General features: G+C 49.0%; 3 protein-coding genes across 4 annotated transcripts; all 3 read right to left on the reverse strand.

Annotated features, from left to right (window-relative positions):
• Positions 1 to 18,450: 18,450 nt before the first annotated feature.
• KRTDAP (keratinocyte differentiation associated protein) lies at positions 18,451 to 21,759 on the reverse strand. Of its 2 annotated transcripts, XM_068991684.1 has the most exons (6): positions 21,673 to 21,759; positions 20,384 to 20,422; positions 20,247 to 20,288; positions 20,025 to 20,069; positions 19,164 to 19,211; positions 18,451 to 18,489 (listed from the first exon to the last, which is right to left on the reverse strand). In XM_068991684.1, the coding sequence occupies exons 1-6, from the start codon at positions 21,757 to 21,759 to the stop codon at positions 18,451 to 18,453; spliced, it is 300 nt and encodes a 99-aa protein (XP_068847785.1). The 2 variants fall into 2 exon arrangements, with proteins under 2 accessions (XP_068847785.1, XP_068847786.1); XM_068991685.1 differs by lacking the exon at positions 20,247 to 20,288.
• A 10,762-nt stretch (positions 21,760 to 32,521) lies between these two features.
• DMKN (dermokine) lies at positions 32,522 to 45,379 on the reverse strand. Its single transcript, XM_068993053.1, has 19 exons — positions 44,978 to 45,379; positions 44,518 to 44,709; positions 44,353 to 44,406; positions 44,038 to 44,082; positions 43,539 to 43,664; positions 42,834 to 42,869; positions 42,634 to 42,696; positions 42,403 to 42,441; positions 40,367 to 40,417; positions 40,190 to 40,237; positions 39,872 to 39,919; positions 37,650 to 37,706; positions 37,257 to 37,304; positions 35,465 to 35,512; positions 35,094 to 35,135; positions 34,697 to 34,768; positions 33,404 to 33,427; positions 33,248 to 33,295; positions 32,522 to 32,630 (listed from the first exon to the last, which is right to left on the reverse strand). Exons 1-18 carry the CDS (start codon positions 45,377 to 45,379, stop codon positions 33,248 to 33,250), a joined length of 1,443 nt encoding a protein of 480 aa, XP_068849154.1. The 3' UTR covers positions 32,522 to 32,630.
• A 10,551-nt stretch (positions 45,380 to 55,930) lies between these two features.
• SBSN (suprabasin) lies at positions 55,931 to 60,493 on the reverse strand. Its single transcript, XM_068993444.1, has 5 exons — positions 59,243 to 60,493; positions 58,847 to 59,134; positions 56,979 to 57,044; positions 56,817 to 56,861; positions 55,931 to 55,954 (listed from the first exon to the last, which is right to left on the reverse strand). The coding sequence occupies exons 1-5, from the start codon at positions 60,491 to 60,493 to the stop codon at positions 55,931 to 55,933; spliced, it is 1,674 nt and encodes a 557-aa protein (XP_068849545.1).
• Between the last annotated feature and the right edge of the window lie 455 nt (positions 60,494 to 60,948).

Below are 60,948 nucleotides of genomic sequence, written 5' to 3' on the forward strand. Positions count from 1 at the left end.
TATTATTGGCCCTAATACAGTTGTGACTCTTGCCAAGAACTACCCTGTGTCAAAGAAATCACCAACCTTGTTCCTGATCTTTTACCCCACGCTGCTGTCATTGGTCTGGCCCTTCCTGCCATTTTGTCTGCAAATAAGACTCTTAAGGCTTGGCGCTTCCCAAGGAAATAGTTCTCAAGAATCCAAAACAAGCTGTTTCACAAAGAGGAAAACAGGTACAGATGTGGGTAAGTAACCCAAGGGCCTTTGAGCAAACAGAATGTCTGAGTTTTGTGACATGGCTGGAGCAGAGAAAAAAGAAAAGTGGGATTATCGGAATTAGTAGAGCATAGAAAAAAGATTGGTACTGGGTGGGAATGGGGAGTTAGATGCTCAAAGGAGAGAGAAAAAGTCCCAGAATGTAAAATCAGTACGTGTATGGTGGGAGAGCGCTGGGAAGAGAATAACCATCTACCAGTAGACTCTTTGAAAAAAAAAAAGAAAGAAAGAAAGGTGGTGGGAGTGAAAGGAGATGAAAAGAAAAACCATATTACAATGATAAAGCCAGTTACAAAATACCCTAGACAGCCAGTTCTATAAAACATGACATCACTATCTTGGGATCTAAGACTGGCTTAGTCTCCAGACAGTCCGAATGCTGCCTGAGGCTCCCCAGGGAAAAGCGAAAGTAGAAGCCACGGCCCCCTTAAGGGAGACAAGATGCAGCTTCAGACAAGTTCCAAAGGCACGGGTCAGAGAGATAAAAGGCCTCACACTTTCCTTGTGCCACTTGCTGTCTTCTCTTGGACTCTGCCTGCCACCTCCTGGGTAGACAAGGTTACTACCTGCCTCCAAAACCTGGTCAAACTCCAGGAGATAGCGGAAGACAGGAGAGCCTGGCGTGCTGCAGTCCTGGCCTCTGTTACTCACATGCAGCCAGGAATCTCTCAGAAGCAGAAACTTAGGGATGAGGAGTTGACAAGGGGTCCACCTCCTAAACCCCGCATCAAATCCTGATGAGTTGTGGTGTGACAAAAGGCTCAAGACATCTTTTTTAAAAATTTGTTTATTTATTTATTTATTCTGGCTGCACCGGCTCTCCTCTAGCTGCGATGAGCGGGGGCTACTCCCTAGTTGCGGGGTTCAGGCTTCTCATCGCGGTGGCTTCCCTTGTTGCAGAGCACGGGCCCTTCGGGCATGGGCTTCAGCAGTTGCGGAGCGTGGGCTCAATAGCTGCAATTCCCGGCGTCTAGAGCATAAGCTCAATTGTTGTGGTGCGTAGCTCCGTTATTTCCCCGGCATGTGGGATCTTCTCAGACCAGAGATCAAACCAGTGTCCAGAGGCTTAACACATCTCATTAAGCTACAAAAACAGATGCAGGATCAATTGCACAATGATAGATGGTAACTAGACCTTTGGTGGTGATCACTTTGCTGTGTATACAAATGTCAAATTATAATAGTATACACTGGAAATTTGTATAATGGTAAATACCAATTTTACCTCGATTTAAAGAAGGGAAATTAAAAGTTTCCTTTAAAAAAAATGTTTTATTATTTATTTATTTGGCTGTACTGGGTGTGGCATACAAACTCTTAAGTTTCAGCATGTGAGATCCAGTTCCCTGACCAGGGATCAAACCTGCGGCCCTTTCATTGAGAGAAGCAGAGTCTTAACCATTGGACCACCAGAGAAGTCTCAGGAAATTAAAACTTTCTAAAGTGAAGAAGGAAGGAAGGAAGAGACAATGGCAAAAGAGCATTAAAAAAGATAGGAATTAAAGCTCTCCAAAAGCATAGAGAAAACAGTATCATCCATTATGTTATTAATAAAATAAGTATATATAACAGTAGCAGCTAAGTGTCCCAAGACCTTGATACTCACAGACACAGTGTTAATTCCTCTGCACTCATTCTTTAGCAACTCCTTACCAAACCACAATGTCAGTTCTGCGATGACTTTCCTTTTTACAAAATGGGAAACTGAATTTTAGATTGACTGATAAATCACTTGCCCAATATCTCATAGCAAAGAAAGTGGCAGAGGTAGGACGAGAACCTACCAGGTCTGTGTGACTCTGGAGACTGAACTCTCAGCCATCAAGTTTTATCCTGCCTCTCAAAGAAGAGCAGAACATTTGTGCACACAGGCACGTGTCTGAAATCAGGAAAGGCTATGCAACAGCCAACAGTGGTTACTTAGGGAGTTGGGGAAGCGTCAGCTTTCATCTGCTACTTTCCATAATTCTATACTGTTTGCATTTTCCCAATGAGCGCATGTGTGCTCCCCAAACACACACACAGAGGAAAAGTCAAATTACTCTAGCATTTAGGCCTCGTTTACTGAGCAGTTGCTATGTACTATGTCCCGCACTAAGCACTTCATATTCAAAACTCACTGACCCCTCACAGCCGTGTCTGGAGGGAGGATGTTATCATTAAACCCTTTTACAGATGAAAAACCTGAGTCTCAAAGATATGGGCTGACCTTGCAAATGTCGCATAGCAATGCAGGGACTCTGCTCATGTCTGACTGGTTTCGGAGCCTGCTTTTACCTGCTTCGGAGTGCTGATTGAGCAGTAACGATCATGATGATAATAACAGCAGTCTAAGTGCTTACCGTATGCCAAACCTGTGCTTTCTGTTCAAGATCTCATCGAATCTCCATGGCAACCCCCATTTTACAGATGAGAAAACTGAGGCTCAGCAGAGAGTAAGTCACTTACTTGCCCAGAACCACCCAGCAGAATTGGAACTAGAATCCAAATCATCATACATGGCACTGGCATCCACCCAGCTGCTCAAACCAAAAACTCAGTAGTTATCCTTGACTCTTTCCAATCTCTCCTTTTTCTCCATGTCTAGTCCATTGGTTCCAGTTGGTTCCAGCTGCCAAAATACTAACTCACTTCTCACTAACCAGGTACTGCAGCACCAGTGGAAGGTACCACCATCTCTCATTTGAGCCACTGCAAAAGATTGCTCACTGATCGCCAGGTTTCCATTTCTGCCTCAGACCCCATCCCATCCACTCTCTTCACTGCAGCCAAAGTGCTCCTTTTCAAGTCTGTTGCTAAATATCCTCTCATGCATCCTTTCTCAGGATCTTAGAGGAGAAATTAAGCCTTGCAGAGAATGGTATGAGTGAGTGTTTCCTCGGTTTTCCAAAGGATGATACTGGCTAATACCATTCTTTTGTTAACACAATAGGAACTGACCTAATTCACGACATGCAATGGATGCCTTAGAGTGTCAGGGCTTAATTCTCTCCAAGAACTGGGTGGAGGTGGCCACAAAAGTTCCCCGTCACACTTCAGTGATCACAGCCTTTGGGGCCCTTGTGACCTGCCAGCCGCCACACCTCCACTTGTGCAGGCTCATTTTCTACTAACCTTTTCCTGAGCACAAGAACTTAGCTTTGTTCCTTAACTATAGAAGCCTCATTCTTACTTCAAGGTTTGTACAGAGTCTGTTCCATCTGCCTGGGACTCCTGCCCCCAGGCCCTTCAGGGCCAGCTCCTTTGTAAATCATTCAGGTCTCAGCTCAGATGGTACCAGCTCAAAGAGACTCCCTGATGCCTAAATTAAAGAGACACTGCCAATTCCTGCTGTTCCACTGTCCCATTTTGTTTCTTTTCCAGTGTGTATTTATCACCATCTGAAACTGTCTTCTTTCTGTGTTCACTTACCCACTGAGTGTCTCCCCAGTTAGAGCTGAGCACTCCAGGGCAGTTCTTTCTTCACGGTTGCATACTCAGTAACCAAGAGAAAACTTTTCACAGGGAAGCAATATGCTTAAAAGTGTGTTTAGAGAACTTGTCAGTCACTCAGTTGTGTCCAACTCCTAGAGACCCCATGGACTGTATCCCACCTTGGAATTCTCCAGGCAAGAATACTGGATTGGGTTGCCTTTTCCTTCTCCAGGGGATCTTCCTGACCTAGGAATTGAACCCAGGTCTCCTGCATTTCAGGCAGTTTCTTTATTATCTGAGCCACCAGGGAAACCCTTGGAAAATTTATCAGACATTTATGGTTTGTCAGTCACTGGGCTAAAAGTTTTGCAAGGTTTCCTTCTCTCAACTCCAGCACTGTGCAACAGAAATACAATGTAAGCCATTTTTAATTCTTAATAGCCACATTATAAGAAGTAAAAAAAAAAAAAAAGAAATTAACATTAACAATATATTTAATTTAACTCAACATGTTCAAAAAATATTATCTCAGCATGTCATTGTTTTTAAAACAGAGAAATATATATATATATATATTTAGTACTCCTCTTCCATCCTTCCACTCTGCCTTCTGGGTTCTGAAGACCTCAGCTCTTCCCTCAAAATCTGGGGATTGGAAAGTTCACACTTCAGAACTGGGCCTCAATGTCCTTCAGACTATGTCTCAGCTTTCCTGCCTTTTCTGTTCCTCTCTCAGTGTGCCAGTGCCCTTCAAGTGAGAAAGGGGAGATGCAGTCTGAAGCCTGAAGGTCAGAAACAGGTGTGGTAAGTGGTCAGCAGCAGTTCTTAACCGGAAGTGGGCTGGAAAGAGCAGAGGGAGGGGCACCAGAGTCAAGGAGCACGCGCAGGGTAGCTTCCACCAGAAGTACACGAGAAGGGAAGGAAACGGCCATGCACATCTGTTGGGGCCTGAGGTGTCCTTTTCTCGGCGCTTGGCATCCTGCTCCGGCCGTGGGGCTGGGGCAGCCAGAAGAGGAGTAAGCGTTGGTGTTCGAAGCCAAGTCAGAACAGGACCTTGACTTTTCCACTGGGAACAGTAAGAGCTGTAAGTTTGGGCCCAGAGGGGAGGACGGTTTATTCCTGGGCAGGTTCTTTGCAGGAAGGGAGCTGGACTGGGCTTCTCTCAGATCAGAAGAGATCTTGGGAGGTTTCTCTGGGGTGTGATTGGTTGGTGGGCACTGGTACTCAGTCGTGTCCAACTCTGTGCAACCCCATGGACTATAGCCCACCAGGCTCTTCTGTCTGAGGAATTTTCCAGGCAAGAGTATTTGAATGGATAGCCATTCCCTTCCCCAGGGAATCTTCCCGACCTGGGGTCAAACTCCTGCACTGGCAGGCAGATTCTTTACCACTAGCACCACCTGGGAAGCCCTTCTCTGGGGCGTATTGAAAAATGAATCAAAGCCAAAGTAAAATGTGTTTCCAAAATTGTGCCATGTCATAAAGATTTACATTGAATGAACTATAGAATACAAAAATACATCCTGGACAGTATGATAGTGCAGACGATTTGATTTATAAGAAATAACAAGGTGGCCTGGTAACGGGACACTATTTTTAAGTTGTATGGTGAATGAGACCTTGATTTCTTAATCTAGTCAGCCTGTCTCTGTAACTCTGAATAATCTGATTTGGAGGTAATTTAAGGAGTCAAAAGTTCTTTTTCCTGGCTCCTGCTTCCATAGGGGAGGAGCCCCAGATGTTCTGTTAGGAATTAGTGAGGAAGATTATCCTGAGCATAAGGGGAATCTGTGATAATCGGAAGTCTTGAGGGATCTGTTCGTCAGGTCACTGACTCTAGATGGACGTTGATCCCTGGTGCTACACTGGGAAAGAGTATGATGAGGAGTGCTATGTGTAGGGAGAGAGGTTTGTCATGGTGGGGTCGGAGCAGGGGAGAGGTTTCTGGTTGAGATGATCACAGTGACCCATGACTACACATTATTTAAGGAATGTAGAGAATCACATGAGAGGCACTTGGGGACTTTTTTGTTTTTTTGGCTTTGCCAGGTCTTAGTTGCAACACTCTGGGTCTTCAGTCTTCATTACGGCACATGGGATTTTTAGTTGCAGCAAGCACAATATTTAGTTGTGTCATGCAAAGTCTTAGTTCTGACATGTGGGGTCTAGTTCCCTGACAAGGGATCGAACCTGGGCCCCTCGCATTGGGAGTGCATTGTAACCACTGGACCACCAGGGAAGTCCCGGCACTGGGGAATATTAAGGTGGGTTTCCTCACCTGTTAGAGAGAGTGAAAAAATAGTATTTATAGGGAGGTTCATGCTGTGGCAGGAGGGGCCTTTACTGTAGGGCCACGATGGTGTGGGGCCTTGGAGAGGGAGTTCTCAGAAGGAACGTGTGAAGAGAAATAATTGTTTGGCAGACTCAGAAGAAGACTTGATCAAATGAAAGCTTAGGCATGACAAGGAGACTGGTCCTTCATTCAATTCACAAGTGTTTATTGAGTACTTTCTCTGTGCCAGGCACTATGTGAGAGGGATACAATGGTAAGCAAAAGAGTTCTTGGCTTCATGGGTCTGACCTTCTTCTAGCTCTATCTAAGAAACAGAATGTGAACCACATATGTAATTTAAAAGTGTCCAATAGCCAGATTTTGAAAAAGACAAGTGAAATAAATATTAATGTATTTTGTATACCCCAATATATCCAAAATATTCCAACATATAAAGTAAAAATATTAGTGAAATATTTATATTCTTTTTTCTTTTTTGTAATGTCTTTAAAATTCAATGTATGTGTTTTACATTGCCCCATATCGCAGGACTGGTTGCATTTCAAGGGCTCCGTAGACACATGTGGACGGTGGATAGCTGCATTGGAGAGTGCAGTGAGTATTATAAAGATAACAAATTAATAGAGATGTTTCTGGTAGTGATAAATACTATAACAAAATATGTCGCAGAATTGGAAGATCAAAAGGGCAGGTGACTCTTTAAGTGAGGTGATCAGACTGGAAAGGTCTCACAGAGAGGTGTTATCTCAAGAAGGCTGAGTGAGGTGAGGGAGCAAGAGAAGTGGGGAATAAGTCATGTGGCAGAGGGATCAGCTAGGCCAGTCCGGGGGAGCTCCGGAGGGGCTGGGTGGCTGGATCAGAGTGAGAAGGGAAATTGGGGAGGTAGGAGATGAGGCCCCTAGTAAAGTCCATAGGGTTTATTCTAAAGGTAATGGGAAATCTTTGCAGAGTCAAAGTTGGAAAGATGACATGATCTGATTTAACATAAGAGAAGGAGTTTACAGGGCTCCTGGGAGGTGATTGTGTATCCATGATGACGCACGGTCTGGTAGGAGGGCAGACGTGATAGCAGTCAACTGCAGTAGGGGGCGCTGAGGAACACTACGCCAGTCACCAGTCTGGGAGACTCGGGTTCACAGGAGGAATGGGAGGGGTGTGTTACTGGGAAAGGACTGGGGGCTTTTTGTTTGTTCGGCCTGTCGTCGGTTTTGGGGAGGAGCACCCAGGAATGTTGTCATAGGCTTATCTGTTGGGTGCCAGGAATTGCAGTGGGAGTCTTAATAGGATAGTTGTCAAGGGTGGCATGTTGCGTTCAGATCTCAGAAGCCTCTGAAGATGTTTCATCTGTCAAGGTTCTTGGGCTGCCTCCCACAGTGCCATTGTTGTGGGGGGTTGTAATGAAGGAAACCAGTATATAAGACCACTGTATCTGGGAGATGGCTTGAGGATGGGGTCAGCCACAGAACCCCTTCATGGCTGAATGGCTTTGGGCAGATTGAAATTAATGTGTCTTTATTGTTGTTTGATAATATTTTGTTATGAAATATCCCAAACATACCTAAAAATATGAGAAACTGTACTAACAAAGCCTGATGTACATGTCCCTCAGCTTCATCCCTCTAAACCTTTTGACCTACTTACTTCAGTCTTGTTTTAATATCTAAAACATTATAGGCAGAGTTGGGGCTTCCCCGGTGGCTCAGAGGTTAAAGCGTCTGCCTGGAATGCGGGAGACCAGGGTTCGGCCCCTGGGTCAGGAAAGATCCCCTGGAGAAGGAAATGGCAACCCACTCCAGTACTCTTGCCTGGAGAATCCCATGGAGGGTCCTCAGGAGCCTGCTAGGCTACTAGTCCATGGGGTCGCAAAGAGTTGGACACAACTGAGTGACTTCACTTTTACTTTCTATGGGCAGAGCTGAAGCCTGATTGGACCTTTCTTGATCCTATTTTCTTCTATTCCCAGAGGTAACAGAATCCTCAAGTGAGTGAAAATCCTTCCCACCAGTATTTGCGCTTTCACTGTAAGTAGACGTACCCGTAAACATGTAGTGTTGCTTTGCATGGTTTTAGGCTTTATGTTAATGGTTTCACACTACAGGTATTATTTTGCAACTTGCATTTTTCTTTTTCTTGTCAATATTTATTTAACAAAAGGCTTTATACTTTGATTTTTCCCTTCTGAATTAAGTCTCTTTACTTATTTGTATTACCCCTCCCCATGCAAAATGTACACAGTGATAGTTTTTAGGGTTCGAACATGTTCTGGATTTTTTAGACGATAAAGTATCCTCAATCAACGGCCCCTTGTCTGTGTTGCTGAAACTCAGCCTCTGCTCATCAGTGCCAAACAGAAATGCAGAGATAGAGTTTTGGATGAAGCAGAAAAGAATAGCTTTTATTGCTTTGCCAGGCAAAGGGGCCCACAGAGGGCTAAAGCCCTGGAGACCATGTGACCCCCCCTGGAGTGGGTACTAAGGAATTTTCTAGTGTTCAGGGAGCAGGGCGTGATCAGCTCATGGACCACTCTTGGATTGGTTGACATCAAGGTGAAGTTTCAAGCATCATCAACCTTCTGGTTTCAACCAGTCCAGGATCTATGGTCTTGTGGTCAGCAGTTTTCTTCTGGAGGGGGTCTGCTTCCTGTAAAAACAACTTAGGATTTTGTGTCAGGCCTTTACCTGTATCTTTCAGAGAACTGGGAGTTGGTAATTCTGTTAAGCGGCAGAGTTACAGTCTAAATTGTTACCAGTTCCCTGGCCCAACAACTGTTCTCTGTTTCTACATCTTCACTTTTCCCAAACATTAACTCTTGCGTCAGCATTTTACTTCAAAAGACAAGGACACCAGGGCTTGTGCACAGTGTCACTTGGATTGCCTAATATCTCTTTTCTTCTCTATTTTGAAAGTTCTCCTCAAGAAAGTCTGTTTCTTCTTGAATTCTTCTCTAAATATACATTTATTCCTGACTGATTATTTATAGACTAGCCCCATGGACTGTGATTCAGCCTCATAAAGTCAATTGGGTTCCTTATGATTTTCAAATAACATAACATAAAACCGTTGCCAAGACCCTAGAAGAGAAATGGCAAAGGGAAAACTATAATAAATTTGATCTAGGAGTATGTCTTGGATTTGCATTTCAATGTGAGGATGTCTGGCATTTTGAAAATTAGTGTGATAATAACAATTTAAAAATTTTCAAATTGTATCTCTTATATCTGTTTTTTGTCTTCTGGATCTTCCCTGGCCAGTATGGTAGCCCCTACCCACATGTAGTTCCTGCTCATTTGAAATGTGACCAGTGCCACACGTTGAAAAGATAATATTTAGGGGCTTCCCTGGTGTCTCGGTGGTAAAGAATCCGCCTGCCAATGCAGGATACACAGGTTCGATCCCTGGTTCAGGAAGATTCCACATGCTGCGGAACAGCCAAGCACATGCACCACAGCTATTGAGCCTGTGCTCAAGAGCCCGGGAACCACAGCTACTGAGCCCATGAGCCACAACTGCTGACGCCTACACGCCCTAGCGCCTGTGTTCCGCAGTAAGAGAAACCCATGCACTGCAAGTAGGGAGTAGCCGCTGCTCACCACAACCAGAGCAACACCCGCACGGCAGCAAAGACCCAGCACAGCTAAACAAATAAAATTATTTTAAAAAAGAAAAGATAATATTTTGGAGGTATACTATTACCTTGCATTTTTCAGTTAACAACTGTTTAACCTCAGCGTGGTTGATTTATGTATTTCTGTCTCATTTTCACTCCTGGATACCTACCGTTCGACCAGATGAAAATACCGTACGTTATGCATCCATTCTCTTGTTGATGGACATTTCGGTGATTTCCACCATTGAGCTATCATGAGCATTACTGCTGTGAGAATCCGGATACCTGCCTCTTTGCCTAGAGGTGCACGTTTCTGGTGTATACTAGGACAGCAGTTGCTGGCATGCACGTAATGCATCCACAACTTTGTACTTCAGTCCTGGTTTTATCATTCAGGAGTCTGATGAGAAACTTCACTGGCAGCAAGTTAAACCCAGCCATGATTTGCCCCTTCGAGTTTTATTTTTCTGTGTATAAAGCCGACTCAATCATAGTACCCACTTCACTGAATTGCAAGAATTAAATAAGATCATGAACGTGAAGTACTAACACAATATCTTACATGTGGTAGGTGCTCTCTTTGTGTCTCATTGACAGGAAATTAAAATCATTAAATGCTCTAAGGCTTTGGAGTCTAACAGGAAGTGTTAGTCACTCAGCCGCGTCCAACTCTTTGCAACCCCATGGACTACAGCCCCCTAGGCTCCTTTGTCTGTGAAATTCTCTAGGCAGGAATACTGAAGTGGGTTGCTCTTTCCTTCTCCTGGAGATCTTCCCAGCACAGGAATTGAACCCCTGTCTCCTGCATTGCAGGCAGATTCTTTACCATCTGAGCCACCAGGAAGAGACTCTAGCAGAACCTAGGTTCAAAACATGGCTCTGCTGCTTCCTCTCTGGGTGCCTTTGGGAAAGCCACGTCACCTCTCTGAGCAGCAGTTTCCTCATCTGTTAGGAAAGAGCAAATGGGTGCTGTTGTGAATGCTAGCTCTCTGTGTCTGGGTCATGAGCTGACTGGTGTTACAGAGCGTAATGATGACAGCTACCCTTTGTTATTATGAAGTGAAGTGAAAGTCACTCAGTCGTGTCCAACTCTTTGCAATCCCATGGACTGTAGCCTATCAAGCTCCTCCATCCATGGGATTTTCCAGGCAAGAGTGCTGGAGTGGATTGCCATTTCCTTCTCCAGAGGATCTTCCCAACCCAGGAATCAAACCTGGGTCTCCCACATTGTAGGCAGACGCTTTACCGTCCAAGCCACCAGGGAAGCCTTGTTATTATGAATGTTAGGCTAATATTTATTGAGTGTTTCTTAACGCCTATGAAGTACTGGTATTATTCTCACTTTGCAGATGATAAAACTGAGGCCCCAGCAGGTGGCCACCCAGAGGTCACACGGCTAGTGAAGTGGTGTGTGTGTTCAGTCACCCAGTCGTGTCCAACTCTGCTACCCTGTGGACTAGAGCCCACCAGGCCCCTCTGTTTGTGGAACTTTCCAGGCAAGAATACTGGAATGGGTTGCCATTTCCTACTCCAGAGGATCTTCCTGACCCAGGGATGGAATCTGCATCTCTTGTGTCTCCTGCATTGGCAGGCAGATTCTGTACTGCTGTGCCACCTGGGAAACTCTTGAAACCAGGTCTGACTGATTTTAAAGCACGTGTTCTAATCACCAGGTTGCTGCTGCTGCTGCTAAGTCGCTTCAGTCGTGTCCGACCCTGTGCGACCCCAGAGATGGCAGCCCACTAGGCTCTTCTGTCCCTGGGACTCTCCAGGCAAGAACACTGGAGTGGGTTATAAGCCTTAAATGCCTCCGGCAGCTGTCCATCATGCTCAGCAGTGATTTCTAAACACTTTTGGTGAAAGGAAGCATTTTATCTGGGAAAATCTTATATAGAGCCCCAGTCTGTAAAACAAATAAATGTTGTACAACTCCAGGTAAAGTGAGAGTAACGTCATAGGTCCATGCCAGTTTAATTCTGGCTCCATTTAGGCTGTGTGAGCTGAAACAAATTACTCATCTCTCTGAGATTCAGTTTCTTCATTTACGAGATGGGATAAGGATACCAACCTAATAGCTTTGTTATGTGGATCAACTGAGACAATATATGCAACGCACTTGGCATGAAGCCTGGCTTGTGATAAGAACCAAGTTAGAGTGGCTGTTGTTGCAGCTGTGGCTGTGTTTGTTGCAGGAAATCTCTTCACTGACCCCGGAATGAAGTGGAAATTTCTCAGCCTTGTATTCATGGCCCTCCACCATCTGACCCGACCTGCATTTCCAGCCTTCAGCACCTACACTGTATTACACAACCCCAGTCCAATGTCCTGCTCTACCAGTTCTGCGTTTATGCTCTGCCCACTGGGGGAACCCTCCACAGTCCTCCTCCTTGCTCCAAAAGTACACTTTAAAAAATACTAATGAACCTATTTGCAGGACAGAAATAGAGACACAGACGTAGAGGATTGATTTGTGGACACAGTTGGGGAAGGAGAGGGTGCGATGAATTAAGAGAGTAACATTGACATATTTACACTGCCATATGTAAAATAGATAGCCAGTGGGAAGCTGCTGCATATGACAGGAGCTCAACTCAGTGCTCTGTGATGACCTACCGGTGGGACGGGCTGTGCGTGGGAGGGAGGCTCACAAGGTAGGGGATATACGCATACATAAGCTGATTTATATTGTTGTACAGGGAAAGTCCCTTTCCTATGTTTTCCTTGAAGAAACATGGGAAATCCTAAGAGATTTTGTTGATTTCCTCTCCCTGGAATCCTTTACCAGGTTCTTCTATACATTTTTTTTCCTGCAGACTGGTAGTTAGAGCTACAATGGATGCTAGAGTTTTAATTTGATTTGAAGTTGACTGTTGGCAAGAATACTTCATAGATGGTGATCTGTCTTTTCTCTTGAATCAGGTCTCCTCATCTTTCTTGTAGTATCTGGATAGATCCATGAGTCCACCGATTGTCAGCCTGATCCAGCCTTCTCAAGTTCCCTGCCAGTGTTTCTCCTGATGGTTTTAGCAGTCACTGATGCTACCCTAGACCCATTCTTTTATTAAGTTTTTCAAAATTGTGATACTATAATTCTGTTAATCCTTCTGCATTTATTAGCTTCAAATTCTTGTGTAAAGAAAAACTATTTGTTTGCCCAGAGGTACATTTCCTACAGGAAAGATACTTGGTTCATTCCCTTTATTTAGCGGTTTTCAGAATAATGAATTTGGTTCCCAAGCAGCCTCTAAAGGTTACAGATGAGTTTGTTGGTCTTTTTTAACCCTATTATGAATTCTTCAACGTCTAGCTCCAAAGTAATTTCCCCTAGTTTTTTACCCTAACTCAAAAGAAATTTCTCCCTTCTGAATTTAAGCACATCTTTTCTAAGGGTGTCCAGGGCTTTCTACCACTTTCTCTTTATCTTCCACTGGATTAGAAGCTCCTGCACTTAACATAATGTCTCAGGTAGTGTTTCTCAAGCTTCGTGGTGCTTTCATTTGAATTTTATGGGGAGCTGCAGTGGGGAGGAGGAGCAGAGTCTTCGTTAAAATGCATATTCTGATTCACTGGCTCTGGGATGGGCTGAGATTCTGCTTCCTCACAAGCACCAAGTGGTGCCAATGCGCCTGGTCCAAGGAGCACACTTTGAGTAGCAAAACCGTACGGTGAATGTATGGGAAATTTCATTCACTCAGTAAGAAGTGCTTACTCAGACTAGTTCATGGGCTAGGCCCTAATACCTTAAAATGCAGAAGGTTTTTTTGGTGGGTTTATTTGTTTTATTAGAGTTTTTTTTTAATTTATCTTTTTGAATATATAATAGTACATATGGTAAAAAAAAAAATTATTTTTCATAAAATCCAAAAGGGTACACAGAGAAAGTACATCAGCCTTCAAAGATGATCACTGTTACTTCTTGAATTTTATTCTAAAAGTTCTTTATGCATGCATGCATGCTGAGTCATTTCAGTTGTGTCCGATTCTGTGAGACCCTGTGGGCTGCAGCCTGCCGGGCTCCTCTGTCCATGGGATTCTCCAGGCAAGAATAGTGAAGTGGTTGTTGTGCCCTCTTTCCAGGGATCTTCTCGACCCAGGGATCAAACCCTGCAGATATCTCTTGCATCTGTCTTCATTGGCAGGTGGGTTCTTTACCGCTAGTGCCACCTGGGAAGTCCAACTTTATACATACAAGAGCTACCATCGTTTTTTTAACATACTATTCCCCACTCTGCCACTTTCTTTTTCCATTTTACTATATCTTAGAGATTATTCTATATTTCAACATATACTTCTGCATCTTGTTAATGAGTAGCATAATGTCCGCACAGAATGCATTTGTTGTTTCCATGAAATGTAGAGTGAAATGGCTCAGCTTCTTCCTTATCCTACACATTCCCCAGAGAGAACAGGTATCTTGTTTTCTGTCCTTTGAATCCTCTGAATTATCTCACCCATGTTGGTCCATCTTTGGCAATTTCATTTGATCTAGAGTACTCACCAGAGAAGGCAATGGCACCCCACTCCAGCACTCTTGCCTGGAAAATCCCATGGACAGAGGAGCCTGTGGTAGGCTGTGGTCCATGGGGTCACGAAGAGTCGGACACTTACTGAGCGACTTCACTTTCACTTTTCACTTTCATGCATTGGAGAAGAAAATGGCAACCCACTCCAGAGTTAGACATGACTGAAGAGACTTAGCAGCAGCAGCAGCAGCTGAGTACATACATCACCCATTTACAAAAGCATGTCTGCATTTTTTTTCCCTTCAGAGTCCAATCTTCCTAGACTCATGCTGCTGCTGCTGCTGCTGCTAAGTCGCTTCAGTTATGTCCGACTCTGTGCAACCCCATAGACGGCAGCCCACCAGGCTCCCCTGTCCCTGGGATTCTCCAGGCAAGAACACTGGAGTGGGTTGCCATTTCCTTCTCCAATGCATGTAAGTGAAAAGTGAAAGTGAAGTCACTCAGTCGTGTCCGACTCTTAGCGACCCCATGGACTGCAGCCTACCAGGCTCCTCCGTCCATGAGATTTTCAAGGCAAGAGTACTAGAGTGGAGTGCCATTGCCTTCTCCGCCTAGACTCATAAATTGTTTCTTAACTCTGTAACCCCTCAGCACTCACAGATCACTCTTGTGTTAATAAAATATTGAGTTGTCCAAAAAGTTCATTTGGGTTTTTCCATGCCATCCTTGGGAAATCCTGAACGAACTTTTCGGTCAACTCAAATGTTATTATGCAATACTGAATACATAAATGTGTATTATTGGTGGGGTTCAGTACGCACTATCCCCAAATACTCTGCCTTAGCATATTGAATATTTCAAGCTGAAGGAATCCAAGAAAATAGATGCAGGAAGGACTCTCTGACCTTCCCTAGAAGCAGGTCACAAGACCCTCATGTGTGAAGTGCCCTCCCTCCGCCCAAGGGAAAAGATCATGCTTGCCTCCAAGATGGAGGGACCCCCAAGAGGAATATTATTGAACACACCTAAGTTTCCCCAGTTGACTGAGCCCATATCCCATTTGTCCTATCCCATTTCACCGTGACTGACCACTCTTCATCAAACCTAGCACAAAAACAGACAAGCCTGACTGCTTCTTCAGGCCTTCATTTATTTGTGAAGGCTCCCATGTCACATAAAACTTATACCAGATACATTTGTATGCTTTTCTTTTGTTAACATGTCTTTTGTTTCAGAGACCCAGTCAAGAACCTGGAAGAGCAGAAGGAAAATGTCTATTTTTCCTCCCCTCCAATATATTTAAGGAAAAAATAAAAACATTAATAATAGAAGCCTCTGTCACTTCCTACTGCCTCCAAGTATCCCCTCCCTGTCACATGATGGTCTCTCTACCTACGAGGTAACTACCATCCTGAATTTTGCATTAATCATTCTCCGGTTTTCCTTTCTCAGTGGTTCTCAAGCCGTTAGAATCACCGAAAGAGCTTGTTAAAACATGAATTTCTGGGTTCCACCCCCCAGTTTCTGATACAGTAGATCTGGGGCGAGGCCCAAGAATTTGTGCCTCTTGTAAATTCTCATGTGGTGCCGATGCTGCTGATCCCAGACCTACACTTTGAGAACTGCTTTATCTCAAAGACACTCCTGCCTTCTATGTAATGACAGCTTGTCTCTTTCCCTAAAACCTATTCACTCAATAAATATAGCTTAAGGACATCCCTTCTTCTTCCTCTACTCCATTTCCTATCACCCAATTTATGAGCGTTCAATCTTTGCTAAGTATTTTACTTGACTGTGACATTTAACCAGTTTTCCATTTTTTCTTTCCCATTAATGATCCTGTTTATAAGTTGCTTCTTGTTTGTGTGTGTGTGTCAACTAGAATAACAGGTATAAACAGCATTTACATGTCTTACTTATCTAGGCTTTAAGCTCTTTGGAAGCAGGAACCAAGTGAAGGGGTTCAGAACATGCCGTGTTCAAATATTCTGCTTTGATGATTAATTATTGATTATTTTGAGCTGAGAACACTTATTAAACAGCAGATAACAGGAAGGGCTCTCTGACATCCCCCATACACACCTAAAAGCGAGTTGTAAATTCTTCCTTGAGAAAGGTACCCTCCCTGTACCAGGAAGAGAAGAACATTCTTATCATCAGAGACTGGGAGTTGACTCCAGTCTATATAAACAAACATACTAAAATAACCCTTATCTTCCACCAGTTCCCTTCACATACTTCCTAGTCACTGTCCCACAATTTATTGCCCCTAGTACAAGCCCCTGTGCTTTATCACATCCCCACAATTTATCATTCTTCTTGTTAAAAGGTGTGTACCATATAATCTTTAAGACCTAACAACTTCAGGTTTTCATTTTCCATCTGAAGATACCTGTGTATATGTAAAAACAAATTAAATGTTTATGCCTTTCTCCTGTTCACCTGTCTCATGTCCATTTAATTATTAGGCCAGCCACAGAACTTAAGAGTGTAGAGGGAAGTTTTTCCTCCCCCCTTCACGAGTTTAATTTCCCTTTGTAGTCTACTTCTTCAAGTAAACAACAGGCCACAGTTTGCAAGTTCAGTTGCTTGTAAGAGCCAAAAGGCAATGTAAATAAGTGAAATTTGCCACGTGGAACTTAGCTGAGACCATGTCCTATGTTAAGATGGCAGCTGTTACTCAGATTTAAGCCAACTGAGGGTCCCTTGTCTCATTTTCCCAGTTTTCAAGAGAAACCAGAAATAACCCCAACTATTTCAACAGTTTAAGTACATACAGCAGCCACACAAAGCACACAGATTCCAGACAGAGTATGTCTGCAGGAACAGAAACTGAATCCATTCCATACTTCTAGACCTTTGCGGTAAACGGGTGGATGAATGGTTGAGTGGGAGGGAGGGTGGGTGAGTGAGTGAGTAAATAATGAATCTGGGTCTTTACTGCAGTTCCCAAGGTTGCTGGGGAGGGAAGTGGAGAAAACAAGCAATTGTTAAGGACTTACTATATGCCTGGCCCTGTGCAAAGGGTTTTACATATGTTATCTCATTTGACCTTCATAACAACACTTCAAGGTAGTTATTATCATTCTTGTTTATTTCCACACTCATTTCACAGATAAAGAAAGGAGGCTTAAAATGACCCAGGGTCACACCACTAGTTTTCTTTATTTATAACCTACATATTTTTTTTTACTTTTATTTCCATTTATTTTTTGCAACATTTATTCCTGGGCCAAAAGTTTTTGTTTCTGCAGTTTCTTATGGGATATCTGTTTCTTCTGTGCAACCTCCTCTTCGGGTTTAGGAACAATCTGTTCTTTTTCAGTAAGGATCCTCTGGAGTTTTCTGGGTCAAGTGAATAACACACCATTTTTAGACATCACCTCAGGCTTCCCTGATGGCTCAGATGGTAAAGCGTCTGCCTGCAATGCGGGAGACTTGGGTTCGATCCCTGGGTTGGGAAGATCTCCTGGAGAAGGAAATGGTAACCCACTCCAGTACCCTTGCCTGGAAAATCCCATGGATGGAGGAGCCTGGTAGGCTACAGTCCATGGGGTTGCAAAGAGTCGGACACGACTGAGCGTCTTCACTTTCACTATCAGGCTGCTTACTGGAAAAGCTATAACCTACCTAATTTTTTAAGAAGGGATTTCAGATGGGCTCTTATGATTCAAGCTGGGTCCTGAGCCCAGAATCCCAGATAGCTCTGTTATACCAAATCACCACCCCCAGAGGATTCAGCTTCTCAGGAGGCAGGTCAGGAAGGGTGCCAGATGTTCAGAGGGCAGCTTAGTTTCCTTGGGGATCTTACCAAGCTGCTCATCACGTCATGCTCCTCAAGGATGTCAGCCAGTGCTAAGGAGCTAAGACACAGGGGGTCTCTTGCCAGCCTGATATGCCCTTCCCACTTCATCCTATCTCACTACTTACTACCCTCTCTACTTCCTCTGTGTGTGTATGTGTGTGTGTGCACACACACACTCAGTCATGTTCAACTCTTTGAGACCCCAGGGACTGTAGCCTGCCAGGCTTCTCTTTCCAAGGGATTCTCCAGGCAAGAATACTGGAGTGGGTTGCCATGCCCTCTTCCAGGGGAATCTTCCCAACCCAGGGATCAAACCCACATCTCCGGCATCTCCTGCCTTGGCAGATGAGTTCTTTACCACTAGCGTCAGCTGGGAAGCCCTTTCTACTTACTATCCTCTCAGAAGTCAAAATTTCTGCCTACCAGCCTTGGACCCCACTCCACCTTAATTCCTTTTGAGAGCCCAGTAAGATAAGGACAGAGATGCAGATGCAGGAGCTGTTTGTTTGGAAAACGTTTTATTGGAGTTACTGAGGCAGCAAAGGGTGATCATAGGATGGTGATCAGTAGCCCACTCTTGCAGTGGCATCAGCAGCGCTGGGTCTCTGGGTCACTGGGCATCAGGAGTTGCACTCCTCAGTCCTTTCAGCTGAGAGAGAGAGGGTACAGTCAGATTGGAGACCCTGGGGCACGGAAAGCCAGGATCCTAAGGAAGTCCAGGATAGGGTGGGGTTCTGACAGAGAGGACTCACTGCTCTGGTCTACGTTCCTATTCTCCTCTGAGTTATAGTGGCTGCAATTTCCCTTAGACTTATTTTGTTGTTGTTGTGTTTTAAATTTTGGTTGCGGCATAGTTGATTTCCAGTGCTGTCTTAGTTTCGGGTGTACAGCAAGGTGAATCTGTTATACATATATGCACTCTTTTCTTTAGATTCTTTTCCCATCTAGGCCATTACAGAGTATTGAGTAGAGTTCCATGCGCTATGCAGCAGGTCTTTATTAGCTATCTATTTTGTTTGTAGTAGTGCGTGTATGTTAGTCCCAATCTTCCCATTCACCCCTCCCCTCCCTTACCTGCTGGCAATCATAAGTCTATTTTCCATATCAGCAACTCTGTTTTTGTTCTGTAGATAGGTCATTGGTAGCTTTTTTTTAGAGATCTCATATAAGTGATATCATGTGATATTTGCCCTTCCCTGTCTGACTTAGCTTTAGTCAGAAGAACGTTTAGCCCGCTTTCATTTCCTTACTCTCCTGCTCAGACCCTCTGCTTTTTCCCTCGCCCCCAGCCTCCTTTCTCTCCTAATGCCCACCTCCTCTTACCTTAGGAAAGGCATCCCAGTTGAGGAAAGGGAGTTTCCTTTTGATAGACTAAGGCAGAAAATGAGAATGAGAGTGGTGTGTTACAGGTCGGGTGAACACGGATCAGTAAGCTCTTGTTGAAGAGTTCTCTGAAGTGGTGATGGTGTCATTGTCTTATAAATACAGTAAGAATGAATATTTTCTGAGCCTGTATTCTGTGCTTGCCTTGCACAGACTACTTTACAGGCACGATTTCACTTGGTCTTTGCAGCAATCTTTGGATTTCAGTACTGACATCATACCCACTTCACAGATGAGGAAACTGAGGCTCAGAGAACTGAAGACATTTGCGTGAGGGCACATAGTATGTGCAGGATCACGCACCACAGGCTCTACTTTCAGTTCTGCCACGGACTTAGCTTTCTTTTTTTTTTTTTTTAATATTTATTTTCACTTAGTTATTTGGCTATGCTGAGTCTTAGTTGTGGCATGTGGGATCTAGTTCCCTGACCAAGGATCAAACCCGGGCCTGTTTTGCATTATCCACCGGGCCACCAGGGAAGTCCTTGGCTTTAGCCTTCTACATTTAGGTAAGTCACTCAACTTAGGACCTCGTTTTCTTCCTGGAGGATGAGGATGAGGTTTGAATAAACCCTCGACTGATTAAGTTCTTGCTTTTCGGGGATTGTCTTTGTGGGTCACATTAGGAAAACAAAGTGTGGCCACGACAGCCTCCCAGGGGAACTTCCTTTAGCTGGGCAGCATTCCAGCGGGACAGTTACTCCCTCCTAGAACCCAGGAAAGCACCAAAAGGGCTAGACCAGGATGTGTTGCCCCTACCCGGGGAAACAGTCAGGAGAGAAAGGGCACCCAAGCTCTTACCTCAAAGAGAGCGCGCCAGTTCAGGAATTCATCGTTCTTGAAAGCCTTTGCAGAGAGAGAAAGGGACCAGAAGAGGGTCACTTCCAGGGAAGGACAGAGCTTAGCCCCTGGCCCTCTGGGAAGAGTGAGGGACCGAGGAAACCCTGCAAGCTCTCCACCCAGGCATCAGTCTCCTTGAGGATGGGAGTGTGTGTGGAGGCCGCTCTAGAGAATGAAACTTACTGATCGCAACTTGTCAATGTTCAGGAACTGGGCATTAAAGGCCTAGGCAAAGAAGCAGGGTGTTAAGAAAGTTACTGAAGAACACTGAAGAGATAGGGGACAAACTCATAGTCGGATGGCGAAAATAGGTGGGTTACCTCGGGTCCTGCTGCATAATTACCAACGGTGGTTTCTTCCTGGAAAGCGAAGAAGAGAAAGGGGCTAAATGATAGCCTGATGGCAAATCACCTTCCCCAAAGCCTCTCTGCCCCTTGCCGCCCTCCACAGGCCAGCCCCATTCTCCATCCTGGGGGGCCTCAGTTAACCCACTCTGTCCCAGCATGGTGGCGGACAGTAGACAGATATACAGGTGACAAGAAAGGGATTGGAGGGTGGCATGCGGGAGGCAGAGAGTTCGGAGCCCAAGCCCGCATCCCCTGTAGGCAGCAGGAGGAGAGGGTGGAGAAAAGAGGACTCCTCCCAAGAAGAACTGGCTTGTGTGGTTCTGTGGTAGGCTCAGGGTGTTCCTGAGACACCCCCACTTAACCCACGAAGCTGGGCGTGGGAGATTAGCAGGCAGGTGGGACCCCTTTCTGCCTTTAATTGATGGAGCTTGGTTTGCTTTGTGACTTGATTGCCACCAGAGTCCCGGTCTCCATCTCTCTACTCCAGCTGGTACAAGCCCCCATCCCCGGACCTCAGTGCCTCCAGTCTGTCACCCTCCCCAACTCAGCTGCCCAGCCTCATCCCCCCTGATTTCTTCCTTCCCACAACAGCGGTCACAAACAGTAGCCCACAGGCTAGACCCAAATGTTGACATCGCATCATAATTTGGCTTGTTTGTTTTTTAATTTGAATGAAACATTTTTAATTAGTAAGAGTTCATAAATCAGATTTCCATGTTCTCTGGAAAACTTTTCAACTCCGGCCGCACCGGGCACCTTTTCCCACTTAGCAGCAGGCAGGTGGCATATGGACTGTCCTTTTTGAGCCGGGTAAGTTCGTGCCGCCTCCTCTTTTGCTCCCCAACGACACTTGCTCCCGTCCTACGCAGTGGAGTCTGTGCCCTGTCGTTGACTTCCATATCCAGCGTGGACATTCTCCCCCAGTAGTGGGGTAAGGTGGGAAGGGAGGGGCCTCAGGGGTTTTCCTGAGGCCAAAAAGGGGTGTGGCTGAACCCAGATGACCAGCCTCAGCCCCTGTCCCCTCTCAGGATGTCCAGCCTCCACCCCACACTTGACCGTTCTTTCCAGAAACATCAGCCTCTCTGCCCCTTCCCAGGAGCGCTTCGGCTCCTTCCTCCTGTCTTCCCTTCCTCAGAGACCCAGCCTCCCCTTCGGCCCCTGGGAACGGCCAGAGGTAAGAGCCACTTCTCCAGTAACTGATGGAGGGTAAAGAAACTGGGGAGTAAATCAGCTAATAAGAGAAGCCGGGTGACATTGCTCACCTCAGAGCTGGCCAGCGCCGCCCCCTGAGCAGAGTGGAGTGCCAGGACAGAGAGAAGAACGGCCACGGGAAGAACGGGGATCTTCATGATGGCAAGTTTGGGGTGCTCTGAGACAAGGCAACCCAAGGCTTGCCCTTTATATTCCCAGGGAGGCAGATCTGAGCAGAACTGGGGTCCCCGCCCCACTGACTCACCTCCAGATCCTATTGCCCACCCCTGGGGCTCTGGGGAGGGGAGGTGTGGACGGTTCCCTACTTACCTTGGATTTCTCAATTCACGTACTGCCCTGGGCACTACAAAGGTGAGCCAGCAATGGGGTTCTTCATGCAAACAGAGCTGAGATGGAGACAGGTTGGACCTGTCCCTCCAAGTGATTGGCAGTGGCACCCAAGCAATCTGTCCTTTTGTCTTTCTCTCCTTTCCTTGTAGCTCTTGGTTCCTCTCTTATAATTCAGGCTTTTCCCCACCCTATCCAATTCTGTCTAAACTCCCTACACTGTCATTGAAGGCCTACCAGGCTCTGGCCTCAACCCAGCTTTCTAACTTTTTCTTCCTTTCACTCCCTTTGCACATACCTCATGTTCTGGCCGAACTAAACTCCTTACGAAAACTACCCTTTTACTCCCTCCTCCAAGCAGCTGCCCATGCTGCTGCTACTGCTGCTAAGTCGCTTCAGTTGTGTCCAACTCTGTGTACCCCCATAGATGGCAGCCCATGAGGCTCCCCCTTCCCTGGGATTCTCCAGGCAAGAACACTGGAGTGGGTTGCCATCTCCTTCTCCAATGCATGAAAGTGAAAAGTGAAAGTGAAGTCGCTCAGTCGTGTCCGACTCTGAGCGACCCCATGGACTGCAGCCTACCAGGCTCCTCCGTCCATGGGATTTTCCAGGCAAGAGGGCTGGAGTGGGGTGCCATTGCCTTCTCTCCTCTCCACTTTTGTTCTCAGAACCCAACACCCATCTTAGATAAAGCTTCCTTGATATCTCTCATCATCTGTTATCCCTCCAAAACTTTTCCCTCCCTCCTCAGAACTGCCATAGCAGTTCATTTGTATCTCTCTGGCATTGTACCTAGAGTCATTTCTGTTCTTCCCTCTTAGAATGTGAAGTTCCTTGAGGTCAAGGACTATATCTTGATCACCTTTATATCCGCCAGCACCACGCCTTAGAATGGAGCGAGATTCTACAGATGCTAGATTAAGCGTCTTAGAATTTAAACATCCTTCCACCAAGTCGTACACTTTCTTCCTTTGGGTCTGGACCCATTACCCAGCTGTCCATCTTTTACTCTTGGATCTTCAGAGAGGTAACTGTCTTGACCTTAGACAAAGAACTGAGAAACACAGGAAAGCAAAAACAGGTCTTAGAGCTACCCAGTTGGAGATGGGCTCTAGGTGCTAAACTTTGAGTGCCTACACCATTTTGCTGAGCTGATTCTGTTCCCCACCCCACTCCCCCAGCTGGGAAGTTGTATCATCTCAAAGCAACAAACCACCCTCATCAAGCAGCCTTCTCTGCAGCGAGGTTCAGGCAGCCCAACCAGTTCCTGATGTAATAGGGAGGTTCTGGAATGAAGATGGGCGCTGCCTGGACAAGGCAAGATCTCCTTTAAGAGTGGACTCTTAGGACTTCCCTAGTGATCCAGCAGTTAAAACTGCATCTTCCAGTGCAGCGGGTGTGGGTTTGATCCCTGGTCTGAGAGCTATGATCTCACAAAACTTATGGCCAAAAAACCAGAACATAAACAATAGAAGCAATATTGTAACAAATTCAATAAAGACTTTTAAAATGGCCCATATCAAAAAAAAAAACAACCTTTAAAAAAAGAAGACTGGGCTCTTTACCCCAGCCTGATGGGCTTCACAGAGATAGCAGGCGTAGTGGGGGAGGGCTGGGTCTTTCTCAGCAACAGGCTCCTTGAACCCCAGAAGCTGGAACATCAGTTTAATTCTCCTCCTGTCCCCACATCCCAGTCCCCGACATCCTGTCCCTCTTTAGCCTCAGGAAGCCTCCTCCGTCTTTCTAACAGCACCTCCCCCTCTGCAGAGCTGTCTGAGGAGACAGTGTTTGAGAAACCATCAAGCACAGATGACCAGGTCACCATGCATGTCACGCAAGGTTGGTGCTCGTGGAGGGGACAAGTGAGAAAATGACAGATGGGTGGAGCACCTCCCAAAAAGGTTTTCTGGAGGACATGAGTTTTTTAATGCGTGATGAATTCTTGCCAGCTAATTAACAGGGCCTGAAGGAGCTCATTAACCACCATTCTCTCAGCATAGGGTCAACAGTGAATGAAGCTGAATGAACGATGAACCAAATGGGACTTCCTCGGTGTTCCAGTGGTTAAGAATCCCCCTTCCAACGCAGGGGACACAGGTTCAATTCCTGATCATGGAACTAAGATCCCACACGCTGCAGGACAACTAAGCCTGTGAGCCACAACTACAGAGAACCCTGCACACCAAAACAAAAGACCGCACGTGCTGCAACTAAGGCCCAAAGCAGCTGTAAATAAAAAGTACATAAATAATAATAAAGAATGACCAAAATGAAGACTCGACCAAGGAGGCCGATGTTGTGTAAAGAAGTCCCACCAGACCTGCTAAGGAAGGAGCACTTCGGCCCGGATCACCTAGAAAAACAGACCAGCCCAGCACCATCACCTCTCCGGCTCCAGAGAACTTTTGCAACAAACTGATTGCCCTGTTTTTCTTTCCACCTCATGCAAATGCTGCTAATAATAACGTGAGCCAGTTTATTGATGTCCTACTCTGTGGCAGGCCTTGCGCTAAGCACTCGAAGTGCGTGATCTCACTGAAATCCCACAGAGCTCCTGTGAGGCGGGTATTACAATTATCTACAGTCTGTAGGCAGGAGAATCACAGCACACGGAGGTTAAACACTCACCCTTGGTCGCACAGCCAGGGCGTGGTGAGGCCAGCATTACAACCCCAGATTCCAGAGCCGGCACCTGTATCACTCCTTTCCTGTACTGTGTCTTGCAGGGGGTCTCAGCCTGCCCACCTAGAGCCTTGTAGGAATTAGACCCACACCCTGAGAGCTGGGGGGCAAAGCTGCAGGGAACCCCTACTAGTCCTCTGCAACAGGTGTCCTGTTTTTTAATTTTTATTTGCTTAATTTTCGGCTGTGCTGGGTCTTTGTTGCTGTATGGACTTTCTCTAGTTGCAGCGAGTGGGGGCTACTCTAGTTGTGGTGCGCAAGCTTCTCTTTGCGGTGGTTTCTCTTGTGGCAGAGTACAGGCTCTAGAATGCACGGGCTCAAGCACTGTGGCCCATGGGCTTAGTTACTCCAAAGCATGTAGGATCTTCCTGGACCAGGGATTGAACCAGTGTCCCCTGCATTGGCAGGCAGATTCTTAATCGCTGGACAACCAAGAAAGTCTCAAGTGTCCTTTTGCGGTATGTGGCCTGCACAGCCATAGATGACAGCTCTGAGCAGGCATACATTAATTTCAGCAAATTAAAATGCAATCTCAAAAATGACAGAATGATCTCTGTTCATTTCCAAGGCAAACCAATAAATACACAGTAATCCAAGTCTATGCCCCAACCAGCAACGCTAAAGAAGCTGAAGTGGAACAGTTTTATGAAGACCTACAAGACCTTCCAGAACCAACACCCAAAAAAAGATCTCCTTTTCATTATAGCGGACTGGAATGCAAAATTAGGAAGTCAAGAAATACCTGGAGTAACAGGCAAATTTGGCCTTGGAGTACAGAATGAAGCAGGGCAAAGGCTAACAGACTTTTGCCAAGAGAATGCACTGCTCATAGTAAACACCCTCTTCCAATAACACAAGAGAAGATTCTACACATGGACATCACCAGATGGTCAATACCAAAATCAGATGGATTATATTCTTTGCAGCCAAAGTTGGAGAAGTTCTATACAGTCAGCAAAAACAAGACCAGGAGCTGACTGTGGCTCAGACCATGAACTCTTTATTGCCAAATTCAGACTTAAATTGAAGAAAGTGGGGAAAACCACTAGGTCATTCAGGTATGACCTAAATCAAATCCCTTATAATTATACAGTAGAAGTGAGAAATAGATTCAAAGGATTAGATCTGATAGACAGAGGGCCTGAAGAACTATGGACAGAGGTTTGGGGCACTGTACAGGAGGCAGGGATCAAGACTATCCCCAACGAAAAGAAATGCAAGAAGGCCAAATGTTTGTCTGAGAGGGCCTTACAAACAGCTATGAAAAGAAGAGAAGTGAAAGGCAAAAGAGCAAAGGAAAGATATACCCAATTGAATGCAAATTTCCAAAGAATAGCAAGGAGAAACAAGAAAGCTTTCCTCAGTGATCAATCCAAAGATATAGAGGAAAACAATAGAATGGGAAAGACTAGAGCTCTCTTCAAGAAAATTAGAGATACCAAGGGAACATTTCATGCAAAGATGGACACAATAAAGGACAGAAATGGTATGGACCTAACAGAAGCAGAAGATATTAAGAAGAGGAGGCAAGAATACACAGAAGAACCCATGCAAAAAAAAACTTCACGTCCCAGATAATCACGATGGTGTGATCACTCACCTAGAGCCAGACATCCTGGAATGCGAAGTGAAGTGGGCCTTAGGAAGCATCCCTACGAACAAAGCTAGTGGAGGTGATGGCATTCCAATTGAGCTATTTCAAATCCTAAAAGATGATGCTGTGAAAGTGATACACGCAATATGCCAGCAAATCTGGAAAACTCAGCAGTGGCCACAGGACTGGAAAAGGTCAATTTTTATTCTAATCCCAAAGAAAGGCAATGCCAAAGAATGCTCAAACTACCGCACAATTGCACTTATCTCACACGCTAGTGAAGTAATGCTCAAAATTCTCCCAACCAGGCTTCAACAGTACGTGAACTGTGAACTTCCAGGTGTTCAAGCTGGTTTTAGAAAAGGCAGAGGAACCAGAGATCAAATTGCCAACATCCGCTGGATCATTGAAAAAGCAAGAGAGTTCCAGAAAAACATCTACTTCTGCTTTATTGACTATGTCAAAGCCTTTGACTGTGTGAATCACAACAAACTGTGGAAAATTCTGAAAGAGATGAGAATACCTGACCACCTGACCTACCTCTTGAGAAATCTGTATGCAGGTCAGGAAGCAATGGTTAGAACTGGACATAGAGCAACAAACTGGTTCCAAATAGGAAAAGGAGTACATCAAGGCTGTATATTGTCACTCTGCTTATTTAACTTAAATGCAGAGTACATCATGAGAAATCCTGGACTGAATGAAGCACAAGCTGGAATCAAGATTACTGGGAGAAATATCAATAATCTCAGATATGCAGATGACACCACACTTAAGGCAGAAAGCAAAGAACTAAAGAGCCTCTTGATGAAAGTGAAAGAGGAGAATGAAAAAGTTGGCTTAAAACTTAACATTCAGAAAACTAAGATCATGACATCTGGTCCCATCACTTCATGGCAAATAGATGGGGAAACAGTGAAAACAGTGACAGACTTTATTTTGGGGGGCTCCAAAATCACTGCAGATGGTGACTGCAGCCATGAAATTAAAAGATGCTTGCTCCTTGGAAGAAAAAGTATGACCAAACTATACAGCATATTAAAAAACAAAGACATTACTTTGTCAACAAAAGTCCATCTAATCAAAGTTTTGGTTTTTCCAGTAGTCATGTATGTATGTGAGAGTTGGACTATAAAGAAAGCTGAGTGCCAAAGAATTGATGCTTTTGAACTGTGGTGTTGGAGAAGACTCTTGAGAGTCCCTTGGACTACAAGGAGATCCAACCAAGCCATCCTAAAGGAAATCAGTCCTGAATATTCATTGGAAGGACTGATGCTGCAGCTGAAACCCCAATACTTTGTCTACCTGATGCGAGAAACTGACTCGTTGGAAAAGACCCTGATGCTGGGAAAGATTGAAGGTGGGAGGAGAAGGGAACGACAGAGCATGAGATGGTTGGATGGCATCACCAACTCGATGGACGTGAGTTTGAGTAAACTCTGGGAGTTGGTGATGGACAGGGAGGCCTGGCGTGCTGCAGTCCACGGAGTCCCAAAGAGTTGGACACAACTGAACAACTGAACTGACTAACTGAAGCTGTGTTCTTATCAAATGGAAACAGAGAACTAAGATTCAAAGGTCCTCACTGAGCATATGCCCCAGAATGAAACTGTAATTGCCTCAGATTCCAGATGCCTCTTATAGTTTGAGCATTTTGCCACACCAAGGGTGTGTTTAAAGATAGTCTTCTAGTGTTTAAAGATAGGTGCTTTTATATAATGCCTCTAAACACAAGCCTATTGTTTCATGTGCGCAACCTAAGAAATTCCGTTCACATTCTGGAGAAAAACAAATTGGGTGTGCCACATTGAACTCTGCTCAATGTTATGTAGCAGCCTGGACAGGAAGGCAGTTTGGAGGAGAATGGTTACATGTATACACATGGCTGAGTCCCTTTGCTGTCCACTTGAAACTACCACAATGTTGTTCATCGGCTATACTTCAATATAAAATTAAAAGTTAAAACAAAAACAACTGGCCATGCCAGACTTATGATTATTTCCATTTGACACCTTCTTGGTCAGGAAACAACAGTTAGAACTGGACATGGAACAACAGACTGGTTCCAAATAGGAAAAGGAGTAGGTCAAGGCTGTATATTGTCACCCTGCTTATTTAACTTATATGCAGAATACATCATGAGAAACGCTGGACTGGAAGAAACACAAGCTGGAATCAAGATTGCTGGGAGAAATATCAATAACCTCAGATATGCAGATGACACCACCCTTATGGCAGAAAGTGAAGAGGAACTAAAAAGCCTCTTGATGAAAGTGAAAGAGGAGAGTGAAAAAGTTGGCTTAAAGCTCAACATTCAGAAAAAGAAGATCATGGCATCTGGTCCCATCACTTCATGGCAAATAGATGGGGAAACAGTGGAAACAGTGTCAGACTTTATTTTTGGGGGCTCCAAAATTACTGCAGATGGTGACTGCAGCCATGAAATTAAAAGACGCTTACTCCTGGGAAGAAAAGTTATGACCAACCTAGATAGCATATTCAAAAGCAGAGATATTACTTTGCCGACTAAGGTCCGTCTAGTCAAGGCTATGGTTTTTCCAGTGGTCGTGTATGGATGTGAGAGTTGGACTGTGAAGAAGGCTGAGCGCCGAAGAATTGATGCTTTTGAACTGTGGTGTTGGAGAAGACTCTTGAGAGTCCCTTGGACTGCAAGGAGATCCAACCAGTCCATTCTGAAGGAGATCAGCCCTGGGATTTCTTTGGAAGGAATGATGCTAAAGCTGAAACTCCGGTACTTTGGCCACCTCATGCGAAGAGTTGACTCATTGGAAAAGACTCTGATGCTGGAAGGGATTGGGGGCAGGAGAAGGGGACGACCGAGGATGAGATGGCTGGATGGCATCACTGACTCGCTGGACGTGAGTCTGAGTGAACTCCGGGAGTTGGTGAGGGACAGGGAGGCCTGGCGTGCTGCGATTCATGGGGTCGCAAAGAGTTGGACACCACTGAGCAACTGAACTGAACTGATTTTCAAGGGTAATTTTGGCTTTACAAGATTTATGATCTAAATGCTAATCTAGAGTCTAGTGTCCCTCTCTCCCCGCTGTCTCCCCTTCTCCCATTTAAACTGCCTCAGTGAGTTTGTGTTTCCCAAGTGTCCAGTGTCCAGTGGTTGGGCAGGTTGGGAAGAGAGGCATAGGAGGATCCTCACTGGCAGAGAGAGTCCCCGCAGTTCAGCTAATGGGACCCTCAGCAGGAGAATCTTCCCAGGTTCAGCCTTGCTGTGGCTGCATCCCATAGGGTAGGTGGAGTCAGGCAGAGTCACCGAGGCTGCCTCTGTGTCACCCCAACCCCAAGTCTGGTTGATCTCCTAGTTCTCACTCCGAGAATAGCAGTAAGCCCCTGTTTTCCCACAGGCCTTGGCCCACTCCGCCCCAAATCTGCCAGAACTTGAGTGTGGGTGAGAGGCAAGGCCCAACCCTGATTGCTACATTACAGACACACCTAGGGGCTGGGAGCCAGCCTCCCTGGGCTCAGGGAAGGGCTGCGTGCTAGGGTCTCTGGGTCTTGGTGAACATCAAAGTGAAAAGCCTAGAATCCTTGGAGAGAAAGGGGGCCAGGGTATGAGGTGTGGGGCATGGAGAGGCAGAGCCCAGGGCATCCCTGTCCCATCCTTTCCTCCCTATGTCGGTGTTGTGGTCACACCCAAGAATGCAGTCACGTTGCCCAGCAGGTCTGGCTTCTTCCCTTGCCGCCCACCCTCTGCTCTGTGTACACTTTGCTTACACTTCTCCCAGGAAGACTTCCTAGATGCAGCCCATTAATTCTTTTTTTTTCTTTTTCAAGAAATAAAGTTTTATTTCATTATGATAGATTCAAACCAAGGTTATAAAAGCCCGAGGATAATGACTAATACATTCCGTGAAAAGATTTCGTTACCGCTTGACAGTGACCTGTGCTAGACAGATAGCAGAATTACTTTTGTTTTTTCAAAAATATCAAATGATGACTGAATTGGGAAATTTTCATGCAGTTCTCATGGATGAATATTCCCAGAATACGGTATAAAAACTGACCAACTTGGAGATAGACCATCTCATTTACCTACTTTATCTCAATACTTCTTATACCTTATAAACTACGTTCACAAGTGGCTGACAGAGGCTAAGACTTTGTTGAACCCACTTAATGCTGACCCCTCTTCCATTCTCTAATTCCCAAATGTTTATTAAACAGCTTTTTTGGCTCTTAGTGCTGGAGATTCGAGATGGACAGAAACCTGTCCTATGAAGCTTCTGTTGCATTAAAGGAGACAGATTATAACCTAACAAAAAAATTAAGAAACAAGATCATTTCAGAGGATGACAAGCTCTGTGAAGAAAATAAGACCAGGTGATGTCAGAGTGGTTGGGGAGGTGTCCTTGGTTAAGCTGGCTTGGGGATTTGCATTTAGACCAAAAGTCATTAAGGTTTTAGCCTTTCGATGATCCAGGGTTTCAGGGACAGGTAACAGCAGTGTTCTTTGGGAGACTGTCCAAGCACATCTGGGTTGACATTGGACAGAGAGACCAGAGCCAGAACAAGCTGAGCCGTGCTCAGGGGTTGAAATTTTATTCAACGGTTAATTGAATTTGTGGGCTTTCCTGGTGGCTCAGCAGTAAAGAACCCACCTGCCAATGCAGGAAACACGGGTTCCATCCCTGAGTCTGGAAGAACCCCTAGAGAAGGAAATGGCAGCCGACTCCAGTGTTCTGGCCTGGAGAATCCCATGGACAGAGGAGCTTGGCGGGCTACAGTCCATGGGGTCGCAAAAGAGTCAGAAATGATTTAACCACTGAAAACAACAGTGGGGTTTGTGGGGGATTCTGAGCAGGGGAGCCTCCCTGGCTGCTGTGGGAGAACGGATGCTAGGAGAAACTCAGAAGCCAGAGGCTACGTCAAGAGCCTGCTCCTTAGGTCCCGGCAGGAGAAAGGGCTGGCCTGCTGTTTTATGAGAATCCTTTATACCAGAGGGCCTCAACCTGCTTCACCCGCTGCTTTAAACTTTAGAGGGCGGCTTTCAGCCCGTTGGACCATGAACGCCCCAAGTCCAGAACTATGTTGACCACCTCGGTCCCTCAATCCCCAGCTTCTCCCTCAATCCCTCAGGGATTGGCAGGACGCAACGTGAGGTCCAGCAGTTTCCGTGGCTCACTCACGCTCCCTGAAGGAAGCCAGCTGTCAAGTCAGCTGAAGGACAGAGCGGCCGCCCCGGGACGGACGCGCTCTCCCCCCTGTGGCTTCGAGGAGGTACTGCAAGGCCCTCCCTAACCGGATGAGCTCCGGAAAGTGTGAGTGTTCGTGGCTCAGTCGTGTCCGACTCTTTGCGACCCCCGTGGACTGGAGCCCGCCACGCTCTTCTATCCATGAAATTCTCCAAGCAAGAATACTGGAGTGGGTTTCCATTCCCTTTGCCAGGGGATCTTCTTGACCCAGGGATCAAACCCGGGTCTCCTGCACTGCGCTCTTTACCGTCTGAGCCACCAAGGAAGCCCCTGAAATTCAGAGATGAATATAAAGCAGGAAGCTCGGCTTAGGGACAAACCTGAGAAACGAATGCACTTCAAGCCATTTCCCTTAAGTTCGCTTTGGGCCCGGCTTCTTTCATTCCTTCATCAGCTGTTTGGGGCCCACCCTGTGCCAGGCCCTGATCTAAGCCCTGGGAACTGAATCTCTCCTTCCCCCTCGTGTCAGTCATTTTGTACACCCCTCTCAAGAGGAAAGGGCCTCCCCAGTGCTGCTGCTGCTGCTGCTAAGTCGCTTCAGTCGTGTCCGACTCTGTGCGACCCCACCGACGGCAGCCCAGTGACTCTATGGTAAAGAATCCGCCTGCAATGCAAGAGATGTGGGTTCAATCCCTAGGTGGGGAAGATCCCCTGGAGGAGGGCATGGCAACCCACTCCAGTATTCTTGCCTGGAGAATCCCATGGACACAGGAGCCTGGCTGGCTACAGTCCATAGGGTCACAAAGAGGCGGACACGACTGAGTGAGCACACTCAGGAGGAAGGTGAGTTACCCGCCCCAAACCCGTCTTCCCTCCTCCCTGACCCAGACCATCAGTGTCGTATTAAAGAATAAAATCTGCCAAAGCCTTAGGGATACAAGATTCACGTTTTATTTCCACAGAGAAACTAAAGCTGGACGCTCCTCCTGAATTTTTGTCACGGTGACTTCAGGTCACAAAATGGAGCTGGTGAAGAAATGGCTGGGGTACCCACGGAGACTGGTGGCCACAGAGACACCACCACCGTGCATGGGGGAGACAAGGGACAGGCAGGCAGGCAGGACCCCAAGCTAGAAAAGGCAGGTGTCGGCACGCAGACCGAGAGCTGGGGCCCGGGCACAGTCCGGTCCCTTGACGACCCATGTTTCTCAGGCCCTCAGTCGCGGTCGGAAGTGCTTGTCTAGAAGAGAAAAGAGAAAACGGTAGAACGCCAGCCACTCCCAGATCTGTTGAAACCAGGCGTTCTCTCCTCTCCGCCAGCTGCTGCGCCCACAGTGCCCTCGTGTCCTGCCCATGCCGCCTGCGGTCTCCTCTCTCTCTCCTCCCTAAAACAAGTATTTGCCCTCCCACAGCCCCCTCCCCGCTCCACACACAATTCCTATCCTGGTCCCGCTCCTTAATCTAGTGTGCGTTCCTGTCCCTGCCTGGCCCCACGCAGCACTCAGAGGGTGCATCCCCACTGTTCTAGGTCATTTTTAAAAAACTCTTCTAAGTATTTATTTTAACTGAAGTATAGTCTTCTTTTTAATTTTTAAAAACATTTTTCGGCCAAGCCATGCAGGAATCTTAGTTCCCCAACCAAAAATCGAACCCACACCCCCTGCATTGGAAGCTCAGGGTCTTAACCACTGGACCACCAGGGCACTTCCCGATCATTTTCTTATGAGTCTTTCTCCACACGCCACACTTGGGTGTCTCCTCCTCCTTAATATCTTTAGCATGTTCTTCTAGAACAAAGGGAATGCCCAGCACCCAGCCCTTACCCCAGGTGACTGTGCCTCAGCTCCTGATACTCACCTACCAAAACTTCACCCACTGCAGCAGGCTAGGGTGCGTCCGGGAAGCCTGTGGGGCAAGGAGAAGGTCTGAATGGACAGCGCATCGTCCCACATGCACCCTCTGGCCTCAAACCCTTTCTGTCGAGAGCCAAATTTCCTCTGGCCCAGAACTTACCGAGGAAGAAACAGTGACTCCCCCCTGTAAAGAGAAGATCAGAGGAGGTGAGGTGAGGGCCTCCATGACTGCTCTGTATCAGCCATGTCCTCAGGGCTCAGGAGGGACCCATGGCCCCAGCACGTTCAGACCAGAATCATCCCAGAGATCCTTTGGTCTGACGGCAGCCCTTTGGCCACAGCCAATTTCTCATTCTGCATGCATTTTACACAAGAAGATACTGAACGTGGTCCCTGAGCATGCACTGACCAAAGGGAGTGAGAAGAGGAAAGTTAGATCTCCCTCTGCCTGCCCGGGGGATGAGCGAAGTGGATGCCCACTGGAGTATCAACTGCAGCTTCACCTCCTTTCAGTCAGCAGGCAGTCTCTGATCTCTCAGGAGAAGTCCTCTCCCCGAGGGCAGGGGCTTTATTATTCTGAGAGATGGAGGGAAATACTGGCAGTTCGTTTGTTTGTTAACCAGCAGAATTAGTATTTAGCATATTCCTTTACTAAATTTATAAAATTGTTTTTTTGAGCCTGAATAAAGCAAAATCCTCACTTTTCTTTCCTGTTACTTCCTTTATGAAAAAAAGCCTTCATTTTCCCAAGAGTTTCTGGGCCAGCCTTCCCTCCCCCAGAAAGGTCAGCAGTTAGAGATGGAGAGCATATCTGCCGTGGGTCCTGCGATTTTTGAGGAGGCTTCACTTACCCCTTGGAAGAAAAATTTATGACCAACCTAGATAGCATATTCAAAAGCAGAGGTTATGGTTTTTCCAGTGATCATGTATGGATGTGAGAGTTGGACTGTGAAGAAGGCTGAGCGCCAAAGAATTGATGCTTTTGAACTGTGGTGTTGGAGAAGACTCTTGAGAGTCCCTTGGACTGCAAGGAGACCCAACCAGTCCATTCTGAAGGAGATCAGCCCTGGGATTTCTTTGGAAGGAATGATGCTGAAGCTGAAACTCCAGTACTTTGGCCACCTCACGCGAAGAGTTGACTCATTGGAAAAGACTCTGATGCTGGGAGGGATTGGGGGCAGGAGGAAAAGGGGATGACAGAGGATGAGATGGCTTGATGGCATCACTGACTCGCTGGACGTGAGTCTGAGTGAACTCCGGGAGTTGGTGAGGGACAGGGAGGCCTGGCGTGCTGCAATTCATGGGGTCGCAGAGAGTCGGCCACGACTGAGCGACTGAACTGAGCTGAGCTGATGTTCCTCATTGAGAGGATCCCAGTTTTCTCCATGGCATGCGACGCAGTCACAGTTCCCCTGTAAACTCTTCTGAGTGGGTGGGCAGTTGCAAGTCTTACCTTAGCGGGGGTCTTGACTGGGTACTGCCCGCCAAGGGCTGTAGGAGGTCCCTGCTGGTTGTAATTGTAGTTCTGTGGAAGGAAGCAGGGAGTTGGGGGTGGGTAGGGGGACAGGAGAGAAGGGATGAAGGCATTTTACCCCCACCCCCCTGCTCTGGCTGGACCTTTCTCAAAGGCCCGGCCTCCTCCCCTCCTCACGTCATGTGTTTGCTTCTATAGAATCTCCTTAGCCACACCCCACGCCTTCACCTCACTTCATCTCCCAGCCCAGATGGCCTGGCCTCCCTCGTCCTTCTCTGCCTCTCCCAGCATCTCAGGTGTCACTGAGGAGGTGGGCAGAGGAGACCAAGAAAAGAAGGGAAGTCTGAATCAAGTGGTCAGGTGGCAATTAGCTCACCTTAGCAGTCCCAGCTACTGTGTCTTGCCATCCTGTGCCAGGCTGAGAAAATGATAGAACCCGGCGTGAGGAGGGAGAATTTCAGACTGGCCAGACCAAGAGCCAGGTGGACTTCCCAGGTGGCACTAGTGGTAAAGAACCTGCCTGCCAATGCAGGAGACATAAGAGAGGTGGGTTCGATCTCTGGGTCAGGAAGATCCCCTGGAGGAGGGCATATCAATCTACTCCAGTGTTCCTGCCTGGAGAATCCCATGGATGGAGGAGCCTGGTGGGCTGCAGTCCATAGGGTCGCAAAAAGTGACTTAGCATGCACAAGAGCCAGGCGGAAAGGGACCACGGGCCCTTCAGGGCCTTCTGAGGGAGGGACTCACCTGGCCAGCCCCACCTGCCCTCTTCTGAAGCGATGGCACGTCTTCACCCTGGAAGGAAGGGGGAGTCAGAACGAGGGCAGCCTCGCGGTCCTTCAGGCCTTCAGACTCTCACCACTGAGGCTCTGCCCTCCTTCTGGAGGCCAGCATCCCACCCGACCCACCCACCCTTCTTGGGGTCCGTGATAGGTGCTGCCTATGGTGAAGGCAGTGGGCTGGGAGGAAACTGATGGCCCGGATAGATAGAGGACAGGTTGCCACACTCAGTGGGCAGCGAGGAGGAGAGAACAGGTTTGGCAGCCCCACCATCACCCGGGCACCTGCAGCGCTGGCCTGAGCCAGAATAACAAGCTCCCAGGGTGGAGCCCCCATGTCAGCCCTACCCATCTTCAGCCTGCAGCACACCCTGCTCCCCTCACAGGCCTGGTGATCTCTCTTCCCAAATGCTTTTCTTTACAGGGGCTTTGGAAGGCCCGGCTGGTTCCCAGGGAGGCCAAGTCAAAGGAGAGAGAGGGAAAGGAGAAATACAGGAAAGCAGACAGACCCTTAAGAAGCACTGCAGGGACTTCCCTGGTGGTCCAGTGGCTAAGATTCTGCACTCCCAACGCAGGGGGCCCGGCTTCGATCCCTGATCAGGGAACTAAGATCCCACATGGCTCAACTAAGGGTCCCCATGCCAGAACAAAGATCAAAGGTGCTGCGTGCTGCAATGAAGACCCAGCACAGCCAAGGAAAGGAGTGAATATTTTTTAAAAAGAAGAAGCACTGCAGATGCGCAGGCCACCTCCCTCCTCTGATCAAGGCAAGGGGAAATCGTGCCTGTCTCTTTCTCAGGCTCAGGATCTTCTCCCCAAATCTGGCTTAACACTCCACCTTATCCATACCTGCCATTAATTTCTTTTTCATTCTTTCTGGCACTGACTTCTAACCCCACTGCTAGCCCCCAAAACATGGACACAAACTGGAGGACCACAGGCCTCCACAGGCATTTTTGGCTCCGTCTGCATGTGTGAATTCAATTAGTTGTGAACAGTTGAGAGCCCTAGCTTCTTCTAGAAAAACTCAAGACAACGTGTCCCCATCTGTCCAGCCTCACGTGCCCACGTGGACAAGGGAGCCGGCGGCCCTGGCCTCAGTGCCCAAGAGTCCTGATTCCCGAAGGCCACTAGCCCCACAAAACCCAAGTGTGGCCTTCAACAGGACGCTAAGGTCCTGCCCGTTCTTCCCAGAACTCAAATAACCAGACCCCCCACCCCCGCACCTGCCTGCACGCGACCTTGACCCTCCCTCCTCCTCCTCCCCCCATAGATACTACCCTCCCGCTGCCCTTCAGCTTTCCTCCTGAGTGACCCCGTTCCGGCCCTGAGAGTTGAGCCCAGCCCCAGGCCCCTCCATCGCCCCCACCCCGTGACCCCCGCCCCCTGCTCCCCCTGCAGTACCCACCCAGCTGAGGCTCCCCCCGAGCCAGGCCACCCCCAGCAGGAGCAACAGCAGAGACGAGACAGTGGCCGGCTTCATGATCTCTCGCCTGTGGAGCCCTTGACTCTCGACTTCAGCTTTTATCCCCGGGAGGACCTCCCACCCGGCTCCCTTCTCCGTGACTCACAGCTTCCCTCTCCCACTCCACCTCCGCTGGGCACGCACACAGGGAGGAAAGTGGGGACCAAGGGAGGCGCCTTCCCTCAGCAGGGAGGAAGCAGAACCGAATCTCCACGCCACTGCCCAGGGCCCCCGAACCCTGTGTCCCCAGAGCTGAGCGTCCCGACCCCCAAACCAGGGGTTCTACGGCCCTTACCTCAGTAATGACTTTCCAGTTCAAGAAAGGAGTGTTGTGTTTGAAATCCTGGAGGAAGAAGGAAAGATGAATGGGCCACAGGGAAAGAGGATTCAGAGGGTGGAGTGTGGCAGCCTGTTGTGAAAGTTTCAAGATGATGTGCAAGAACGGGTTTTGGCGTCTGGGTGTAGTTTGGGGTTAGATGAGGATAATCCTCCAGGAGACTGAGGGTGTTAACATTGCTGATGGTACTGGTGATAAGACTTGGGGGAGATGATGCATCTCAGAAGTGGGAAGAGGGAGAATTTTGCGACAGGTAGACTGGAGCGGAGGGGTAGCTGCCTTGAGGGAGGGAGGGAAGAGGGACAGGATCACCAGGATTCCCAGTTCTTCAAAGAGTGAGAGTTCTCCTACCTGCCAGAGCCGCCTGAAGTAGAGGAGGGCACGAGTGCTGGGGGGTGGGGCTTGGCCCTGTGGATGGAAGTGGGGAGCGAGCCGGTGAGCAAGGCGCCTGTCCCCAGCCCACCCTCACCTGAACCCCTGCTCCTGCCTCCCTCAGCCTTCAGAATTCACTGTGACTGAGGTCTGGGGGGAGCTGCTACCTCTAGGGACACCAGAATACTGTTTTGGGGGGCAGGGAGAGGGAGGCTAGGTCTCTGGAGCCACTAGCCACCCCTCTGTCACCCCCACAGCACATGACAGCTTTGTTCTCTAGCCCAGTTCCACCCCCCACCCCCAGCCTCAGAGAGAATACAACCTCAGGGCCTGCCCCCTGGACCTTCCCAGCTTACTACCTGCCCACCTCCCAGAGATGTGGAGCCGAAGTCCCCCCTTCCAACCACCCCGTCCCCTCCCCATCCCCCAGAACAACAGTGGAGACGTTAAGAAAGGAGCAGAGACCAGGAATGTGGGATAGCTGAGATTTATTTTGGAGCAAGCATTAAGGTTAGTAGGGAGATAGTGGTGTTTAAAGAATGGGTCGGGGGGCGGGGCTCCCCTCCATCTGGTAGCTCCGTGTCTGGAAGTCACGGGGTGCGAAAGCTCCTCTGGCCCTGGGCAAAGAAAAAAGTTCCAAGGGAAAGCTCAAGGACTAGGGATTTGGTGAGCAGTGGACCAAGGCAGGGGTAGATGGGACCTCGGCATCAGAAATCTACCAGGACCTTTGCGCCCACGGCTGTGATCCAGTGAAGTCCAGCTCTTGGGCTTGGAAACCCCCATACCTGCCAGGAACGTGTGGGCCCTGTCCTCACTCCTCATCTGGCCAGTCCTGGCTCCCTCACTGCCCCTCCCCCTACCATGAAGAAGGTGGATCTCTCCCTCCTCTTCTCCGCCCATCTCTTGTGTCCTGTCCCTTTCCTGGGAGATCTGCTCCTGGGGGAGCCGCCCCCAGTGAATCCTGCCTGGCGGTGAGCACTCCCTTTACTGGCCCCCTAGATGTGCAAAAACGTTTGACCCCCTAGGAAGTATCTGTGCATGCCCTGGTTCTCCCATTAAATTCTTAAGTGCCCATGCTCACAGGCCTGAGCATGGTCCACGGCAAGGAGTCATGCCCTTACCAGAGACCATTCACTATGAAATAGAAAAGTCTGTTTTGTTCATTTTGTCCCTCCAAGCCAAGACTCTGCTGCAGCTGGGAGCTTCTGCAGCTCCCATCTTTCAGCCCCCATCTTATTCCCAGAGAGTGATGTTCCTGAAGGGGGGACTGCCTCTCTGTCTCCCCACTGACCATCTCCCTCCCCCATGAGTTTTGGAGGGCAAAAATCCTAGTCTGCATTCTTTTACTTGAAGGGTCAGGAACTCTAGTTTCTCCAATCAGGTGGCTAGAAGGACTGGGATGGGCAGGGGGCGTCTGACCGCTGGAGAGCAAGCCCCAGTGGCAAGAAGCAGCTGCTTCTTGGCTCTGGGCTCTCACAGGCCATAGAAAGAGGAGCCCAGTGTTGCCATATTGTTCTTTGAAAATGAATCAAACAAAAGGATCAGTGGACCACCGATTGCAGCTTCTGCCTTTGGTATTTGAATCATTTATTTGTCCCTCGCCCCCCATTCCAGTCCACCCTCTCTGCTCTGGAGATACATCTGCTATTCTGGTGTCAGATCAGCCTGGCCAGGGCTTGCCCTGCGAGAGCAAGGGGTATGCAGGGAAGAAAGACAAGGGGGTTCTGGGCTCTGAGCATCTCCTAAGATTACGTATGTGCAGGGCCCAGACTGATGCCTGGAGTGTTCCTTCCCTTTTCCCTTTCTTGGCATCAATCCTCAGGTGAACTTGAGCTCCCCCTGACGATTCAGTCCATGCCCTGCCTCTCTCTGCCTCTGCTCCCTCCCTGGTTCCTGGGGATTAGGCCTACTTACTCTCCGGGGAAACTGAGGTTCAGGACTGTTCAGGTCTGCATGTTGAGACATGAAAAAACCTGCTCCCTCCTTATCCCCCACTCCCAGCTGTTTTGAAATTCTCCCTCTCTTTTCAGGTCTCTGCTGTCCTTCCTCCTCGTTTTTATCTTTTCTTTTTAAATGACTGGCAGAATTGCCTTCTTAATGACCATCATCACTGTTCCCTGGCTCACCTAGCCAGAGTTTAGCTTTCTTCTCTACATCCCTCTCTTAAAAAGATCAGAATGACGCGGCCTTCCAGCCCTTACCTTGTTTAAGGCATCCCAGTTAATGAAGCCCAGCTTGGATTTAAAATTCTGCAGGGAAAAAAAGAGAAGAAGAATGGCCAAATTGGATCATAGTGTGATTGACTCAGGGCCTCAGGACAAGAGAGGTCAAGGGCCACTGCTGACAGTCATTATATTGGGTTGGCCAGAAGTTTGATCGGGTTTTCCCAAAGATGGTATGGAAAAACTGGAACGAACATTTTGGCCAACCCAATAGCCCAAAGACTTCTGCCTGTGGGACCAAGAGACACAGGTTTGGTTTCTAAAGAAGAGTGAGCAGAGCACTCCTGCCGAACTCACCTTCCAGAAAGTGTCGAAGTTGAAGGGCTCAGAAGATGTCTGAGAGTTCTAAGGGACCAATGAGAAACAGAAGGAGAGTAAGAACCCACTCTGTGGGCTGGAGGCAGGAGTGGGGAGGGCAGGCAGGGGTGCTTGACACCATGGTCCCGACCCAAGAGGAGGGATGTTCTCACTCACCAAGGTGTTGATTCCACTGTCAGCTTCGCCTTCTCCACCAGAGCCCTGACCCTGGGTGGGGAAAAGGGGACTGATGTTCAAGGCTCCATGCATCCTGTCATGCATGCAGCCTACCACCTCTCTCTTCTCAGCCTTTGTACTGTGTACTCTCTGTCAAGCCATCCACCCCATTTCTTTCCACAGCACCTAAGAGCCACCACCTCCAGAAAGCCTTCCTGGACTGACTTGCTGCTTGCTCTCCAGACTAACCCTACCCAGTCCCTTGAATCAAATCCAAATTCTTTCTTCCCCCGATTCCTTGCTCCCCAAACACCACTAGTAGCCAACATGTAGTCCCACTGTGCATGGAGCACTGTGCCTCTTTCTACCACTTTCCCATGTGGAGATGGCTCTGCTTTACAGAAGGAAACTGAAGCAGAGAGCAGTCCAGCAGCTTTTCTCAGCTCCTGTCTCCGTGTTAGACTCCAGTGCCAGGACTCTGAACCACCTTGGTGTGATTACGATGCAGAAAGCTCTGCAGTAACTGACGGGGGTCAACAAGTTAGCTTCACTGTCCCTGTTTGACACAAGAGGAAGCCCAGGCTCAGCGAGGTCAACTGACTTGCCTGGAGACACACAGATGACAGGTGATATTGCTGGTATTCAAACCTCCATCTTTTAACTCAAAATTCACTGCCTTTCCACTTGTCAATTCTGCCTTCTTACATTTGGTTTTAAAAAATATCCCCTTGGGACTTTCTCTGCAGCCCAGTGGTTAAGACTCCTCCTTGCGATGCAGGAGGTGCAGGTTTGATCCCTGGTCAGGGAACTAAGGGGTTTCCCAGGGGGTGCTAGTGGTAAAGAACCCGCTTGCCAATGCAGGACACATAAAGGACATGGGTTCAACCCCTGGGTCGGGAAGATCCCCTGGAGGACGGCATGGCAACCCACTCCAGTATTCTTGCCTGGAGGATCCCCATGGGCAGAGGAGCCTGGTGGGCTACGGTCCATAGAGTTGAAAAGAGTTGGACATGACTGAAGCAACTTAGCACGCATACACAGGGAAGTGAGGTCCCACACACTGTGGGCCAAGTCCAAAAAGTAAATAAAATAAAATAAATATCCCCTTGATGACAGAGGATGTGATGGTTGGATGGCATCACTGACTCGATGGACAGGAGTTTGAGTGGATTCCGGGAGTTGGTGATGGACAGGGAGGCCTGGCATGCTTCAGTCCATGGGGTCGAAAAGAGTCAGACACAACTGAGCGACTGAACTGAACTGACTGACTATTCTGTTATTTTTGTCTGTTTTTCCACCTCATTACGTATTGAAGACTTTGGTGTGCAAAAAGAAAACTAAAAACAGAATTACAAACTGGGAGGTTTCTTAAAACCTGCCTACCCAGAAAAGGTTAGTGTCCCTGACATGTGAGGAGCTCTTCACAGAGCCTTCTTGCTGTAGTGCCCTCCTCCCCACTGGGCGTGCTCCTCGTCCTCTCACATAGGCTAGCAGCCTTGCCCGGACGCTTGTTGGAAACCAGAGTCTCAGCCGCACCCCAGTCCTACTGAATCAGAATCTGCGTTTTCACAAGACCTCTGGGCGCTGCCTGTGGACCTTAGTGCAACACCTCCTCTGTCAGCTCAGCAGGTGCTGACAGGGAGCCAGATTTCCAGGATAACTAGGAGGGAAAAGTACGCTTTCAAAATCAGTTTCAAAACTCATCACCGAATCATCACCGAATTCTGTTCACTGGTCGGGTATAGGACATTTGAAACAATCCTGTTTCTAAAAGGACTGGTTTTCGTTCCATTGTTCACAGCCCCAGTCTGTGGTCTAACGTGAGACAGAGCATGTAAGGACCTACAGTTAATTATTACTTGGGAGCTTATTAGTCTTTTGAGGAAAATGCCCATGGTTTCCTCCCCCTGGATTGTAAATTCCCCACAGACAGGGTTGGGACGAAGGCTCGCATTAGGAGAGCGGTGAGCAGAGTTGCATTGAGGAGGGGCACCACTGCAGGGATGAACTGCAGTCGCTGCAGGTTCGGCTCTCACCTGACCCCCAGATCCCCCGGAAACGTGTGGGTTGTCACACTGTGGGAGAGACAAAGAGAAGACTCTCAGTCCCTACCCAGACACCCAGTCCAGCCCCGCAGACTGCAGCCTTTGCACCCCAAGGCTGGCCTGTGTCCATCACCCCATCAGCACCCGTCCCCGTTCCCTGCGGGGACTGAGGGAGCGGTCCTCTCCCACCGTTGCCCACCTTCCATGCCTCTTCACACTCACCTCAGGTTTGTTTCTGCCACCACTTCCAACTCTGCTCCCCGAGGAGGAGTTGGGGTTGTATCCCTACAAGGGAGTGAAAGAGTCCATGTGGGGGCTTCAAAGGACTTGGAAGGGCCCAGAGTTCCCGAAGGAGGGACTGTCCCCATCCCCTCACCCTCTCCTGGAACCTGGAGAGGGGAAGGGACCCCTAGAATCCTTACCTGGGAGGAGCCACCATGATCAGAATTTCTAGTGTCCTAGATGCAGGGAAAGCGGGTGGTACAGAGAGCATAAGTTATGGCAGCTTACAGCACCTGGCTTGTTCTTGCCTGAGACCTTTCCCAGAACCCCCAAGGAAGCCACCTGTGCCTCCTCTCTGCAGGCCCCCTGGTCGGAGCTCGACCCTCATCCGGCTCCCAGGTCATGATCCCCTCCTGAGCGTCTCATCCCTCATGTAGGGACACTATTATTAGCATCTACACCGAAGTTCTGTAAGGGTCCTTAAGTCTCCACATGTGGTCCTGTCCCCGTCCTCCTGGGAGCTTCCCAAATAAGTGTCATGTTTCCCGGGGCCCACCTCTCTGGCTCCATCCACCACCCCAGCTCTGGTCAGATTCACCAAGTAGACATGCCTGCAGGAGCAGAGGTTAACAGGGGACAGCATCCCCCGTCACCAAGTGGATGGCAAGGGGCTAGGGTAAACACATTAGGCAGGGCACCTCTTCTGGAATTAGAGGGCACGTGTCAGTGGCACCGCCTGGTGGGGCTGGAAGGTGGGCAACATGAGCTGGGGGGCCTGGGATGACAACTCCATTGACGCCAGCTACCCTGGGGCTGGCAGCTTTCAGGAAGACCCTGGAGTGAGTGTCCTCAGCAGAGACCACCAGGGGCCCCATCTCGGCCTTCAACAAAAGAGTAGAACATACCCAGCTGGACCCGGAGCTGCCGCTGCCGCCACCATTGCTGCTGCCACCGTTACTCCCGGGGCCGCCATTGCTGCCGCCGCCACTGCTGCCGCCGCCATTGCTGCTGGAGCCACTGCTGCTGCTTCCCTGAGGAGCGGGAAGAGACCAGCGTCAGTCACTTGCGTCCTGTCCGACTCGGTGCAACCCCAAGGACCGTAGCCCGCCAGGCTCCTCTGTCCATGGGATTCTCCAGGCAAGAAGACGGGAGTGAATAGCCATTGCCTTCTCCAGGAGATCTTCCCCACCCAGGGATCCAACCCCAGTCTCCCTCATTGCAGACAGATTCTTTACCGTCTGAGCCAAGAGACCAGAGTGAGGTCTAAAGATGAGAACACCAGGGGAGAAGGCTTTCCTCCCTCTCCCTCCTCCCTCAGGAATATTTCCCACCCAGTTTGAGAGGAGTAGAGTTTCTCTGTCTCCTCCCGGGGCAAAAATGCTTCAGGTTGCCCCGTGCTCTTACCCCAGAGTTGCCAGAGCTTCCGCCTGAGCCAGGGGGGGTGGTGCACTGTGGAGGGAAGGGAACGGGTGGGGTTCCAGGCGAAGCTGTTCCCCCAGGCCAGGCTCTCCTGCATCCTTGGCTTGGCTTCCCGACCCGGTGCCTCTCTCCCCCAAACCTAGCTCGCTCTTCCGAGCCTCGTCCCCACGCCTCTCTCTCCCCAACCAGTCTGCATCTTCCTTCCACCCCTCCCCTGCCTGTCTTTCTCTCCGCTGTGCCTCTCCCAGTTTCTATCACACGCATCCAGACACCTCTGCCTCTCCAGGCTCTTCCTCTTACTTCTGTATTTCCGTTGCTGCTGCTTCTCACTGAACCAGGTTGGGGCGCAGTTCCCTGTGGGAAGGGTGAGATGAGCTTGGGATCAGGAAGGACATGGGGGAGGCACCAAGTGTGTGGGCTTGAGGGGAGGGAGAGGGCAAGCATCAGAGTTGATGGTTACTTTACCTGAGAGTTGGCCCCTGGGTTGAATGGCCCTCTGTGGCCTCCCTGGCCCCAGGAGCCTCCCTGAGCATTAGCTCCAAAGCTGCCACCTGAGCCTCCAGAGAACACATGGTCGCGGGTGTCCCCTGGACCTCCAGAGCTGCCCTGAGAGCCAGGGATGCCATGGTGTCCAGATGGAGGCTGCCCATTGGTTCCCTGCAAGAACGACATGGCTGCACTGAGTGTGTGTGACCTCCTCATTCTGGGGTGGGAGAGAGCGGACAGAGCAACTCAGAGAGAAAGGAACCAGAGCAGGACACGGGGGGAGGCAGGCGGAGAGAGACCCAGGGCAGTGGAGGAGGGAGGCCTGACGTGGAAGGATCACCACCGATGAGGAGGCATCCCTCCTTTCAACTACTTCCCAGGATCCTCAGCCCAGCTGCCCATAGCCTCCCATTTCCACAGTGGCCTTCCAGCCACTCACCCAAGCTCCGTTGCTGCCGGGCGCTCCCTGCCAGGAGCTGTGGGCAGGGTCCACTCCGTGTCCGATGATATTTTCAGCCTGTCTGCCGGCCTCGCTCCCAGTGTTTTTAAGAGCGTGGCTCGCTTCCTTAAGCTTGTGGGCAAGAGCATCCCCCAAGTGGGGGTCCCTGGCCTCCCTGATTCCCAAGCTCGCTTTCTCTCCAGTGCCTTGGCCAATGGCCTTCTCGATTCCTTGGATGGCGGCTTCTCCCATGGCCTCTCCCACCCCCTCTCCCACCCCGTGTACAATGGCTTCCCCAACTTTTCCTGCAGAATCGGCCTCTCCACTCTGCAGCGGGCTAGCCTCTCCACTGCCCAGGAGCAGGAAGAGCAGGAGGCAGGCCAGAGACCCCTTTCGCTTCATCTCTGCCTCTCTTCCTCTCTCCTGAGTGTCTTCTTTCCACCCAGGTTCCTTTTCGGGCCCTGTCACTTCCCTGATGTCTGCCGGCCCTTTTCCCTTCTCTCCTTCCTTCTGGCTTCTTGTTCGCCCTCCCTCTGGGACTGCAGCCTGCTCTCTCCCTCCCGAGATGCCCTTGTCTTCCTAAAGTCCTCCTCCACGCCACTACTCCTTATAGCGTAGCTTGGGAGAAGGTGGCAGGGCTGGGCGGTTCAGGGTCCCTCCCCACAGTGACTCAGATCCAACCACCCGATAGGGTAATGAGCTGTAATTGTGAGTCTGAGTGTCTGTGTCGAAACAGAGAGGGAGTCCGTGCATCAGGGAGGGAGGAAGAAATGGGATGAGGTCGGTGCCAAAGTGTTCTGATTTCCCAACCCCAGGAATTTGGGGCGCAGGGTGGGGGTGGGGGCATCTGGGGAGCTAGGTGGTGGGGTGGAGGGGACTTAGGAGGGAGGAATCAGACAGGACGTCAAAAGAGGAAGTGAGGGTAAGGAGCCCGGTGGAACAGGACCCATCCTAGGTGTAAGCCAGCCTGATCCGGGGCATCATGATGGGCGCAGGTGACCTTCGCCAGCCTTCATCTCTCCCATCTCTCTCCTATACTGCCACCTACAGGTGAGAGCCTGACACTGCCATGCCTTCCCCCCACAGAGAGCTTGGGACCCCAGGCATCAGTCAGGGAAGGAAGTGGCCGCGACCCTGAGTGGTCATCAGGGCATGTCAGTTAGCATCTGGGCTGAGAAAGCTGGGTGTGGAGCAGGGGAGCTGGGCGGGTGAGCCAGCCCCAGGGAACGAGTGGGAGGGAAAGACCTAGGGAGGGTGCAGCTGACCCAGGAACCTATCCTGTTTACCAGGCCTGACCCAGGCAACTATCCTGTTTGCCAGGCCTGGAGGGGGCACATGTGTGAGCTCACAGCCTGCTGTGAGGGCTGCGACTACACCAGCTCACCCCTCCCCACCCCTAGCTGCTCCCCAACGAGCCAGAGCAGCCCTGGCAAGGGAGGAGGGGTCAACACAGTGGTCCTCTCCCCTGGGCCCAGCTCGGGATGCAGAACTCGAGCATCCTCCAGAGGGCTCATGGCTCGCTGCTCAGCAAGTGTGGCTGCTTCTCCCACTCCCATGAACCCCAGGTCCTCCCATTTGACACTGCCTTGTATTGCTGGGACTCATCGCCCAGTTAGGAGGGGCCAGTTTCCATCTGCCTTTCTCAATGTCTCTCAGTCAGTCTCTCTCCACCCCAGCACCCGCACCCCAACTTGTAACATCCATCATCTCTCACGATGTAAACACTGCCTGTCTTCCGCTGCTCCTTCCTACTTCCCTATTTTTCCATCACTGACTCTTTAATGATAATAATAGTGACAATGGTAATACGATAGTAGTCGTCATCATCTTTGTATCTGCACTTGATCCACGGCTTTCTATTTGCCCAGCACTGGACTAAGCACTTTAAGGCTCAGACAGCCCTGGAAGAATCGGTCTTATTATTACCCCCATTTAGGGACAGAGACCTTGGTGCTCAGAGAGGATATAGTGAGTGTGCAGTAGCGGCAAAGCCCAGCCCCGGCTGGCTCGCTCCTGAGCCTGGTTCCCAGCGCGCTCTGTCTTCTTGGTGCCTGAGACCCTCCGCTGGTTTTCAGAACCTTCATTCTCCTCTGGGTAGTATTGGTTTGGGTTTTGCTCTGGGGCCATGTGAGGGACAGAGAGCATAAATCTCAGGCCTCTGGCGTTAGTGATGGACACCCCACACCCCCCCGGGACTCACTGCTCCCCACCCACACAGGACCTCGGGGCAGGAGGTGGCACACAAGCTCGCCAACTCCAAGGCTCCTTCCTACACTTCCCTCATGGGACATCCTCACCATGGCATAGAGCTGCCCTGTTCCTCCTTCTTTCTTCTTTCTCTCTCCTTCTTGGAGCCAGCTTACCTTCTTAAGTATATTTTAAGAGAATACTTTATATCACTACTCTAAGTAGAAAGCCAGGATCACTAGCCCATAAATAGAAAGTACAAAAAAAAAAAAAAAAAAAAGTGAGAAGCAAGCAACTGTATCACACTATAGCTGGTGGCAGTTCCTGTATCCTCTTTGTTTAAAAAAAAAAAAGCTTAGCACATCTGAGAGAGGTGTTCTGAGCCCACAAGCACTTAAATGGAGTCTCCTTCTTCACCTAATTAGAAAGTTTCTTAAACGTTTTAAGAAAACAGTTAAGTTTCTCACTTTTTGATTCAGACTTATTCAAAGCCATGTTCACAAGCCATCTAGATTCTCCCATGCCACCAGTAGTCCCATTTATACCTTCTGGAAAAATACTGCCCTCAGACATCTGTGGACCTGAGGGGTCACTTCAAATCAGTCTGAAGGCATGTTTATTAAATACTTATTGTGTATTAAATACCTGTTGTGTATTTAATAAACAGAAGACTAGGTGCTTTCACATGAATGATCTCGTTTAGTCCTCACTATAATCTTGAGAGATAGATATTATTCCCATTCTACAGATGAGGTAACTGAGGTCGTGAGCTGTTTAACACACATACAAAATCATATACAAGATCATGGCAAAATGGAGCTGTCAGAATCTGACCTAAATCTGTCTGACTCCAAACAGCCTTTTCTCCTACAGCTCGGCGCCTCTTCTCTTCTTGTATGCATAACAGTATCCACAAATCTGATATGCCCAAGACCCTCTGATTTCAGCTTTTCTCTCTAATTCACTATTTCATTCATTCAGTAAGTGTTTATTGAGTGCTTACTCTGTGTCATGCCTGTTCTAGGCATGGAGTACAGCATGGAACAAGATCATGAAAATCTCCCTGCTTGGGGAGCTCACGTTCACTAAGGGGAGATTGGACAATGAACATATCAGGTGATGAAGAGTCTTGTAAAGAAAGATACAGAGGATCCTGCTGTGGTTTATGTCGGAGTGTGTTTTGCCTATGTTCTCTTCTAGGAGTTTTATAGTTTCTGGTCTTACATTTAGATCTTTAATCCATTTTGAGTTTATTTTTGTGTATGGTGTTAGAAAGTGTTCTAGTTTCATTCTTTTACAAGTGGCTGACCAGTTTTCCCAGCACCATTTGGCAAAGAGATTGTCTTTAATCCATTGTATATTCTTGCTTCCTTTGTCAAAGATAAGGTGTCCATAGGTGCGTGGATTTATCTCTGGGTTTTCTATTTTGTTCCATTGGTCTATATTTCTGTCTTTTGTGCCAGTACCATACTGTCTTGATGACTGTGGCTTTGTAGTAGAGCCTGAAGTCAGGCAGGTTGATTCCTCCAGTTCCATTCTTCTTTCTCAAGATTGCTTTGGCTATTCAGGATAGTGGAAATAAAAGCAAAGATAAATAAATGGGACCTAATTAAACTTAAAAGCTTCTGCACAACAAAGGAAACTATAAGCAAGGTGAAAAGACAGCCTTCAGAATGGGAGAAAATAATAGCAAATGAAGCAACTGACAAACAACTAATCTCAAAAATATACAAGCAACTCCTGCAGCTCAATTCCAGAAAAATAAGCCACCCAATCAAAAAATGGGCCAAAGAACTAAATAGACATTTCTCCAAAGAAGACACAGATGGCTAACAAACGCATGAAAAGATGCTCAACATCACTCATTATCAGAGAAATGCAAATCAAAACCACAATGAGTTACCACAATGAGGTACCATCACCAGTCAGAATGGCTGCAATCCAAAAATATATAAGCAATAAATGCTGGAGAGGGTGTAGAGAAAAGGGAACCCTCTTACACTGTTGGAGGGAATGCAAACTAGTACAGCCACTACGGAGAACACTGTGGAGATTCCTTTAAAAACTGGAAATAGAACTGCCATATGACCCAGCAATCCCACTGCTGGGCATACACATTGAAGAAACCAGAATTGAAAGAGACACGTGTACCCCAATGTTCATCGCAGCACTGTTTATAATAGCCAGGACATGGAAGCAACCTAGATGTCCATCAGCAGATGAATGGATAAGAAAGCTGTGGTACATATACACAATGGAGTATTACTCAGCCGTTAAAAAGAATTAATTTGAATCAGTTCTGATGAGATGGATGAAACTGGAGCCGATTATACAGACTGAAGTAAGCCAGAAAGAAAAACACCAATACAGTATACTAACACATATATATGGAATTTAGAAAGATGGCAATGATGACCCTGTATGCAAGACAGGAAAAAAGACACAGCTGTGTATAACAGACTTTTGGACTCAGAGGGAGAGGGAGAGGGTGGGATGATTTTGGAGAATGGCATTCTATCATGTATACTATCATGTAAGAATTGAATCGCCAGTCTATGTCTGACGCAGGATACAGCATGCTTGGGGCTGGTGCATGGGGATGACCCACTGAGATGTTATGGGGAGGGAGGTAGGAGGGGGGTTCATGTTTGGGAACACATGTAAGAATTAAAGATTTTAAAATTAAAAAAATAAAAATAAAAAAATAAAAATCTTAAATACATTAAAAAAAAAAAAGAATACATTTGAATCAGTTTTAATGAGGTGGATGAAACTGGAGCTGATTATACAGAGTGAAGTAAGCCAGAAAGAAAAACACCAGAACAGTATACTAATGCATATATATGGAATTTAGAAAGATGGTAATGATAACCCTGTATGCAAGACAGCAAAAGAGACACAGATGTATAGAACAGTCTTTTGGACTCTGTGGGAGAGGGCGAGGGTGGGATGATTTGGGAGAATGGCATTGAAACACGTATGATATCATATATGAAATGAATCGCCAGTCCAGGTTCGATGCATGATACTGGATGCTTGGGGCTGGTGCACTGGGACGACCCAGAGGGATGGTACGGGGGGGAGGAGGGAGGGGAGTTCAGGATGGGGAACACGTGTACACCTGTGGCGAATTCATGTTGATGTGTGGCAAAACAAATACAATATTGTAAAGTAATTAGCCTCCAATTAAAATAAATTTATATTTAAGAAAGAAACATACAAGGGGGGAGGAAATAGACAAGATGGAGTTTGGGGTTTGTTTAGTTTGGGGTTTTTTGTTTTCTTGGCTGTTCCTCCTGGCTGGCAGGATCTTAGTTCCCCAACCAGGGATTGAACCTGGGTCACAGCAGTGAAAGCACAGAGTCCTAACCACTGGGCCACCAGGGAACCCTCTCATAGTGTTTTAAATAGCATGGTCAGGAAAGGGCTCTTTGAGATGTGATCTATGACCCAAGACTGAAAAGAAGTGAGAGTGAGCCATGAGAATATCTGGAGCCCGGGGATTCCAAGCAGGGAAACAGGGCAAAGGCCCTGAGGCAGGAGCCCGCTTATTCTGTTTGAGGACCACTGTGGCTTGTGCAGAGGGGAAATGCGAGCAGTTGAAGTCAGACACAACTAGGCCAGATTGTGGAACTTTGGGGACTGTGATGAGGACTTTGACTGCTAATGAGGTAGAACCAGCCAAGGGCTGGGAACCAAGGAAGGTTGTGACCTGATTCAGATGTTTAACTGAGCAACAGACTGGGGTGGGGGTGGGCCTGAGGTGTACATAGGCCAGGGCGGAGGCTTCGGGGGGAGGCCAGAATCAAGAATGGAGCAGGCAAGGGGCTCAGGGCTCGGTGGTGTCTCTGCTCCCCTCTCTGGGGTCCTGGGCCTCGGACTGGCAGCTGCTGGCTCAACTCATCCTGTCCTGGAGCCCATGCTCAAATGCTAACTTGATTACTTACTGCAAGAAGGGTGGATACAAGGATGACACAAGGTACCACGTGCAAAGAGCTTAGCACGGTGCCTGGCGCATAAGAACACTTGAAATATGTTCTTGCTAGTTTCAGACACTTCACTGCTGTTGGAGTACTTTCCTGGCAGTTGTTTAATTTTGAGACTCATGCACAGGCACACAGGTACCCCCTGAATGGGCCAAAGGCAGAAATTTACTTTTAAAGAGGACTTATTTGGGGAATACCCTAGCAGCCCAGTGGTTAGGACTCCCCACTTCCACTGCGGGGGTGACAGGCTCAACCCCTGGTCCAGGAACTAAGATCCCACAAGCAATGTGCTTCCCACTCCCCCACCCCCGACAAGAAACAACTTGGTACGGGGAACTTATTTGGAAGTAGCCCTCCCCCCAACCCAGAGTCACAAGGAAGCCCGCCATCCCTCGAGCAGAGATGCCCAGCAGGAAAGTGCTCGGGTTGAGGAGGCAGCCATCACTGCCTACTAGTTGGGTGGCCTCAGCTCTCTCCCTTCTCTGAGCCTTGGCTTCATCATCTCTAAGGGGGTGATCGTGGAGCCCGCCTCCGGGGATTTTACGAGGGTGACTGAATCATGTCTGTAAATGCTTAGTCTACAGCGAACACCCAATAAATGCTGGCGGTGACGGTCCCACCCAGCCTCCTCTCCCTGTTCTTCCACAGCCTCGGCAACTGACCTCCTCTCTTTCTGACTCCCTCGCCTAACTCTGCCTGTCTGGCCCAGCTTTGGGCTTCCTGCTTGTACATCCCAAGTCTGCTCCAGCCGGTAGCCTCCCCTCTACTAGTTGCCAGACACCTGCGCCCAGCCTCGACCCCTCCTCAGGAAACTGTTCGTCTAGGAGAAAGGGATATGAAACAGGTAAGGAGATAATTGCAAGCTTGCCAGGTGGCTCGGTGGGTAAAGAATCTGCCTGCAATGCAGAAAATGTGGGTTCGATCCCTGGGTTGGGAAGATCCCCTGGAGGAGGGCATGGCAACCCACTCCAGTATTCTTGCCTGGAGAATCCCATGGACAGAGGAACCTGGTGGGCTACAGTCCATTTGGTCACAAAGCGTTGGACACGACTGAAGTAACTGAGCATGCACACACACACACAAGTATATAATTACAGTTTGTCACAACGCCTTGAAGACCAGTATCAGTGCACTATGGGAGCAGAGATAGCCCTTTGTTCAAACCGGGGAGGCAGGAAAGGACAGATAGGCAGGACGAACGTCCCTGGCAGAGGAAGCAGAGCTCACCAGGCCTCGAGGCAGGACTGAGCCGTGCCTCTTGTAACCTTCAGATCTGCCTCTTCAGACCCTCCTCTTCCAGGAGCCTCCCAGGACTGACCCCCAGCATTATCCTGTATCTCTTTGGCACTTTCAGGAACCCCATTCAAGCCAACCTAGCATGAAAATGGGGGCAAATAGAATCAATGAAAGCTTTTACTTTCTGAAAGAATGATTCCCCACTCGGAAGGGGTTCTTCCAGACCAGATGAAAGGACGTTCAACATAGAGTAGACCCTCTGTTCCCACATGTGTAGGAAACATGTGGTATTAAGTTGGCCAAGAAGTTTGTTTGGTTACTAAACAGTTGTTCAATAAAGGTCTTGTGAAAATGGAAAATATGTCTTTTATTGTTACTTAAAACCAAGCGAACTTTTTGGCCAACCCAATAAGAATGAATGCTTCTGTTTATTGTAATGCCAGAAACAAAGCTCTGGGATTTACTTTGAAAAGCATCGAAAATGTATCAGTACCCGAGCAGAAGGATCAGGGGAAGGGACGGTTAAGGAGTTTGGGATGGACATGTATACACTGCTATATTTCAAATGTATAACCAACAAGGACCTACTGTATAGCAAAAAAAAGAAAAAGTATCAGTGGAAATGTGATAAAGCAAGCATAGTCATATGTTCATGGTGGAATCCAAGTGGTGAGTATGCAGGTATCCACTGTAAAATTCTTTCATTTTTGCAATAAGATATTGCCAGGGAGAAAAAGGAGCATATGTTGTTTAAGTAGGGACTTCCCTGGGGGTCCAGTGGTTGGGACTCCGAGCTTCCACTGCTGGGGGCCTGGGTTCTATCTGTGGTTGGGGAAGCAGCGAGGCAAAAAAATAAATAAAGAATAAAATAAAATAGTGGTATTCTACAAACAAGGAAAAACACAGAGAATATGAAGTGCCAAGAACATTACCTTTACTGTGCCTATCAGGCCCCTCCCCTCTGTTTATGCTTTGTGCTTAGTCACTCATTCATGTCCAGCTGTTTGTGACCCCATGGACTGTAGCCCGCCAGGCTCCTCCATCCATGGGATTCTCCAGGCAAGAATACTGGAGTGGGTTGCCATTTCCTCCTCCAGGGGATCTTCCCAACCCAGGGATCGAACCCACATCTCCTGTGTCTCCTGCTTTGCCGGCAGATTCTTTACCTGCTGAGCCACTGGGGAAGCCTTCCCAGGAAGCCTCTAAATTCCCCAAGGGCAAAAACACTGTCTCTATTTCTGCTCCCACAGTTGATGGAATTTTGGAGCTGGAAGCCATGTTTGCAGTCCTCTCTTGCAGACACCCGCCCCCCTTTATATGGGAGGAAGTGGTGGCCCCTGGAGGGGAAGGACGTGGCCCACAGGCACCTGGTCTCCCAGCACTCCACCCATGCTAGGTGAGTATTCTACAGACTTTATAGGTAACTGGGCAAGGTCAGGTTCTGGAAATAGACAGGCCTGCTACTTTCTCACGGGTTACCCCAGGCAAGTGGCCTGGCCCCTTGGAGTCTCACCTTACTCATCCATACAGTGTAGATCATATCCTTTGGGTTGTAGGAAGCTTAAATGGTTGTAGAGTATCTTTCATACGGTACCTGGAACCTACTGCATGCTCAGTATATAGTAGTTGCTAGCATCTTCGCTCCGGGCTTTGAGCCATCCACAGATCTGAAAGCGGGGCCTCGTGTGTCACCATTCCTCTCATAAAGAGGCCTCCCTCCTGTCCTCACTGTGCCTTCCCCCTGAGCCCTTTGTGGCCCCACCGGAGAGAAGACCTCGCACGTGTGCCTTCTTCCTCTCTCCTTATTCACTGAGTCCCCTCCCTACTGATACTAAACAGCAAAAGAGGACTTCCCTGGTGGTAGAGTGGATAAGAATCTGCCTGCCAATGCAGGGGATACAGGTTAGATCCCTGGTCCTCGAGAAGGTCCCACAAGCTGCAGAGCAGCCAAGCTCGTGCACCGCAACTACTGAGGGGGTGCCCTAGAGCCCAAGAGCCACAACTACTGAACCCATGAACTGCACCTCCGGAAGCTGGCACGCCCTAGAGCCTGTGCTCTGAAACAAGAGAAGCCACTGCGATGAGAAGCCCACCCGCCGTGATGAGAGAGTAGCCACCACTGTCCACAATGAGAGAGAGCCTGCTCGCAGCAACAAAGACCCAGTGCAACCAAAAATGAAACATTTTTTAAATGTTAAAAAAAAAAAAAACAACAGCAAAAGACCTCTGGGTTTTCAGAATATCCTTTGTGGCTGTTTCTACCTCCACTTGTTGTGTGAATTTGGTCGTGTTTCTTAACTTGCCTGAACGTCCGTGTGATTTTTCATAAAATGAGGCAATAGCAGTACCTCTTACTGCAGATGGTGATTGCAGCCATGAAATTAAAAGACGCTTACTCCTTGGAAGAAAAGTCATGACCAACCTAGATAGTATATTCAAAAGCAGAGACATTACTGTGCCGACTAAGGTCCGTCTAGTCAAGGCTATGGTTTTTCCAGTAGTCATGTATGGATGTGAGAGTTGGACTGTGAAGAAGGCTGAGCGCCAAAGAATTGATGCTTTTGAGCTGTGGTGTTGGAGAAGACTCTTGAGAGTCCCTTGGACTGCAAGGAGATCCAACCAGTCCATTCTGAAGGAGATCAACCCTGGGATTTCTTTGGAAGGAATGGTGCTAAAGCTGAAACTCCAGTACTTTGGCCACCTCATGCGAAGAGTTGACTCATTGGAAAAGACTCTGATGCTGGGAGGGATTGGGGGCAGGAGAAGAAAGGGACGACAGAGGATGAGATGGCTGGATGGCATCACCGACTCGATGGACGTGAGTCTGAGTGAACTCCGGGAGTTGGTGATGGACAGGGAGGCCTGGCGTGCTGCGATTCATGGGGTCGCAAAGAGTTGGACACTACTGAGCAACTGAACTGAACTGAACTTACCTAACTGGTCAATTGGGAGGATTTGGTGAGGTCATGAATGTAATGTACAGGGAGCCTAGCATGCCTTAATTACACAATACACATGGGTTACTATTGGTATTCCTTTGGTGCCACACCCCTGAATGAGGATGCTAACTTTTTGGGCTCCATCAAGGTTCCTGCCAGTTTTTCCCCGGGCTCCTCCCACCACTACTGGCCCAGAGGGGCTTTCCCTGCATGGATTTCCTCTTGGTGCCAAGCACAAACTTTGCACTAGTGAAGTATAACCTGTCCCTGTAACCACCCTCTTCCATCAGATCAGGCTGAAATCTCCAGCTCCACCTATCCTGTGCATCAGACTCCCAGCTCCTCCAGCAAAGCAGCAAGAGGAGGAAAGACAAGCCTCCTCCCATGGATCCCCCGCTTAGGGAGCACAATGGACCATGATGTTGTACAGAGTGTTGTATTTATTCATAAGTCTCAGTATTGCCCCCAAGGGACTCTAGAAATCCATCCTCCCCCTTCCCTTCCCCGACCCCCCCAACCCCACCCTGCGTGCCCCAGATCCTTCGGGTCACTTCAGCGGATATGACAATAGGAATGTCAGTCTTCAACCAGGCCAGTTCTTCAGCTTAGGGAATGATGCTGGTGACGCTCTGGAGGAGAGAAGGAGAGAGGGAATGGGTACAGAGTCCTGCGCCCTCACACCCCCTAGAGAGATGAGAGGGAGACTAGCTACTCTGGTCAGGAATTGCTTCTGTTCCAGGGACTGTCTTAAGGAAGGCGGCACCTAGACTCAGGAAGAACAGGGAGCCGGTCCACCCAGACACAGGTGCCAGGAGCCTCGGTAGAGACTGAGAAGCCTTGTCTGCTTTGCCTGAGAGGATCCTCCACCACCTCCAGAGCCCAGGAATAAACAAGGGTGTGTCTCTGAGTTTCTGGCATAGTCTTAGGGCTGTTCTACACCCTCACCCATTGGACCCAGTTTCAGGCTGTTGAATGTACTGAGCACAGACGAGACCTAAGACTTCTCTTTGGGTCTAGAGGGAGGCCCAGGATCCCAGAGGAGCCTTTAGCCTGGTGGGGAGTGGGGGTGGGGGTGGGGAGGGACTTGCTGTCCACCAGGGACAGAGCTGGGGTTCCCGCCACCCAGGATGTTGCCACAAGACAGCAGGAACAAAACAGCCGAGGGAGTCACAGTGAAGGGAGGGGGTGTGGCAGGAGATGCCGAGGCGGTTGGTGACAGGCACACATGGGAAGGTTTCAACAGCCCCTCCCTCCCTGGTGCCCAGATGCATAAGGACCCCTGGAGGTCTCTTCTGCTTGGATGGGAATAGAAAGAGCCCAAAAGGTGAGCGCAGGATGTGAAGGGTAGAGAGCAGGGAGACAAGGCAGACCAGAGCTGGGAAACGGGTTGGCTGGCATTTGCAGAGCCTGAGTGTCTGCAGCACAGCTCTCAATGAACAGGTGATGGGAGCGGGTGTGAGAACATCTCCCAGAAACCACCTGGGCACTCACCTTCCACAGGGCTGACAAGGCCATGAAGGGCTTGTTGACCGAAGCCTGAAATTCAAGGACAAGAGGGTCAGTCCCCAGCATCTGTCCCACCTACCATCCAAGGAGAGCCTCTGCTCCCCGCACCACCACCCTCCAAGTCCATGCTGTGTGCTTGACACTTACTCCAGATGTTAAGGTTGTGGTTGCGGCCCCTCCGTGCTGGGCGGTGGATCCGCCTGGATGACCGCCCTGTGGACGAAGCCCAGACTGTTGTTACAACCCCCGAGACCTTGAGGGTCTCCCAACTTCTTTTTTCCCAGTGGCCCATTTCCCCTAGGGTGACTGGGGCTAGGGTGGGAGGCATAAGCTCACCCGCCGACCCGCACTGTCCAGGAAGAAAACCCAAAGCCCACGTGGCTGTGGGAATTCCATGAGAGATGGGAGGAGAAGCCAGGAACCATGTCTGCCCTTACTGGTCAGTCTTCCCTCAATTCCCTTTTGTTCTGGTTAATGAGATGTTCTTAGTTACTGAGAAGGGGCCCCACTGGAAAGGGAGCCCAGAGGAGCCAAGACCATAGCTTAACCTCCGCTTGACCTCTAACACACTCTGCTACACACACTCCAGCCTGATCACTAATTCGGGCTGATCCCCATCCTGAACCCTCCCCAGACTCTCAGCAGTGCCTCCGCCTCTGCACTGCTGCTGCTAGCCTTGAATCCCCAAACAAACCACCCACTCTTGGGCTCTATTCAGTGAATCCTGGCACCTGACTCAGCCCTCTCCCTTACTCTGCACACTTTCAACTTAGTTCCTCTCTCCATACCCACCCATCCCTGGCTCCATGGCTGGCAGCTTTCGAGGCCTGGGCCAGTCTGAAAGCTGGTGTCCCAAGACTCCGCATGGAGAGTGGGGAGTGGGGAACTGGGGCAGGCAGGAGTCAGCCTTCTCTTGCTCCTCCTTGGTGCCTGTAATGCCGTGCGTGGTGCAGCTTGCCTCCCAGTATCTGTCCCCTCTACCTAAGTGGGGATCAGAAATCCCCCAGGAAGTCTCCCTGGTGATCCAGTAGTTAAGACTCCGAACTTCCAATGCAGGAGGTGGGACTTGGATCCCTGATTGGGAACTAAGATCCCATATGCCGCATGGCTATGCTCTCTATGCTTAGTTGCTCCGTCATGTCTGACTCTTTGCAACCCCATGGACTGTAGCCCACCAGGCTCCTCTGTCCATGGGGATTCTCCAGGCAAGAATACTGGAGTGAGTTGCCATGCCCTCCTCCAGGGGATCTTCCCAACCCAGGGATCGAACTCAGGTCTTTGGTCTTGCAGGCAAATTCTTTACCATCTGAGCCACCAGGGAAGCCCATGCTGCATGGCATGGAGTAAGAAAGAAACAAACAAAGGAAGGAAGAAAGGAAGAAAGATCCTCTGGCAGGCCTCCTCGGACAGGACAGTGTGGAGGAAGAGAAAGAAGCCTAATTTGCAATTCACTAAAGCTGTGTGCTAGCCACGTGACCTTGGCAAGTCCCTCAAACCTCGCTGAGCTTCCGGGCTCCTTATCTGAGAATCAGGGAGTCAGCATCCTTACTCTGACTACCTCAGAGGCTTGCTATGAAAATTAAACAGAATGGGCTTATCTCCCAAAGCTAATCCTCAAGTTCATGCTGACGTTCTGGGTTTTCTCAACACTCATTCTCTGCTCCATAATAGATCTTGGCCTCAGTAACAGCTTCCTGTTCCCCAGTGGAGGCTGTGCTCCTCCCTACCAATCGCCTTAACTGGGAGGACAGCTCCCTGGAGGTGGGCCTGGGGTCCCTTTCACACTCTCTGATATAGGGCTTTGCAGATAAGATGGCTTAATCAGTCTGACTGGTTGGCCACCAGCTCCTTTGTAAGGGAGATGGAGAGTGGGAAGCCCAAGCTTCCCCCAAGCTTAGCTGCCCAAGCGTCTTTCACCAAATGATGGTGACGTGGGCTCCCCAAAATGTCCCAAGGGTTGAACCTCTCCCTCCCCCAACACCCTTCTCCCCACTCCCCCATCCCTGTTCACCTACATTCAGCAGCTGGTTGGCCTCCTTGCCGGCTTGGTTGACCCCATTATGAACATTCTGCTGCAACCTGTCCTCCTCCTTCCCGGCCTGGCCTGCAGCATGGTGGACACCTTGGCCAAGTTTCTCCGCTTCCTTTCCAGCCTGGCCAGCCGCGTGGTTGACCCCGTGGCCCAATTTCTCTGCCTCCTTGCCGGCCTGGTTGACCCCATCATGGACCCCTTGACCCACTTTACTTGCCTCCTTTCCGGCCTGTTCAATGGCATGGTGGACTCCCTGACCAAACTTCTCTGCCTCCTTCCCAGCCTGATTCACTCCATGTTGGACCCCCTGGACTATTTTTTCTCCTTCTTTCCCAGCCTGCCCGGCAGCATGGTGGACTCCTTGACCAAACTTCTCTGCCTCACTCCCAAACTGCCCAGCACCATGGTGGACCCCCTGCCCAAACTTCTCTGCCTCCTTCCCAGCCTGATTCACTCCATGTTGGACCCCCTGGACTATTTTTTCTCCCTCTTTCCCAGCCTGCCCGGCAGCATAATGAACATCCTTGCCAAACTTCTCTGCCTCCTTCCCAGCCTGATTCACTCCATGATGAACCCCCTGGACTATTTTTTCTCCCTCTTTCCCAGCCTGCCCCACGGCATGGTGGACTCCTTGACCAAGCTTCTCTGCCTCATTCCCAAACTGCCCAGCACCATGCTGGACGCCCTGCCCAAACTTCTCTGCCTCCTTCCCAGCCTGATTCACTCCATGATGAACCCCCTGGACTATTTTTTCTCCTTCTTTCCCAGCCTGCCCGGCAGCATGGTGAACTCCTTGACCAAACTTCTCTGCCTCACTCCCAAACTGCCCAGCACCATGGTGGACCCCCTGCCCAAACTTCTCTGCCTCCTTCCCAGCCTGATTCACTCCATGATGAACCCCTTGGACTATTTTTTCCCCCTCTTTCCCAGCCTGCCCAGCGGCATGGTGGACTCCTTGACCAAACTTCTCTGCCTCACTCCCAAACTGCCCAGCACCATGGTGGACCCCCTGCCCAAACTTCTCTGCCTCCTTCCCAAACTGCCCAGTGGCATGGTGGGCCCCCTGCCCAAACTTCTCTGCCTCTTTCCCAGCCTGCCCAGCAGCATGGTGGGCCCCCTGGCCAAACTTTTCTGCCTCGCTCCCAGCCTGCCCGGCAGCATGGTGGGCCCCCTGGCCAAACCTCCCTGCATCACTTCCCACCTGGTTGACCCCATGATGGACCCCCTGAATCACTTTGTCTGCCTCCTTCCCAACCTGTCCGGCAGCATAGTTGACCCCATGGGCAAGCTTCTCTGCTTCCTTTCCTGCATGTCCGACGCCATTGTTGATTCCATGGGCTACCTTTTCCAAGCCGTGGTTGAGCCCCTGGACGCCCTTGTCCAGCTCCTTGCCGGCCTGGTTCCCCATGCTGCTGAGTCCATTAAAAACTTTCTCCACTTCCCTTCCAGCTTGAGTGATTCCATTGTTGATGCCTTCCAGGGCCTTGCCCACCTCTCTCTCTGCACTGCTCAGCCCTCGGTTGATCCCTTCAATGACCTTCTCAATGGGGTCATTGTTGGCCGCCCATCCAGGCAGGGCCCCCAGTAGCAGCAGGAGGGAGCAGGAGCTGAGCAAACGGGCAAGATGCATATTGTTGGGCAAGCGGGGAGGATGCAGAGAAGAGCCAGGGAGGCAAAGCTGCTATTTATCCTCTGCCTCCTCTGCTCTTCTCCGCCCCTCATGACTCAATTACCCTGTGAGGTACTTCGTCCCCAGTCGGGAGGTATTTCCCAGGGAGATCTGGGGTTGAGCAATGAGAAGAGGAGGAAGAGAGGGTGAGTCATGAATGGAGAAGACTCACACGGCATCTTTGCTCCTTGCCCAGCTCGCACCCTCCACCCCAGAGCCCATATGTCTGCCCTTTCAATCACCTGCTCTTTTCACTCCTCAGTTACTATCCAGGCTTCATCTCTCCCAACCCCATCTTCTGTCACCCTCCATCCCTAGGACCCCGGCTGGTTCTTCTGCATCTTCACTCCTCTCAGGGGATCGAAGGATCCAGCTTCCCCAGCAACAAGGGTCTGAAAAGATGGGGAGCAGGGGCC

Source organism: Capricornis sumatraensis, chromosome 20 (assembly GCF_032405125.1).
Source record: "Capricornis sumatraensis isolate serow.1 chromosome 20, serow.2, whole genome shotgun sequence".
Classification (NCBI taxonomy): domain Eukaryota; kingdom Metazoa; phylum Chordata; class Mammalia; order Artiodactyla; family Bovidae; genus Capricornis; species Capricornis sumatraensis.

Excerpts from the sequence above, each read along its gene's own strand:
- KRTDAP (XM_068991684.1), bottom strand. The coding sequence starts at position 21,759 with ATGAAGATCCCCGTTCTTCCCGTGGCCGTTCTTCTCTCTGTCCTGGCA. Across the intron at positions 20,423-21,672 it reads CGGCGCTGGCCAGCTCTGAG|GAAGAAACCACCGTTGGTAA; the intron begins GTGAGCAATGTC and ends TTCGCTTTCCAG. Across the intron at positions 19,212-20,024 it reads ACTGGCGCGCTCTCTTTGAG|TCTATCAAAAGGAAACTCCC; the intron begins GTAAGAGCTTGG and ends TTTCTGCCTTAG.
- DMKN (XM_068993053.1), bottom strand. The coding sequence starts at position 45,379 with ATGAAGCGAAAGGGGTCTCTGGCCTGCCTCCTGCTCTTCCTGCTCCTG. Across the intron at positions 42,442-42,633 it reads GTGGCAGAAACAAACCTGAG|TGTGACAACCCACACGTTTC; the intron begins GTGAGTGTGAAG and ends TCTCTCCCACAG. Across the intron at positions 35,513-37,256 it reads ACTGGAAAGTCATTACTGAG|GGTGAAGACGTGCCATCGCT; the intron begins GTAAGGGCCGTA and ends CCTTCCTTCCAG.
- SBSN (XM_068993444.1), bottom strand. The coding sequence starts at position 60,493 with ATGCATCTTGCCCGTTTGCTCAGCTCCTGCTCCCTCCTGCTGCTACTG. Across the intron at positions 57,045-58,846 it reads AGGCCAACCAGCTGCTGAAT|GGCGGTCATCCAGGCGGATC; the intron begins GTAGGTGAACAG and ends CTTCGTCCACAG. Across the intron at positions 56,862-56,978 it reads CCACAACCTTAACATCTGGA|GCTTCGGTCAACAAGCCCTT; the intron begins GTAAGTGTCAAG and ends CTTGAATTTCAG.